Raw genomic sequence first — 72089 nt, forward strand, 5'->3', positions numbered from 1 at the left:
TATGTACGCGCCTATGTGCATATGCATGCCAATTGTATTGGAGCTGTCCACTTTCAACCTATTTAGTTTTCCACAGAGAAGGTAACAAAGGAAAGCACATTCAAAAAACAACCAATTGCTATATACCAAACCAATATCTTGCTAACAACGTGGCAAACATAATTCTTAATGAAATCATTAATCAAGAACAGGAAACATCACAAGAAATGTCTATTAACACTCATGAACATGCAAAAAAGTCAAGTCTTACTTACCCCCAACACTATGCTCTCCTCTACAACAACATGAAACCTCACATGCTCCTCTGACATTAGTTTTTATTTTGAAATTTTACTAATGAGGGAAGCAATGCTAAAAATTTCATACTAATTCACACAAAATACTTAGATTCATCAGTAAATTAGTTTCATCAAACTCATTATATTCGTTACATTTGAATCTAAAATAGTAGAAAATTAAAACCCTAGCTAGTTGTTGTATAATGCATTTCCTACCATGTTGTCAGCAGTTTGGGCAAAACTTATAAGCCTTGACCTTGCTATCTCCTTCTGTTTACCATGACTCACCTTGTTCGTATTACTTAATGTCTACGAACACAATCCTGCCAACAAAAGAAAACAAAAAAATTAGTTAAATAAACTGTACTCGGTAAATTCAAATACCCCATCATATGTATATTACCACTAAGAGATAATAGAGCAAGAAAATATCGATACCTGCGTTTTATCCAAAACCTAATAGTCAACTGGCATCTCGTACTGCTGCTTGTCAACCCAATCTGGTTTTTTTTTTTTAATGACATATTCTTTCGTCATTTTATCTTTGTAGCATTGCTTTTTCAACTTGCTCCTTCGGTTCCTCCTCAATTCCCCTAGTTGGTGCATTTCCCAGTTCATTTAATCAGTTGGTCAGATAATATCTGGGTCAATGATCCACCGTTTCTGAAGTGCAAAAATTGAGTTAGCATAGTGCAATAGTCCACCCTACTAAAATGTCATTTAGCACACATATGGTTGTACATAACAATTAAAAGTAACTTAATTTGATACTACCTCAATCTCTATCCAACAATCTACTTTGTGGTGAGATGGGACACTTGTCCAAGCAGCTAGCACAAGTGGGCACAAGTAACAATTGAGGCAAAAAGTGTCCAACCACCTTTTGAATGTTTTTCCGCTCTCCCCAATCGGTTGGCCACGTCCATTTAATCCACATTCAATTTTCATGTTCTCTGGAAGACTCCATATTCGCTGCATTAGCGATTTCCCACGCTTTTTACGCCCATTATTAGATACTGGGGTTTCTTGAACTAAATCATCTGCATATAGTAAACCACCATTAGAAATGAAATTTCAAAGTTCACAATTAGAGAAAAGTTATTGTATATAGCTCAAGTGCTCAACTAACATGAGTATGCTGTTGGTAAATGTGGACATTTTGATACTATATTATTACTTAATCTTTTTTTCCCTTTTGTTTTGTTAATTTACTTATTACTCAGTACAATAAGTGAATCAACTTGTTCATATTTTCATAAATTTAAAAGAAGCAATGGGCAACCAATTGTTGTTATCTCAAGAACATAATAAAAAGCATGTTTAGATCGATTTTAAAATCAGTCTAATAAGATAAAGGGAGAATAGTATCTCTTTTCTTTTTTTCTTTTTCTTTTTTTCTTTTTCTGAGAATGAGGGAGAATAGATTCTCTATAGTTAGTTAAGAAAAATATGAGAAATTACTCATATGAGTAATTTATAGATGCATCTATAAAATATTCAATTACGATAAAGTTTTTGACATAAACGAACAATGATAATAATTAATATTAATATTGAAGGAAATTTGTACACTAAAAATTCAAAATGTCCTTAGACACACATAATTTATTTTTATATTTATTTATTTTTCGCATTATTTCTAAATTAGCCAAACACTTCACACATAGACATCTTTTTGAGTTCTTCTATGGCTACAACAACTCAAAACAATGTTATAAAAAATGGTAAGACTTTGTTGTACTGTAGAAAATGCATTACATGCTATCCTTAGCCCAAATATGTTGATCATTTCCCACAAATGAAACTTTATTAAAGTTTCAAGTGGCTCACAAAAATCTAGGATTTAAAGCCTACTTTCATTACATACAATTGTTAGGTTAAATTACAAATTACATCATCTAACTTTGTCATAAATTCAATTTAGTCTTCTAACTTCTATGGTCTTTTGAAGTCAATATGATAACTTTGACTTTTATTCAATGTAATTCTTATGTTAAATTTGTCACAATCACATGGTATCATTAGGTGTCCTTAAAAAGACATTATTTTGAAAATGCAAAAATACCAAAATTTCATCATTTTGGGACACTTAACGGCTAATCCTGTAATGAGAAGTGGACAAAATGACCACACTTAAATCAAATGGAAGTTATAAGGCTGAAAATTGAAATAAACAAACTACCTGGGGGTTGTGTCTCATCATCATCGCTTGCATCCGCTCTTGCCTGCTTAGCCAGAAGGGCAGCCTCCAGCTCCTCCTACACGCTTTCTTGTGAACGTGATGATCCTTTGCCAACTTCAACAACCGTTAATTGACGATTCCTTCCCATTCTTGCGGCCAACAATAGGTAAATTATGCGTCTAGTAATAAATATCAAACGTTACATTTCAAGACATGTAAACTACATGGGGGTTGTGTCCCATCGTCAATTGCCTCCGCTCTTGCCTGCTCAGCAGTATGGGTGACCTCTAGCTCCTCCTTCCCCCTCTGTTGTGAACGTGACAATCCTTCACCAACTTGAACAAGTGGCAATCGACGTTTCCTTCCCATTCCTGCATCCAACAAATTTACAACACAAAGAAAATGTGTATTATAGATCATCAATCAATTGCATACAATGTAAGTGAAAAAGACAAAGTAAAATAACTCATTTTAATATCTAACAATATATACAAGCATATATCCAAGTTTAAGAGCTTCTCTTTGCCAAACACTACAACAATGCCGAAATGAAACCCTAACACCACACGAACATATATCCAAATTCATAGGAAATGAATTTCAAATCCAATAGTGAACAAGGGAAGGAATTGGATGCATAATAAGTAAAAATTAAAGGAATTAACAGCATTAAGAGGAATTAACAAATTCATCAAATACTACACAAAGGCATTCCAACAAATTCATGTTAATAATTGTAACATCCAAACACATAATACACCACTAAATTATTACACTACTCATCCTTGGTGTACTTATCCTCATTGGCATCTTCATTGTTGGACACATCGTTAATAAACTCACAATCATCTAAGTTGTCCATTTCATGAAGATCTCTTTCAGCAATGATAGAGGCATTAATTTTAATTTTAATTCCCTCTACATCATCCCGAGCCTAACCAAGGTTGTAACTCACAACCTCATTAGTACTTATATTTTATGGAACATTCTCAGAAGAACTACATGTGTCATCCTCGTTACGTTGGGGACCAATACCGGCATCAAATACATCCCTAGCTTTAGTTTTGACAGCAACATACTAATCCTTGTGCCTTTTATCTTATACATAAAAAACTTGTGTAGCTTGAGATGCAAAGTGATTAACAAAAACTGGGTTTAAAGTTACCTGTGGGGAGTGAGAGTGACAAATGTGCAATGTGGGATGGGTGAGGGCTTGAGATCAAAGAGATAGAAAGTGAGGGCTTAAGATCGAAGATGGAGGGTGAGGATTGACATCGGAGATGGAGGCTGACGGCTTGAGAGATGGAGGCTGATGATGTGCAATGGGAGAGGGTTGGAAATGTTTTACTATACTATTTATACAAAGCCTAAAGTCGCATTTTTAACCTGCAACTATAGGCAAAATTTGAAGCCGCGTTTAAGAAACACGGCCCCATCCCAAACTAAAGCCATGTTTTAAACACACATCTTCAGACTAAATTTAAAGCCACGTCTATAAAACACGGCTTTAGGCAAGCTAGAGCTGCATTTTATAAACGTGGCCATAGTTAAGATTTAAAAAAAAAATGAAATAGGAATGTCCTATAGCTGCGTTTTTTAAACGCGGCAATAGCTCCACCCCCAAAAATGCGGCTATAATTAATAAAAATGCAGCTATAGACATATTCTATAGCTGCATGTTTAAAACACAACTTCTTTTGCCTACTTTAAGCCGCGTCTTTAAAAAACACGGCTTTATCTTGTCTGTAGTCGTGTTTTTACAAACATAGCTTAAAAAAACGCGGCCTAAGACTCGTGTGTTTTGTAGTGACCCCAACCAGTTCTAGGATTGTAAATGAACCATGTTGTTTATAAATATCTCATACTTGACTCGATAAAAAGTTGTCCATGTGTGTTTGTTTATAAATGAGCTAGACATGAACCTTAATTTTAGGCTTGTTCAATGAACGTACAAAGCCTAAGCAAAAAAAAAAAATTGTTCATGAATGGGCTTGTGAATTATAGGGCTCAATAAAAAACAAGTTGAGTTTACACTAGTTTATTGGCTTGGCAATAAGATTGATGTGGGCTTGAAAAATAAACTAATACCTTATTAAGCTTTTAATTAATCGAGAGTTGGGACCTTATTTCTAAATCAAATGAGTTTGATAATATGTTTAATATGAGTTTGATAATGTATTTGTATTGTATCTCGAGCTCAAATGTTAAATATTAAACTTGAGTTTGAGTTTGCACTCTGTTTGTTTCAATGGAAAATATTGTATAAATATAGTTTTTTGTATTTTTCAGTGTTTGGTAGCATAAAAAAAATGAGTCAAATGAAAACTATATTTGATTAACTAAAAAAGTATGGCTTATTTTTAGAGATTGTTTTCTACTTTTTTTTTTTTAAAAAAAAACAACTCTATCTCATAGCAAACTAAATAAGAGAAGTTAGGAGATTGTTTTTTCAACTCATGTAAAGTTACTACAAAACATACGAAAATGAGATAGTTTTATAGAAAATACTTTTTGAAAAACGACTCATTTTGTAGAAAACATTATTGCCAAAACAAATAGAGCGTTGAGCTTGAGTTGACTAATGAAGTAAGCCAAGCCAAGCTGAGCTCAAGGTTTTAGACTATCTAACAAGCTCAAGCTAAAACATAGTTTGTAGTAGGGGTGTGCAAAGGTCAGGTTGGGAAGGTGAAGACCAATATTTTTAATTAACCCACTAATGCCAAAGGATAGTTGGAAAAATTCCCAATTTGTTGTCGACCCAACAATCTCTAGATTTGGTGTTCAATTGAAAATCTTAGTAGTTTCGACTCAATAGGTTGACCGAGTTAACAAATTCAATTGACTAAATGAAGTTATCTCAAATAAATTGAATAATTGTTTCCTCCCTCAAATAAAAAAAGTAAGAGAAAACAACAATATTTATATTTTAAACAAATTATATTATACTATATAATTTTTTATTAGAACGACTGAAAGTTTATCACATAGAAAAGGAAAAACATCTCAAAATTTGAAATTAGACATGTACATACAGTAAGAACAATAACAAAATTTTGAAGAGAGAGTGTGGTGGGAGATTATTAGGGAAGAGAAAGGTGATAATGAAAAAAAAAGGGGGGAAAGAAAAAGAGACGAGAAATAAAGTGGGTGGGTAAATGATAGAGTTTTACAACATGGCAAAATATATAAATATAATAGATATTTATTTTAGATATAATATAGGTGAGTGGGTCGGGTTATAAGGGATTAGAAATAACTCAACCCACTATTTAACTTGACCCGCTAATTTACCTGTCTAACCCGACCAACTTGACCCACATCACTTAATGGACCCACATGGGTTAGGTTGGGTCAGTGCAAGTCGGGCTAGTATTAAAATAGTTATAGAGGTGACATTTTTGGTTTGTTAAGGTGTAGTTGTTGTCCTACAAATATATATTTTGGGACGAATATGTAGAAGTGAATCATATGGTAGTCTGTAATTGCTTTGACAGATTTGTCTAGAGATGATTCATTTTTATTAAAGAAAAGAAATCTAATAAGAGTATACATAGTGTGCATTTAGCATCAACTTATTTAGTTTTTTACAAAAAAGTATGCTAAAATATACTTGTACTTTAAAAAGGTGAGAAAAAAAAAAGATTTTAAAAACTGTACAAAGAAGTTAAATGATGAACTAATATCAAATAAAGATAGTATCTTGCAATTTAAAATTTACTATTAGTTTTTATTTCACGAAATGATTTTCAAATTATGTGACATGATACATCCTCTTAGATTTCTAAATATTAAATCTTTACCATGAAATGGACATGATCAATTGAATAAGAAAGAATCCTACTACCTTCTGGTATTTCTTTTTCCATTTACCAAAGAGATTAATGAATGCTAATCTCTCTCTCTCTCTCTCTCTCTCTCTCTCTCTCTCTTTATATATATATATATATATATATATATATATATATAAACACCGATGCCTCTGAAACTCTCACAATTTTCCACGTCAGCACAATATTTAAATAAAATTATCATTTTATTTAAATAAAATTATTTTGTTTAGTTCAAACATAACCAAGAGTGAAACTCTATTTTTCTAATAAGTCCAACTTAAAGTCAAACTCATCATTATTATTATTTTTAAATAAAATTATTTTTGTTTAATCAAAACTTAACAAGAAATGAAATTTTATCTTTCTCTAACAAATCTAACTTAAACTCAAACGTTAATAATCTATATAAAAACAAAAATTATGATAGGACTCAAAAAATAAAGAGACTAACATTGGAAAAAAAAGACTCATGTTGATAATTGTGGGTTTCGTTTTTTGGGTTGAAATTTCTACTAATTATTTTTTTATATTGTACATGGCAGATAAAACATCTCTATTTTTTTGGAGAAAAATCAAAGATGCAACCTATGTCTTCCAGTCTAGGGAACGATAAATTTTTATTTAGTATGTTATATATAAAAATTTGTTGAATTTGGTTTGATTCTGAAGTAGAATTTAGGGATTCTATAAATTTTGAAGTTTTAAATTTTGAGGTTTTTGGTATTTACGTCTCAGTATGTTGATTTTAATTCTTCACCTTGAATGCCTTTTATTTAGGTTCATGTGATTTTTTGTTTTCTTATTAAAAGCAATGATTTTTGGTTGATTAATTATTTGTTTGGATTAATTTCAATTAATAATTTGTTTGGATTCAACATAAAAGATAATAAAATTAGGTATCATAATTTTGATATTGTTCCATGTTTTGAATTGTCTATGTTGTTATTACTACAAGAGAGTTATATTGCTATTCAAATTTGAAACTTGGTGTGTCTTCCTCATATCATGGTCTTTGTTTATATATTTGTAATTTATATTAGTTTAGTGTGTGTGTGTGTGTGTGTGTGTGTCTAACTATTGAGAGTTTTGTTTTATTAATTTAAGAATTGTAAATTATTTTGTAGGTTTCGGTAACTATGCATTTGCAACTCAATAATGTTCAATATTAGACAGCACTTCTAAACTATGAAAAAGTATAGAAGTTAAATATTTCTTCATTTTTTTCAAAAATACTAACTAGCAAAATGTCTATTTACTTATTGTTGGATTCTTTTTTTTTTAGAGTCAATAGTTTTTCCGTTCATTGCATGAGTTAGCAACTAGTCTATATATAATTAAAGCTAAAACTTAGAGAAAATTCAATTAAATTCCAAATTAGAATTCAATTAAGGGCTAACTTTTTTGTCATATGTCAACTTAAGTTTTTTTAATCTTTTTGCCGAGTTAATGAGTACAAAATACAAATGTGACATTTGGTACGGGGTAATGTTTTAGGATTCGCAATAATATTTAAAGATTCCCATGTTGGTTGCAAATCATACCAGAGAATCAGATGCCAAGGATATTTGGATTCCCCCCCAACTCCCTTTTTGTAAGAATGTAGATTCTCTTTAAAACATGTGAGTATCTAGATTCTCAAGCTTAAAGAAAATTATATTTTTTATAAATTAACAATTTTAACTCTTTTTCTTTATCATTTAAGTAATGGAGATAAAACATAAAACAAATCATTAATATCTTATAGACCTAAACGTAGTTCAGTTGTTTTGTTATGGATTAAACTCTTTTTAAAATTATGGTTAAGAATTAGTTTTTCTCCTTTTTATATCTCTTATTTGGGATTGGTTAGATGCTAAAGTAAAATAAATTATTTATTTTTATTAACAAGATTTTTCATAAAAATAAGAATTTAAATAGTTATTTTTGTATTGTACTTGTCATTTTGAAATATTAGACTATAGTTTTAATGTATTTGTCATAATTTATTGTTTTCCTTTTTTTGTCATTATTTATTTGGAGGAAGATTAAAAAAAAAAAAGATTGGATATTGGATTTACAAATCTAAGGATAGTATGCGAAAAATACATAATTTATTTAAATTTTTTTGAAATAAACCAAACATTATAATCTCATATTCTTGGGATGCTTACTAGATTCCCAATTAAACCAAACATAAGAATAGTTACATTTCTAGGCATCCAGATTGTAAGGAATCACATTTCCAGTAATCTAGATGCTAGAAGTAATGTGGATTCCTCCATACCAAACGCTATCTAAAAGTCTAATATTGATGAACTATAAAAATAAAAAAACAAAAAAAAAAACCAATCATATATTACCACACAACAAAGATCACTGCACGTTCTATCTTATTAAAAATTATAAGAAAAAAATTATCATAAGTAGTATTAAAGTTAAATAAGAATTTTACTAATTACGTTTACTTTTTTTTTAAATAGTTAATTTGACTAATAATTTATATTTTATGATAAAAAATGTGTTTAATTTAAAATGCATATATGTGTATACATGAGTTACATGCTAATAAATATTAGTTATAATGGCAACAAGAATTGGCTAAATAATTTTTAGGGGAAATTACCCTTTAATATCATCCTCTCTCCTAAATTTTCAATTTTCCCAATTAAAAGTAATTCGTGTGAAAGATTAGGAATGAAATTTTTTTCCTAATTTTAAAGACCACAACTATTTGTTTGATTGCATGTTTAAAATGATTTCTTTTAATTTTAAGATTTTATGCAATTCTAAAGTTACTTCTACAATAACTTGAAGTTTATTTATAAAAAAAATATTAAATTTAATATGATTTATCCAGTCTATGTATTAAAAAAATACAGTTATACCTTCAAATTGGCTCAAGAACTCATGGGACTAGAGCACTAGAGCTCACCAAACAATATTTATGTGTGTTTAGACATTTTTTTTAAAAAAAAAATTTATGGGATGTGTGTTTGGATTAGTTTGATGGTAAGTAAATTATTTGTTTCCCAAGCGCAAATACAGAAAGGTCCGACTAAAGTTTTTATTTTTAAATATAGTTCTTTTTTAAAAAATTCCCCATAAATTTCTGATAAATAAGATTAGGTTTCTTACCCTTTTTTTTTTTTTTTGGTAAGTTCGCTGTCCCACTTTATTAAATTGGAAATTTATCTATTTTTTACAATTTATTCCTTGGATTTGAGAAAAAAAATTACCAATTTTTAGTTGAGTAATGCTATCACCCGAAACTATTTTACAACATTTTTGTATATTATTAATATGATCAACTTTTCATTGGTTGTCATCTAAGCCCACTAATAACATTATTTTTTCATTTGCTAACAACTACTTACTACATCAATAATTTGTAAAATAATTTGTATTTCTAGGTTACCTTTAGTATCTAGCATCAACAATCAAAATATTATTTTCTTTATTTTATAAACGAGAGACATTTTCAGAATTGAAATTGATTAGGGAAAGAAAAGGATATATATCATGTGGCAATACAGACATTTCACACCGGAAATACTCTACTCTGTCACCCCCGTCCGGTAGTTGGATCTTGCAAAGGGTATCAACCATCAAATCCCACGTAAATTCACTGAAATATCAGGGGCAATTCAGACATTCAATACCTCTCATTCTTGACGTGGTGCACTTCGATTCGTTCAACATCTTCACCACTGCAAATACAACAATTTTCCGTCCGCACCCGATCGTAGCTCACACATTCTGAGCTCTAACTCCAAAAAAGCCCAATTTAACATTGCGTATTACACAAAACTCACACACACACACAGCATTGTTTACTTTCGAGCCCTCTTCAAAGCCTTCACACACCAGAGCTCTGAGACTCGCAGAGAGAGAGAGAGAGAGAGAAATGGCTCAGCCACTAGTGAAGAAAGACGATGATCGTGATGACGAAGGTATTTGATTTCTTCGCAATGCTTCAAAATCCCTTCTCTCTCTTTTTTCGCTTTCAGAAATGGTTTTCCCATTTTAGCCTATTGAATTGAATTCTCAATTTTCTATATAGCATCTGTTAGATCAGTGATTTAGGTTTCCAGATCCGTTTCTTCATTGCTATTTCAATTTCAAATCACGAATCAATTTTACGATATTCGAGATCAAAACTCGAAAAGGATTAGCTATTAATTGCGTAATTTAATGTTGATCTGGTTCAATCTTAGTTGATCTGATTAGTTTCGTTTTATATTTTTGCCGTGCTTTAAATCACAATGTTTATAGTGAAAATTTATCAAATCTGAGTATTTTCTCTTTGCTTAGTAATTTAGATCTTATAGCTTAACATTCTATTATGTGCGATTCAATCTCAACCGTTAAAATTGTTGTGAAAATTTACTAGCTCAAGTGAGAAAACTTTGGTGTTAATTGTGTGTTGTTATGTTAATTTACAGCGGAGTACTCTCCGTTTCTTGGGATCGAGAAGGGTGCTGTGTTACAAGAAGCTAGGGTTTTCAATGACCCTCAGCTAGATCCTAGGAGATGCTCTCAGGTTTTATTTTCGCTTCGCGTGGACTGAATTCTGTTGCTGCATTGCATTTTGTTTTTCGGGAAAACGGTCCTTATGTTTGTTGTGTTGCTTCATTTTCAGGTTATTACAAAGCTTTTGTACCTATTGAATCAGGGAGAGTCGTTCACAAAGGTAGTGTTTGTTTCCTTGGCATTTTATTTCCTTCAAAGATCAATGCTTCTTTAACTTGTTATTTGTGATTCATTCTATTTTTCTAATGAATGAATTATTTTTGGCGCGTGAATTTATATATTATTGATAATTACACACACACCAGATGGGTCTTGAACCTTTGAGCTAGATTGAACGGGCAGAATTATGTGATTTTATAGCTGATCCTTTCCTGATGACGTGTCTTTTTTTGGGTCAAAATTTATAGGTCGAAGCAACAGAAGTTTTCTTTGCTGTGACTAAACTTTTCCAGTCAAGAGATATAGGGTTAAGGAGAATGGTGTATTTGATGATAAAGGAGCTCTCTCCTTCTGCAGATGAGGTTACTTTCTCTTGAGATTTGTTTTATTTTGGTTTTTATGTATACCCTTTTTTTGTTTAAGGTGGTAACTGAATGGTTTATCTCTTATATTGTAAAAAGGTTATTATTGTGACAAGCTCCCTCATGAAGGACATGAATAGCAAGACTGACATGTACCGGGCAAATGCTATTCGTGTGCTTTGTCGGATAACGGATGGAACCCTTCTGACCCAGATTGAGCGTTACTTGAAACAAGCAATTGTTGACAAGAATCCAGTTGTTGCAAGTGCAGCCCTAGTTAGTGGTATTCATTTGCTCCAGGTATAATTTTTTTTTTAATAAGTAGTTATAATTGAATTGTTCTTAGTAGTCAGTTTCATATGTTTTTTCATCCTACATTGTCCTTTTTTTTTTAATTAACAAATTCCATTACTAATTAAAAAAAAAAATCAGTAATAAAGAAAATGTCGCACAATAAGGGATACAATTCTAGTACACAGGAAGAATTCAAGAGAAATTTGTTGTCTCATATTTCTTTTGGCCAGACAAACCCGGAGATTGTGAAGAGGTGGAGTAATGAGGTTCAGGAAGCTGTTCAATCAAGGGCAGCCCTTGTACAGTTTCATGCGCTGGCTTTGCTGCATCAGGTATGCTGAATTATTGCTTTGATTTATGTTCAGGGTTTTATTGAGATAGTAGAGTTTGTTGGTAGATTAAAACCTAATATCTAGTGATTTGATCACATGGTTATTAAAGTAATTACTTGCTTTATTAGTTAAACAGTTGGTTGTAAGAGACATCTATCTTATGGTGCCTATTTGTTTGTTCCTTTTTTTCCTTTAATTTTTTTATTTATTAAGGAAATAAAATAAGATAGATACTTATAAAAAAATAAAATAAGATTGATAAATGGTTGGGTGTTATAAATTATTTGTCTTTGCATGCCTAGATTAGATGTGTGCATGTGTAAAATGTAATTTCATGGTTGTTTGTGGGCTATATAACCCTGTGATTTTAAACTTGCAGATAAGGCAGAATGATCGACTGGCTGTAAGCAAGTTGGTTACCAGCTTGACAAGAGGAACTGTTCGCTCTCCTTTGGCCCAATGCCTCTTAATTCGTTATACTAGTCAGGTTTATATCTGCTCTCTAATGTTTTTCAATGTTTGGATTTCTTTTTTTTCCCCCCATCTTTATCAAATATTCTATGTGCAGGTTATCCGTGAGTCAGGCAGCACACAAACAGGGGACCGTCCTTTTTATGATTTTCTTGAGGGTTGCCTGCGCCACAAGGCTGAAATGGTGATTTTTGAGGCTGCCAGAGCAATCACAGAGCTCAATGGTGTCACAAGTAGAGAATTAACTCCAGCAATTACTGTTCTTCAACTCTTTTTAAGCTCTTCCAAGCCAGTGTTGAGATTTGCTGCTGTCCGCACTTTGAACAAGGTTTACTGTTTTTCTCTGCTCCTAAAAATTATTCATTGCACTTCTAAGTATTTTCCCTTTTTTCTAATGTCATTGTTGGTCACATGAATACCCAAAAAAAGGGGAAAAAAGTTGCTGCATTGGGAGGGATGTTGTTTTCTTGTGTAATTTTGTGGTAGATTAAGTAAAATTTATAAATAAATAAAAAGACATGAAGTTCTACTGGTAATGATCAACTTGAAGAGATAAGCAATCACCTTTTTTTTATTTTTTTATTTGGTAAGTAACACATGCACGTAGTGTGTCCTAAAACCAAAATGTCATCCTTCACCCAATCTTGTGGGAGGAGGAAGTGTATTTTGAGCCAGAGATATTTAATCACGTTATTTTAAAATCTCAACTCTATTGCTTATCTTATCATGATTATTCCATTTATGTCGATTTTAACTTGATGTATCCTTTTCCAAAGACAGTAATATAATTTTGAAATTATTGTAGGTGGCAATGACACATCCAATGGCTGTCACCAACTGCAACATTGATATGGAGAGTTTGATTTCTGATCAGAACAGAAGCATTGCCACTCTTGCCATCACCACACTTTTGAAGACAGGAAATGAATCAAGTGTGGACCGCCTCATGAAGCAAATAACAAATTTTATGTCAGATATTGCCGATGAGTTCAAAATTGTTGTAGTTGAAGCCATAAGATCGTTGTGTTTGAAGTTTCCATTGAAGTACAGATCTCTGTGAGTGATAGGATGTATGCTTTATGTTACTTTTTGGAAATTTAGGTTTTATTTGATGCACCTGTTATTTGGACATATTGTTGAGTACTTTTTCTTCAGTAATCTAGACTCATGTTGTCTGATCTCTCTCTCTCTCTCTCTCTCTCTCTAAGGATGAACTTCCTAAGCAATATCCTCAGAGAGGAAGGAGGATTTGAGTACAAAAAGGCAATCGTAGATTCAATTGTGATCCTCATAAGAGATATTCCTGATGCAAAAGAGAGTGGGTTGCTTCATCTCTGCGAGTTCATTGAAGATTGTGAATTTACCTATCTTTCCACACAGGTGGCATTGTACTTCATTATCATTTGCTACACAATGAGCCCTTGACTATTCTTCTTTCATCTAACCTCAAATAAATTTCATTTGATCTGAATGTTATTAGATTCTCCATTTTCTGGGGATTGAAGGGCCAAAAACTTCAGATCCCAGCAAATATATACGGTACATTTACAATCGAGTACATCTTGAAAATGCAACAGTTCGGGCCAGTGCTGTGAGCACATTGGCAAAGTTTGGTGCTCTAGTTGATTCATTGAAGGTATTATTTACCTGACTTTTGCTCATAAATGACTTGTATTGGTTGGACTGTTAGTGATGTATGTTTGACATATTCCTTTTCAGCCCCGCATATTTGTTCTGTTGAGACGATGCCTATTTGACAGTGATGACGAGGTGAGTTTATAATAGCTCAATTTCTTAGGTTTTTCTATGTTTTTTTTTTTCTCTCCAGCATGTGGCATACTTTGTTCCTTTGTATTTTTAATTTGTAAAATTTTTGTATTGTTTTTGCATCTTCATGTCCTTTTTTAACTTATCAAATAAGATTTTCTGTTATTTTTGTTCTTGTTTTGTATAGTATTGAACCTATCAGAACTTGTGCCCTTTAGATTATATCAAGTGGCTATATATGCTGACATTTCCACAGGTTCGTGATAGAGCAACACTTTATATAAATACCCTTGGAGGTGATGGTTCAGTTGTTGAAACTGACAAAGATGTTAAGGACTTCCTCTTTGGGTCACTGGATCTCCCACTGGTCAATTTGGAGACAAGTTTGAAAACTTATGTATGTGTTCTCCAGTTTCTTTTTACTTATGTGCTGATAAGATCATTATCTAATGTGTTTAAAATGGATACAGGAGCCTTCAGAAGAACCTTTTGACATTAACTCTGTACCTAAGGAGATCAAGTCTCAACCACTAGCAGAGAAGAAAGCTCCAGGTAAAAAGCCTACTGGATTGGGTGCTCCACCAGCTGCACCTTTATCCACTGTGGATGCTTATGAAAAGCTGCTCTCCTCTATTCCTGAGTTTGCAAACTTTGGGAAGCTTTTTAAGGTACTATGACCAGGTTTTCTTTTTATCAGTTCTTTACTACTTATGTTTCAGAGTTTCTGATTTGGGATTATTTGTGTTTCTTGTTTGTACCAGTCTTCTGCACCCGTTGAGCTGACTGAAGCAGAAACGGAATACTCTGTGAATGCCGTGAAGCATATCTTTGATAGCAATGTGGTGTTCCAATACAACTGCACAAATACTATTCCTGATCAACTATTAGAAAATGTATGACTGTTTTATTGAAAGCAGAACATAATGTTATCAATTCTATATGGGAAAAGTCCATCTTATCTGGTATTCATCTTCCTGTCAGGTGACTGTCATCGTGGATTCTTCGGAAGCAGAGGAATTTGCTGAAGTTTTATCCAAGGCTATTAGATCTCTTCCATATGATACACCTGGACAGACCTTCGTGGCATTTGAGAAGCCAGAGGGAGTCCCAGCCGTGGGCAAATTTTCAAATATGTTAAAATTCATTGGTAAAGAGGTACAAGTATTCCCATTACTCATGAAGATGCTTGGCATCTCTCTCCCTTTCTTGTTGCTTTAAAAAATATTATTGCTGCCTCTACAATTAAGTCTGATATTTATTATCTAGTAACATCATATTGGTTTTATTTTCTTTCCTTGTATAATTTATGGGCTTTATGTGCTAATTTCATTTAGGCAAAAACATAGAAAACAATCTCATAAATTTTGCTTTATGAAGACTCAAGAAGCTTATTTTCTAGTGGTTGTTGATAGCTGTAGATCTTTAGTCTCAGTATCCTACTTTGTTTGGTTAAATCAACAACTTGTGCAGTATCTGAGGTTGTTTCCATCCATAGATTCTTTAAGTTATCATGATCAAAATGAGAGCAGAAAGTTTATAGCGTGTTTGAAGGATGGGATATGGAAAATTTATGTCAATCATGAACATATCATAGTTGACTTATTAACTTATGCATTTGGCGATACTATTAGGTTGATCCAACCACTGGTGAGACAGAGGATGATGGTGTTGAAGATGAATACCAGCTAGAGGACCTGGAGGTTGTAGCAGCTGATTACATGTTGAAAGTTGGGGTCTCCAATTTCAGAAATGCATGGGAAAGCATGGGTGATGACTTTGAGCGGGTAGATGAATATGGCCTTGGCCCAAGGGAGAGCTTGGCTGAAGCTGTAAATGCTGTGATCAACCTTCTTGGCATGCAGCCCTGTGAGGTATGTAAATAGTTGGGATTTTATACTTTGCATTATCATTTACTCATAATGGAACATGTCAGAGTTATAACAATCCCATAGTCATTGTTATGGACTTAGCTGATGATATGAGCTATTCTATGGTGGCACAAAAAATAGGAGATAATAATTAACACCATGTTTGGGAGTTCATAAACAAAAGAAATGAAAGATTGTAGGAAGTTTATAAATAAAGAATGGAAAGGAAAGAACTATAAAATTTTACAATTTTTATTTCTGGTTTAATTGAAATAGGGGACAAAAATTGGAACTTCTGATCAATTAATGAGGGAAACATGGGTAGAAAACCGTAGAATGCATATAGTGAAATGGAATGGAACAGGGGAACAGCAGGGTCTTCCATTCCCATCCCATCCTTTCCTCTCCACATAGTGCTCCCAAAATTGCATCTGGTTTGTTAAAGAACATCTACCAGATATGTTGGCCATGACATGTTTAGAATTTGGATATGTTTTAATGGCCATCCAGTGCCAAGTGGTCTCTTAAGTTTTCTGAGTAGTACTTTATATTATGGCAATGCTTAACTTCACCACCATGGCTGGCTACATCATGACAAGCTGAGGCTTTAGTTTCATATCTCCCCTTTATTTCCTCTGCAGTCCGTTGGGGTGTAAGTCAGTTCCTTAAGAAAGAAAATTGTGTACTCAAGCTTGTCATTATAATCATCAAATTTGTTTAACTGCAATTTTTTCCCGAAGAAGTTGATGTAATTAATCTTCCATTTATTTATTTATTGATTGTGTTGTTCAGGGCACAGAGGCAGTCCCAAACAATTCGAGATCACACACTTGCCTATTATCTGGTGTTTATATAGGCAATGTGAGGGTGCTTGCGCGAATCTCCTTTGGGGTTGATGGTCCAAAGGATGTGGCAATGAAATTGGCAGTCAGATCTGAGGATGAAGGTGTCAGTGATGCCATTCACGAGATTGTGGCTAGCGGCTAGAATATTTTACAAATTTTGTTTATATTCAAATAACTTGCCCTTTTTCTTTTTCTTTTTGTTTACTGAAAATTCAAATTATTTTGCCTGCAGCTAGAGCGGCTTGTTGTAACAACATACTTCTGAAGTGCAAAGTTTTCCGTAAATTTTTGCAGAATAATCTTAGATCTTTAAACCCTTTATATTATTGGTGCTATTTCCATAAGCGTATTAGCTATAATCATAGCCGTACTAATTAAATTTAACAGTTGTCAATCACCTATTGGATATCAAATACCAAATAAGGTGCTGAAGAGAGAGGTCAGGTTAAGGTATGAGAAATAAATCTAAAAAGATAGGGGTAAAATAGGGAACAAAGAAATCCCAACTAGCCGTTATTTTTGAATGATACAAATACAAAATCGATCCCTCTGTTTTGGTCTCTCCGAATCAGAGTTGGAGACGGGGAGGAGTGACCGACTCTGCTTTCCTTCTCCCACTCAGAGAAGGATATATTACAATGTTTCTAATTAATATAAATACAGATACACATATTTCCATACCCAACAACAAACCCTCTCTCTCTCTCTCTCTCTAGTTTTATCTCTGAGACTAGAGCACCAGACTGCCAGCATGGGTCAGCGGATAGGAGTCACTGGTCACCAGACCACTGACACTGGTGTGGAGTCTCTGGCCACCAAACTGCCAGCACCTATTGCCAAAGCAATGTCTCCAGCCATCGAACTGGTGACTTGGCGACCAAATGGAAGAGAGGAAGCCATGGTGTGTTTTTGAAAAATATTTTACCAAATTTTCAAAGGTAAAATATTTTACAACTTTTTATAAAAGATTTTACTCTCAATTGAAAATATTTAATAAGTTTGATTATATTTTATTTGCAAACAAACACTTGAAAATAAGAAAAAAAATTTCTAAAAATATTATTTCAAAACAAACAAAGCATTAATGTTAGTTTCTTCATTCATGAGTTTACCATCTTCATGTGGTTTTCCAATGCATTCCACTAGTTATCAATAGTAACAAATGTTGATGTGAATAGTGGGCTTAGTTCTCCATCCTATACCCCCAGTCACGAGGTTCATTCACACATGAAACATGGCAAGACAACGAAAACAACCCCAACATCACTAGCATTGGGGGTTGTAAAAACCCTCAATTGCTATTTTACAACCCAAAAGTATAAAAAAACCCACTACATCCGGGTGGGCGTACTCAAATTTTTTTGCAACCTTTCTACGGTGGGTTCTAATAAATAAAAACCCACTGTAGCAAGTTGTAAAGAATTCGTTAATATAAAAAAAAATTAAAAAAAAAATCTCTTCCCTAATATTTGAGTTATATTCTATATTATATTAGATAAAGTAAGTTTTTAGATGGTAAAATACTAATTTTTATACTGTCCCCAATGCTAGTGCTTAAATATTCCCACTAATAACCCCACAAATACAAGCACATTATAAAAAGTTATTTACTCGAAATAAGAGATTAAATAAAAGAGGAAAAAAAATCCAATTGAAAAATCATATCCTATAAAATTAGTATTCATATTTTGTATTTTTCCTTAAAAAGGTCATGTTTGTATTTAAATTATAAATACTTTTGGTTAGAACTTAAAAATTTTATATCTTTTATTAAAAAAAATTGAACATCTACATGCGAAGAGGTTAGTACTTAGTAGTATATGCAATGGAAAAGCCAAAAAAATTTGTTCAAGATGTCACAATATTAACCTCAATCGTATAGATATGTAACATTCTATTAAGTATATCTAATTACTCTATGCTATTTTAAAAAAAAAAGATATATACAATAGGATTTGAAACTAATGCTGTCATTATAATTTATTTGTCGAATAATTTGAAAAATTCTTTTTATATTTTATGCTTATATTTTTTCTTTTTTAAATTATTAAAAAATATTATATAATTTCAAGTCACATGTTATTCCGTCTATCACTATAATTTATAAGCCATATGAATATTATATAAAACATTTTTTTCCCCTAAAATTTGTTGACAGTATATTAGATAAATAATGTCATTAACTCAATTATGCAAAAAGAAAAATTTAAGATAAAACTATTTTTGTAAAGATACAAATAGAATAATTTAAATAATTCTTTTATATTTATGTTTCTATTATGATTTTTTTTTAATAAATTATAAAGAATATGCAGGCATAGATCCCATTGGCATGCTCCAAATACCTGCATATGAGGTTGTCAAATGATTTGTGTTGGTGAAGTGAATTGCGTGGCTTTTTTTTAACAGTTGTCAATCACCTGTTGGATATCAAATACCACATAAGCTGCTGACGAGAGAGGTCAGGTTAAGGTATGAGAAATAAATCTAAAAAGATAGTGGTAAAATAGGGAACAAAGAAATCCCAACTAGCCGTTATTTTTGAATGATACAAATACAAAATCCATCCCTCTGTTTTGGCCTCTCCGAATCAGAGTCGGAGACGGTGAGGAGTGACCGACTCTGCTTTCATTCTCCCACTCAGAGAAGGATATATTACAATGTTTTTAATTAATATAAATACATACACTCATATTTCCATACCCAACAACAAACCCTCTCTCTCTCTCTCTGTTTCTAGTTTTTTCTCTGAAACTCACAGAGAAAACCCACTCTGTACCCCACAATTACTTTCCTTTCCTGAGTGTAGAAGCAGAAATTAAGATTCTTGGAGGCCAATTCAACTTAAGAATTGAATTTGGAGTCTCTTTCTTGTCTCTGTTTTTTGCTTGTTGCTTTATCTCTCTGTAACCCACAGAGAATTCATCATCAAAACCATGGTGACCCCCGGTTCACTTTGTGAGTGTGATTCATTCAATGAACTCAAAAGGGAGTGCACCAGAGATGAACAATTAGACTTGGACTTGTTCACTCTTAGGGTTTTGAAGGACTTCATTCTATTCCTCTCTAAAAAACCCTCTCTGCCTCTGCCACTGACTTCAGAAGAGAAGCAAATTCAATATTGTTTCAAACCCACCTGGGGCTCCTTCCAAAGAAAAAGATCGAACCTTGCTTCTTCCAAGCCTCGATCCCATTACCAATTGCCAAATTTGAACGTCAAAAGGAGGAGGTTTTCTCAACCCACTGGCATTGCAGATCCGGAATGGAAAGCCACCAAAGAAGACCCAATTGAAGAAAAGCCACCAAAGAAGCCCAAATTGAACCCAACCCTTTCACTCTCAAACCCATCACCAAAACTGCCTCAAAATTTCCAGAAAATCATCAACACAATGGGTGGAACCCAACTGGTTTTGGTCATACAGAAAAGTCTCACTAAGACTGACCTAAACCGACATAACGCTAGGTTGTCCATGCCTTTAAGCCAAATCAATGGCAGTTTCTTGAGGGAGGCAGAAAGAGAATATCTGGATCAACAGCAAGCAATGGAAGTCCCATTCATGGAGCCCTCCGGAAAGGTAAATCAAATTGTTTTGAGGCAATGGGACATGCCCAAGGAGTCAGGGAAGAAAAGCTCATGCTATGTGCTGATAAAATCTTGGAATGAGGTGGTGGAAAAGAATGATCTTGGCAGAAAGCTTAACCAAGTGATCCAAATTTGGTCTTTTAGAGTTGCTAATGAAATTGAAGATCAACTCTGCCTGGCTTTTGTTGTGGTCAACACAGGGGGAGAACAATGAAGGAGCAAGTAGCAGCAGCAGGCAAGGAAGAGATATGGATTGACACTAATTTTGGCCTTTTCAATTGACCAATTTTCTTGTAATTAGATATTTTGTTTAGAGTTTGTTAAAGAGAATGTCAATATGTTATGACTCATGACATATTGTTTATTAGTATTTTTTAAATTTTTAATTTTTAGATAGGGATCTATTGTCAATTAATGTAAAGAGTCTGTTCATTGAAATTTTGATTAATGAGACTGAGCCACATTTTGATTTTGATACACAATGTATATGCGTAAGTGGGTTTTTGATTGATTTGGAATGCTAAAAGGAAGGAAATTTCAACAAATTGAATTGGGGTTTCGTTGTAAATTTTATTAGACAAATTTTATAGGCCCAGACGAGACTTGATAAATTAAATGGTATGGATTCCGGTAAAAAATTCGAGCAGAGCAGATTATAAACTTTTAAAAAAGTGAAATGCCAAATATACCCTCTTATCTGATTTCAAACCCTCAAAAACAACTTCCATTTCTCGTGGAATCGAGGGACGAGTTGATGGCGGACGGGTCGGGCTCAGCAGAGCCAAGTTCCGGAGCCCCGAGATTGTTCACAAAGAGATGGTGGTGATGCGAAACTTTGTATTCGGGAAGCGAGCTAAGTAGGTAAGATAGGTGTTTTTTTTTTGGTTAGCGAAGATTAGTAAATTTTTTGGGTCCAAAGAAAAGAGTGTGTAGTTGAGAGCTAATAAAGTTCATGAGTTTTTGATGCTTTTGTTAATGATAATTATTATGTAACATTTTGGCAATAAATTGTGACCTGGATAGGATACTTGTATAGCTATGATAGGCACTGCATTGGGTTTATTTGTTTTGTGTTTAGGGGGTTTCTGTTGTCATGGTTTAAATGCGCAGAGTTGAGTAAACCTGCTTTTGTTAATGAAAATTATGTAAGATTTTGGCTTTTAGTTGTGACATGGTTACCTATAGAGCTATGGTCAATACTGTATTGGGTTTATTTGTTTTGTGTTTTGGGGTTTTTGTTGTTGTGGTTTTAATGTGCAAATGTGAGTAAATAAAGTTCCTGCATTTTTTCTGCTTTTGTTAATGAAAACTATGTAACATGTTGGCTCTAAATTGTGACATGGATAGTTATAGAACTATGATTAATGCTGGATTAGGTTTATTTGTTTTTTGTTTGGTGGTTCATGTTTGTGCCTAATTTTTTCTTGGTTTAAATGTGCAGATGTGACTTAATTGTTCGTGTGTTTTTCTGCTTTTGTTAATGAAGATTATGTAATGTTTTGGCTATATATTGACATGGATACTTATAGAGATATTAAAGACACTACATTGGGTTGATTTGTTTTGTGTTTGGGGGATCATGCTTTGTGCCTGATTTGTCTTCACTTAAATGTACAGATGCGGCTTAATAAAGTTTCCGAACTCATCCACAATTCCACTAATTTCCAAAATTTGGATAGTGCAGGTGTCTCTGTACACTTCCAAGAGATTGTTGACTTGGTAGGTAAAAATGTTTATCTTTATTACCTGGGTCATGTTGCTAATAAGTAGTTTTCTTTATCTTTTGGTTGCTTGTCTGAAAAAAAGCTGATAAGATGAAAGGATACTAATATTAACAAACCCAATTGGAATTCTTTGTTTTAAAGGTGATATTTGTTTTGTGTGGTTAATAGAAAAGTATTTAAATTTGTTTATTCTATCTATATGGTAGTCAAATGGAAAACTTCTAGTTATTTTTTCATCATTCTCATGCTATTGTTAATGATTATAGAATGATGGAACATATGAAGTTCCAGGGAGTGACTTTGTTATTACCCAAGTTGCTTTTCGGGATAACTCCTATAAATATTATATAAATGACCGTCCAAGTAATATTACTGAAGTTACCCAGAAATTGAAAGGGAAAGGAGTTAACCTGGACAACAACTGTTTTCTGATTCTTCAGGTTGGATACTTATTAAGTAGTGGTTGTAGTTTGAATAAGAAGTTTATTTCCATTTGTTGTAAACTTTGCTTCTTGGGTGTTGCCAGGGTGAAGTTGAGCAAATTTCACTTATGAAGCCAAAAACTAAAGGACCCCATGATGAAGGTTTTCTTGAATATCTTGAGGACATAATTGGTACCAACAAATATGTCAAAAAAATTGAGGAAGCGTATAAGCAATGAGTACAATCTGCATGTTAACTTAGTTGAAAATTTACCCTCTTATTCCTGCTTGCTAGGTCAATTTCCTATTTTTAATGATGCACTGTGTCTATTACTTGTGTTAGTTAGTGCTAATGCTAATTGGAGGCATAATTCTTGTTAGTTAGCTAAAAAGTTGAAACTTGAGGATGGAAGGTATAACTTGCAAATGGGCTGCTCATGGGAGCCATATTATGTGATAGCCTGATACACAGTGTTCTTCATTAAGATGAGAGCATGCATCCTTCTAGATGATGCTGTCATTATCAATTTGGGGTTTTTATTTTTATTTATATTATCTGAATTTACTTTCCTGTTACATGCCAAAAAACTTGCTTTCCTATTGCTACATCTTTGAAGCTTTTTGCAACTATCAAATATGTTGTCACTTTGTGCTCCACTTTATTGAAATAAATATTTTTTGTTCATTACTCAAAATATAATTTTGTCAATTTTCTGACTCTTGTTAGTGTTCTTTTCCTTGTATCTCAGGTTAGAATCTCTTAATGAGAGCAGGTCTGGAGTGGTGCAAATGGTTAAGTTAGCAGAGAAAGAGAGAGATAGCTTGGAGGTATGTAAATGTTATTGCACTTTGCTATATCATCCTACGTTTGATTATGCTGTTCGTATATTTTGTTGCAACAGGATGTGAAGAATGAAGCTGAAGCATACATGCTGAAAGAATTACCTTTCTTGAAATGGCAAGAGAAAGCCACAAAATTGGCTCATGAAGATACTGATACAAAACTCGTTGAACTACGAGCAAACGTCGTCAGTTTAGAAGAAAACCTGAAGACTGAAAGGTATATGTTATGGAATCTTTTGCAATATGTATGTTCAGTTGAAATATATATATGATGAAGAGTTTGACATCTCGTACCAGGGAGAACATACGAAAAAGTCATAAAACGCTGTAGGAGCTTGAAACTACGCATAACAAGTACCTGAAGAGACGAGAGGTTTGCTGAAAATGGATCTTATATTGTCATAAACAAATGCATACAAGAACCTATTAATATTGTTGGCATGGTATATGATTGTGTCATTGCGAGAACCCTTATTATATCGATTTTCAAACCATGCGCTAGCCACTATTTGAAATGACATGTTTGCATTGAATGTTTACTGAATTCACTTTGATCTTATTTAAGTTTTTTCTTTTTTTTTGTAAAGTAACACACACATACAAAAAATTCTAAACCTTGATGTAAAGTATATACAAGGCACAGGTAAAAAGAAGGCAAAGTGGTGAATGTGCTAAGTCCCCGCACTTCTGATATCCCAAAACTAAACATTTCATTCTTTTCTTTGTAGTTGAATAGCAAATTTATAATTTCACTCACCTCAGAGTTTCTCTTATATATTTTGCCTATTAGCTTGAGCTAACATTGTTTCTGTTATATTACTATATTAGTTGGTGTCTACGGCTGATGATAATCATACAAAGGAAGAGTTCAACAAAGTTGAATGGTCTGTTGACCACATGCCTCGTGTAAGTTGCTTCTCTTTTTCCTTAATTGAGAAAGCCTTTTGTGTACATATGTGCAGCTTGGTTAATGAATATATTTTTTATTTACGGATCCACTATTTACCTTTTCTTTTGAATAATTAGGAACTTGATAATCAACTTAGAAACTGTAAGGAAGATTTTAAGAATTTTGAAAGGCAAATATCGGGAAGATTTGAAGCACATGAAGCAAAAGATCAAGAAACTTGAGAATAAACTGAAAAAGGTATGGGAAAGATATTGTTCACTTGAACTGAACACGGTTATCATTAACTTTTTGGCTTCCCATTTCAAGATTCAGCAAAGATTAATAACTTAGAAAATGAGTGTGAAGACTCAAAAAATCTGATTCCGGAACTTGAGGAAAATATTTCAAAACTGCTAAAACTGTTGCTGGACGAGGAGAAAGTCTTAAGAGGAAATTAAAGAGAATTCTAAAGGTGATTTAATTTATTTTTTTAATTTTATTATTATCATTTTTTATCTTTTTGGTTATGAACAATAGGAATATGTTAGTCGTCGTGTTGCAAATCACACTTCAAAGAATTATGTGCAGCAGTATTAAGTTTTTAATTTATAGCTGTTTGTGTATGTTTCACACCATTGTAAAATATTATTGTTCATTTTCTGTCTTATCTTCTAAAAAATTATAGGGTTTTGTCATAAGCTATGCCTTCAATTAAAATTTTGGATTCTCATTACATTGCTTTGTGTTTCATTAGGTCTATATACTAAGTATTCTCTAGTTGGATTTTTATTTTTATAAATATGATGCCATCCCCCATGGTAGATGTAATAACAGTGTAAAGGATGCCCAAATAACATATCTTGGAGTTCTGATATTCAGAGTTTGTTCCATGATATACATGATTTATATGGCTCTAAAATGTATGGTATGACTTAGTATTTTTCTGCAACTGTTTTTGGAAAATTCTTAATTTATTTTCTAATTGAATTTGGACGTTTGATTTGGTCAATTTTAAAGAAATCCTCAATATCATTTTCAGATGGGATTAAGAACTTTACTAATAAAGGATTTTGAAATTAACTTTGCTCGTGCCTGAACATGTGAAAAGGTTCTGCCCTTAACATTTTCAACACATTTCAAGCTGTGTTATTTTGTATGCCTCCCCCCCCCCCCCCCCCCGCCTAAAATCAATGTATTATCTATATTGAATTATTCTTGGCTGTAAACATATATATTAAACCTTTAATTTCTTTTTCCCTTTGTTCATTGTTAAGTTACGCATGCACCTAGTGGTCTTGGACCTTCGTCCTCACCTTCCATCCTATTATTATGGAAAAAGGAAGTGCTAGTTGAGCTATACGCCTTAGACACCTTTGATTTTTTTTTTTTTTATAATGCATAAATCGCTCCTTGTTCAAAAAAAAAAAAAACTGTAGAGGAAAATCACACAATTCCATGGGGAGAACCAATGAGAAACCAAGAAGTTTCTTTTGTGACATTAGTGTGGATGCATGCTTATGTTTATTTTTGTTATTCTTGGTATTGTATGTAATCTTTTTGTTGGTTGGGAAATTGATACCATTTTGTTGAAGAGGTAATCCCCCTTGAAATAATTAGTGTAATACTGTTTCACTTTTAGCAGACATGGGCATGCGTAGCTAATTATTGGAAATGTTACTTACCCCTGATTGGTCAATAAGCAGTTGAAACTAAGATATCGTGCTGAGCTTGCAAAAGTTCGTGCTGAACTAGAACCTTGGGAAAAGCAACTGATTGAACATAAGGGAAAACTTGAAGTTACATGCACCGAAGGCAAGCTTTTGAGTGAAAAAGGTGAGTTTTGGTACTTTGATAGTATCTTTTTAATTAATTCTAAGAGGTGAGAGCATTCGCTACTTGTTAGTGTCCCCTTATTTTTCTTTCTCACGTATAAATGGAAAATTTTGTATTAAGCACTTCATTATTTGTCAAGCAATTCATTTCTTGTGTTGATTGACATTGTGAGAAGTAAAAGGTCCTGTAAGATGAATTGTGTAGCAGAGATTAAAATATAGTTGGTAGCAGAGATTAAAATATAGTTGGCTGAAAGTGATGGTTGTTGTTTCACAATCCTTTCGTTTACGGGTTTGGAATCAAATGTGAGATTTGACAATGCAGTTTCTGTGGCTTTAAGTTTGGAATTGAATTGATTAGGTTCAAAGTTTTCTACACAAGATACCAGCTTTTTAGAATCCTCAGTACCCTCTTGGCATACAAATTCCACAAAATAAAACTCTGAACCCTAGACTTGAATTCACGGGTTGAAAACTCAATCCCCAAATTGCAACAACAACAACAACAACAAAAACCTTATTTTGATTCAAACCTAGATATCTTTTTTTGACCCAAAATTCTTAACCTAATAACAAAAATGAAGGACAACCCAATTGATAAAACTAGCTGCATTACACAAAAATGACAAGAACAATCTGAGATAGTCAACAGAAAATAAATTGAGAATTAGTATGATCAAACTAAGACCCAGAAAATTTTGATTAGAGCTGAAAAGTAAACTACAAAAATGAAATTGAAATATAGGTGAGAAAGATCTGAGTCTGCAAAGATACCTCAGAGATTATTACACTAGCCTTGGAATTTGGAAGGTACAGAAAGAGAGAGAGTTCGTTATACTTTGCGTTAGGGATTTTTTGTTTGTACAATTTTGTGAGAGAAAATTGGTTGGGGAGGAAAAATAGTCTTTGGGTCCAAGAGGTGATTTTTAAATGTTTCTATCACCGTTAAAGGCTAATGAATCAACGGTGGAGATAAGGACTAAGAATCAACGTCATAGATTGGTTGGACTAAAATAAAATAATATATTTTCTATAATAAAAAATATATTTACCCACAAAAGATAATAACAATTAAAAAAATAAAAATAAAGTTAGCTGTACTTGGTTGGATATTGGGCCTTGAACAATACTGGCACATTTGGGCCGGTTCGATAAGAAGCAAGATGTGTATCCACAGCCTGTGGCTTATAAAAATGAGTAACCCTCCCATCAAAAAAAAAAAAAAAAAAAAGTGTAACCCTTTTTTATGGTGGAAATTTTCCCCTTTTTTCGTAATTTTTTTAAAAAAAATAAGGAGCTTATAAGATTTCTGTAAAATTATGTAGAATTTTCTAGGAATATATGTATCATAATTAGGGACGTAGCTACCTTTGGACTAGGGGCAATGGCTCCCCAATTTTTTTTAAAATATATTATTATATGTGTATAAATGTTGGCAATTTTGTTATATAAAATTACATTTTTTCCTTAAAACAATAGCATTGATTCTTTTAAGAGTAATGTTATACTCACAAACTTTTTTACAATATTTTTACAAACTGTTTTGGTAACAAATTCTTATTGGTTCGCACATGGGTCCATCACTCACATCATTTTTTTACCTACTAGTAACTACTTATCACATCAATAATTTATAAAGACAGTTTGCAGTGCTAGTATTTTCCTCATTTTAGTGACGATAAAAAAAATTATAGATCTAAAATCTAAAACAAAACATACAAGCCAAAAAAAAAAGCTCAACAACAAAAATTACAAATAATAAAACTAAAAATATAAAAAAATTAAGTTCAATTAACCAATTTTATTTAAAATAAACAACCCTACCCTTTAAAAAATTCTAAAAAAATATAATTTCATTCTTACCAAAAAAAAAAAAAAAAAAAAAAAAACCTCAGCAGCTAAGTAGTAGCAGAGTCAAAGGTTGAAATCGCTGCACACAACTAATAGTAAAACCGCCCCCCTTAACTCAAAGTTCTGGCGCCGTCCCTGATCATAATTCATACACATGTACATTTCACAAGCGAAGTGCATTGCTATACGTGTACAAGATGTTTTTATGATATACTTGTGCATTGCTATTTATGTTATTAATTCTGATTTGCTGTGTATCTGAAATTATCATGTTAACTAAATTTACCCAGAACTTATATATGTTTGTTTTTCTTAACTGGGTATCTCTTTGGAGCTGAAAATTTTGTAAAAGGAAGAACTGGGCTATTAGCTTTAAAGTTTAAACTACTTTTGTGACGTACCCAGAGAGATATTCTCTATTTCAGTATTTTGGGTTCTGGGGTTGCTTTTTTGGGATTGAGAAAGGTTAATTAGAAAGAAATAAACCATTTATTACTGAGCTGCACCTTATGGAGAAACAAAATTGTATTATTTTTTTCCCCTCTTTTTACCTCTTTAGAATTAATTGGAAAATGTCTCTTTGAATCAGAGAGAGAATTAATCAAAGAGCAAGAACAATAACATTTTATTCTCTTGTTTTTATTTTTTGCTGACTGCATATAGAATTTAGTGCTCAATGACGTGTTTCTCTCTCTCTCTCTCTCTCTCTCTCTCTCTCTCTCTCTCTCTCTCTCTATTGTAGTGTTTTTTTATTATAAAATTTTGGTTCTACACTAAATGCTCATGGATGGCTTATACTCTTAATGTTCATTGATGGTTTATACTCATATTTGATGTAGAACTCACTCAGTCAACAATATTGTTCATACTCGCTATTCTTAGCCGTTTTTGCCATTTACTTGACAGTGATATAATTGGAGCCTGGAAAGTTTACATATTGAAGAGCTTTTGCCATTTACTTGACAATAATACACTAGAAGCTTGGAAAGTTTACATATTGAAGAGGCGGTAAAAAAATTCTGTCAAATGGAGACCTTTTGTGCAAGAAATTTTAATTTCAACTCTGAAGTGGTATCTTTCAGCCAAATTGTTGTGGTTGTTGCTGTTATTGCTAGGATTCTCTAAAAATATTGAAGTGCTGTTCCAACTGATTCTCTAAAAATACTGAACTGCTGTTCCAACTCACTATAATGAATATGCATAACACATTCTAATTTTTAATTTTATGGCTTTATTATTATTATTATTTTTTGGATAAATATGGTTTTGTTATGTTAGAGAAGATGGTTATTTTTGTTAAGTTAAGGTTTTTCACGTAACATTTATGTTGGCTTATTCTATGACAAAAAATGTTGTAATTTTATTAATTTATTTCCTTGTATTTTGTGATATTTAATTGTAATGAGTTTGTACTAAGTTGGTGAAGATTGCTCAAGACAGTTGATCTCACAACTAACTCGCGATTACAGCATTCGCGAAAGGCCATGTGAGGAGCACATGAGGAAGTTCAACAGTCAGTGTATTTCGCGAGTAACTTGCGACTTGGCCAACCTGCGAGATGACCCACGAGATACACTAATTAGCTAGATTTTAAGCGTGACCTTTTCTCTTTTTTTCCCTACTATATATACTCTCATTACCTACAAAATTGTAAGAAAACTATTTATTAGAAAAAAAAAAAAAAAAAACTTAGAAAGGTTTCTACAACACACTCATCTCATTAAAGAGAGCTATTCATTCTCCCATTGTTATACCTTGAGAGGAGATTTGTACTCAAACACAACTCACACTTATTTAGAATATAGAGAGAGTGATTTGGAGCTCGGGAAACATTAGGGATTTGCCAAAATAAGCCGATGAGGCTTGGCAGATGCAATTGGGCAATATTGTAGGATCTGGGAAGGTAGTAAAGACAAGACTCCAAGAAGTCCGTTGGTAGCTAAAGTTTAGAGGACTTAAATACTTTGGGTAGATTAGGCTTTTTGGTATCCTTGTACTCTAACTTATCTACTAGTGGATCATTTCAACTTGGAGAGTCGCGGAGAAGTTTTTTGCCGAGTTCTCTGATTTCCTCTTCGATAACACGTCTTGGTATTATTTTGTGTTTGTATCTCTTTCCCTTACTCTTTAAGTTTTATATTTATTGTTGCTTGCTTGTGGTAGGCCCTAGAGAGTTGTCTCGGTTATTATGTATCATTTACTCTTTTTCTACCTTTAGATAAATTAAAGTAAAAGTAGTTAAGCCTTTAAAATTGGATGTCTAACTACATTATTTGAGCTTTTACTTTAAAAATGTATTTGAAATTTTGAATTATGGTTCTTTTAATATGGATTTGACACGCTGTTCATTGTCATTCCATATTAATACATATTTTATTCTCTCTGCATTGTGTCCTGTCTCTCTATCTTTCTCTAGGTTGTACCACCACCATTAATAACAACCAAGTGACCAACCAAAGACCCAGCTGCCACCACCACACGCAGCCACCAACAGTCAAACCAAATCAGCCAAGACACCACCAAATCAGCCACCACCAAAAAAAAAAAAAAGTATCCAGAACCACCACCACCACACCACCAAAGACAACAAAACCCAAACAACTCCTATGATATAATTATATATGTGGATTTAGGTTCATACTTGATATACCTTTTGTTTAGAATTGTACCACTAACCTTTTGCAAATGATTTATAACGCACCCAATAACTGAAACAACTCCTATGCATGGTAAATGGTTGTATTGGGAATTCAATTCTGATTGTATTGTACTCACACTGGTGGGTACGGTGTATGAACCTGCACTCTTCCCATCGGTGGGTAGGATTCGGTTTAGTTCCTACGTTAAACTAAGCTTAGAGAGCTAGACATTCCTACCGAATTCTCTTTTGGGTACAGCCCAGTCCAGTTCATGACGCTGGTTTACATGAGGGGACTAAATCAGTATGCTGAGGATTGTCAATCATTATAATACTCAGAGAAAGGAATGTTTCATGCTCAGACGTGCAATTCCTGCTTTTGGAAACGAAAAATGGTTCTTCACCATTTTGGGAATTGCCCATGAAACGTACATACGCATGAAAGGGTTTTCACTTTTCAAAATGCCACAATTGGAGCCAAGAGTTCATACTTTGTTGCATAGAACCCAAAGAGAGAAAAAAAATTTTAAGATTGAATATATATATATATATATATATATAGGGTGCCGCATTGATCAGTGAAAAGGAGGGCAAACAACAATCAGAGACATACGCAGCATGCGGATAAAAAATATTGGTCCCTCCAGCTCAAGTTCTCAACTGAACAATTTTTCTTTCTCCACAGATTGTTTTTTCTAAATTACAACAAACATTACAGGATTATGGTTTCTCAAACCCTAGTAAAATAGTAGACTCAAACATTTTACCAGGACCAGGATACAATGGTATGAGAAGAAAATGAGAAACGTGGACCCGGGAAAGAGAAACTCAGGAATTAGATTTTTCTCCTTCAACACATCAGATTACCTTCCTATGCCCTCCAAAAGCCCATATCTGGCATAAAGAAAGAAAACGAAGATCAGAAAGACTAAAAGACAGATGAGTATAAGTAATTAAAACAATGCCCATTACGCTAACTGAAATGCACGTATTCCCTGTTAAAAGAAAGAAAAACACGAAAATGACCTCCTAAAAGAGAAAACTATATTACATAGTAATAGTAAAAGAATATGAGACAATTACCTGTGAAGTGCTACAAAATGACTAGTAATAACAAATTTTAGCTGACATACACACAGAACACTTGGATCAATCAATCCTCGAAACAAATTGTTTCTCTAATATTCAATATAATAATTCAGTGTTAATTCCAGATGTGACAACATTATAGCATACTTATGAAATCTGACAATAATTTGACAAAGTGCCACCACAAAACTAGGTACTGTAATAAGATTCAGTCACTTCCTCCTAAGAGACAAAAAAAAAGTTCAGATAACCAGGCTCAGGAGTTTATGCTGCTACATATTATAAATTAGTAATAATATTTAAATAAAATAAAATAAAAAATCATTTGTGGAAGTTACTAATAGACTTAATTTCATGAGTAACCATGCATAGATTTTTCTTTGCTTGTCCAGGCTCTCTCCAAGTTGCCATATAAAATTTTTATTCTTTACATTTTTCTTTCAAATGTTTTTATGGGTTCACAATTTAGATACAGAAACTGAAAAAAGAAGTATTGAACCATCTATTGAAATTGAAAACGGAAGTATTTGTAAAACTTTAGCAGGTAAGAAAACTTATTTAGTTTAGCACATGAACTACATCCAGGAAATCTATAGCCAGTGATAATCTGTCTCATGCATCAAGGAGCCGAAGTGAAGTAACTTTTTCCAAGTCTAAACACAGACTAACCTTTAGGTTTGTATCCCAACTTCCTGTACATAAGGCACTACCATCAGCTGACAAACCCAAACAGCTAATCCGGCCCTCATGTGAATTTTGGAGAGTTCCCAAGTTCAAGACGACCTGCCACAAAGCAAGTGAGTAGTTAGAGCAATTCAATTATTAACAAGCCGGGCAAATGGTCCACTTGATTTCACATTCTCATAACCACTTGAAAATTAGATGCTTCATTCTTAGAAGTTCTTAATTATCAAACTAGCCCACGGTGGAAATTTAAGCAAATTCTAATTGACAATGAGCTACAGAAGTACCCTTTTTTTTATAAGTAATAAATTTTATTGATAAAATAGGCTACTTCATGCTCACAGTGATAAGCACTCTGTAGACCTAAAAGAATTACAAAAAGTATGCACAAAATACCTGTGCCAATAACGTGTCCCACACATAGCAATCGCCATTTGAGTATCCAGCAAAGAGAAGTCTGCCTGATATAGAGAATGCAATGGAGGTCACATGTGGGCCGTCATTATCACCATGCGGCTGATAGTATACTTGGAGTTGGTGCCCAGTTCTGGTATCAAATAACCTGCAAGTTCCATCATCTGAACCAGTTCCAAATCTATTTCCATCTGGAAAGAACCTCACAGTATTAACATCTCCCTCGTGTCCATGAAACGTCTTCACTGCTCGACTTGCAACACGAGTGTCCCACAAACGAGCAGTCCCATCACACGAACCAGAGACGAACAATCTTGAATTTGTTCCATTAATTGAAACACTGAAAGAATGCAAAACAATAACAAAGTTGAATAAAGCCTAGAACGTTAACATTTTTCAGGTAGGCACATACAATGATACAACTCAGTATTCACACACTCTTTTCTTCTCTCTCTTTTTTAGCTAGGTAGCACACACACTCATAATGGATCTAACCCCCTCTCCACCACTTTTTCATGCGGGACAAGTTCCATTTGGTCTAAAGACCACTTGCAAGTTTTGAATAATAACATATGTAAGTTCACTAACCTTAACATCACTTAAACAAAACATAAAAATACGGATGCAATATTGTCATTCTATGAGCAAAAGATAAGGGGAAGAATCTCGAGTGCAATTAGGAAATCTAGAGGACATATGGACTATCAATTAATTAGCTACACAGGTATTCACTAATAGATATAAAAATAATAATAAAATAAAACTCCAGGTAAAAAATTACAGAGTAAATGACCCTAGCCTCCCATTAAGATTGTGAAAGTTCTGGTTGCCTATCTTCACAAGCACTAAATGGGCGCATACACAATTGGGGAGGGGGGATTCGAACCAGGTTGTCTCCATGGGGCAGAATGGGGCAATTGAGTAATGTTATTGAGCCACGAGCCTCTTGGCAAAGAATACACATAGTCAAGCAAGTTCCTTTATTAGAAACAAATTCTTCTTGAGTCCAATTTACAGAGCAATTATGATAATATTTATTTGCTACTTTTGCAGATGCTTCAAGTTTCAAAGCTTCAAAAAAAAAAAAAAAGGAGGGGGGGAAGGGGCATTAAAAAAGACCTCCTCTAAAATTATGAGAATAAAATTTAGGATAGCAGTTTCAAAATCTCCTATACCTTAGTACATCTGCAGTGTGACCAGACTGAAATTCACCTCCAAAAACAGAAGTTCTGAGGCCTGTAGAAATATCCCACAAAACACATGTTTGATCACCAGAACTGGTGATCAGGTGAGTGTCATTATCCGGAACATATTGACAGGAGGAAACGTAGCCCTTATGCCCACTAAGCATTCTTGAAATTGGTAAATTCCCATCCTTGTCAGTGGGGGAATTCAGGTTGAAGATGGAGCATACACTATCAAGACCACCACAGGCAACAGACTGGCCTGTTGGTGAAAAGGCACAAGTCATGACCCATGCACAAGGAAGCTTTATGGCATGAGTCTTCTGGCTTGTTAAAGCATTCCACACTATCAATCGGCCATCTTGAGATGCACTAACAAGTCGATTCCTTTCAGGAGTCCAATCCAATGAATACACCTGCAAATTTTTTATGAATAATTATAAATCCCGCTTATCCCCCTCTTTATGAAGTGGCATCACTGTGATAGTAATCAAATACGTTTTCAAACACGTGGTTCTCAGCTGAAAATAGGCACCGGTTATTAAACATTGTTAGCGGTAATTAGAAACTAGAGAAACAGTCATAAACTACAAGCCAATTGCAGAAATGTTTGACTAATCATAAAAGAAAAACAAATTTTCCAATCATAGAGTTGGTTAAAAATGTGTGCACTACTATGTCATATCTTCCATGTAAAAATATTAAAAGCTGGGTTGCCAAGAAACCAAAGTTGAGCCTAGCCTTTTTTTTTATTATAAATATTTAGATATATATAATGGGGGGAGGGGAGATTTGGACCTGGATGTCTTCATGGGAAACACTAGGATATGCCAGTTGAGCTACGGGGCTCCTGGGGCCTATGGGGCTTTCCTTATTGCCAATAAGCTCTCGCGCGCGCACACACACGAAAACAAAACAAATTTCCTTTTTGAACAATAAAAGAAAGAAACACCCACTTCCCATATATATTCAATTTCAATAACATTCACTCGCTACATCCTCAACTTCCTACAAAATCCCCTAATTTGAAAATCCCAAACTAATCCTAGTAATTTAATTACCATTTCCAGCAATACAATTATACAACTAATACAACCTAACCCAAAACAATCAAACACAAAGATCAAATGTATATGTCTATGTATACCTTGCCTGTATGACCCTGAAGTGTTCTACAGCAAACCAGATCCGTTGGTCCGAAACTGACCGGAGTTCGATTCTGCAACCTAGCGTACCCGGCAACTGTACAAATAACACACAAAAACCAACCAGATCTAAGAAACACAACAAAACAAAACAAACAAAAAAACATTGCAAAGATTATTAAAAAAAAAAAAAAAGGAGCACAGAAATTTGGGCACACCGTCCGTGTCGAGCAGCGAACGGCGTCTCTGTTTAAGCCGCTCTCTGAGAGTGTTCACAGTCTCCGTGGCCGCCACGTGGCGCTCTTTGAGCTCCGCAACCGACATTCTTCTCCCACCACCACCACCACCCACAATTAACTAACTTCTTAACTAACTAAAAACGACCATTTTTGTTTGAATGTTTAGGAATGGGTTTTAGGGTTTCGATTTGGGTATGAGAGTAGAACTGCGTGTAAGAGATTAGTAAAGAGAGAGAGAGAGAGAATATCCACACACAAAAAAAAAAAACAAAATTTTGGGGCATTCGTTTGTGAAAGGTGAAGAGAGCTGTGGCCTGTGGGGGCTCTCCTGCTTTGAGAGAGAGAGAGAGAGAGAGTCTGATCAAAATTCTCTGGGTGAGAGAGAGAGAGGAGATGGTGAGGTGATGAGTAATGTGTAGGACTGAATTGACTGACGCCGCCGGGTCCACAGCCTTCCACGTGTCGCACAGCCTAGATGAGTTGGGTGCTTGACACCGTGTCAACTGGGTCCCACTTTGGTATATCACATTTGACGATTGGAATTTAATTTAGATTTTATATAGCATCCCAGACTCTCTGTATTACTCGGATTTTGACCACCACTTTTCTCCTGTCGCAATTATTGTGTCACCTTTTTATTTTTAATAATTTTGAAACGGTCAATTATGAATAACTAAATAATTACTACTTTTTACATTCTCATTTTCCACTTTTTATTTATCAAATGTAGACTTATACTGTCGTCCATAAAACAAGCCGAACTCTTCCTCAAACAAAATTTTATATTCAAGTTTGGCTTTTTTTCTTATTGAGTAATTACTTGATTAACTTTTTTTTTTTATATATTGTAAAATTATGACTAAAAATGTTTTACATTTTTCACAATTTTATGAATTTTTACTTAAAAAAATATTTTTTTCATGAATAATATAATAATAATAATTTAATTTCATATGAACTTATTGGCAAACTTATACAATTTAATTTTAAGTTTATATAAATATTTTTAAGACGAGTATACTATAAAATATTACATATAGTTTAATCAAGTCCACATGTTTATAAGTTTGTTCATGAATACATTATTATGTTTGAGCTTGGCTCATTTAATAATCGAGCTTAAACTTAATGCTTAAATTTGGCTTGTTTTTAAACAAACAAATATAAACAAACTTTTTTTCGATCCAAACTTGAACTGTTCATAAATGGTTTGATTCATTTACAACCCTACTTATTTATTTATTTATTTTGAAATACAACCCTACTTAAAATTGATTAGAATTGTAGTACAAAATTTGTGTAGAATTATGTTCTTTTTTAATAATTGATCATGCAAAACGTTTCTGTATACTTATTAACTACCTTGCTTTTCCAATTCAAACAAACCCAAAAATGTTCACATTTGATACATGTTGCCGTTGTGGTTATGGTTGAAGAAGTCAGACTCTGTTAGTTGTTTGGAATAAATTAGTACTAACATAGTAATATAGTAATACATAGTAGTAGTTTACATTTATGAAATCTGAGTCCAAAATTAATATTTTCACGGGGAACTGTTGTAACCTCCTTTTTTTTTTTTTTTTTGCCTGTACTAAAAAGACTCAACTTCGTAAGACATCATGTGAAATGGCCAATTTCACACTACTCTTTGGAAATTTTTTTTTTGTGTGCATAAAACGGGAGATTTATTACATAAATAGATGTCTTACAAACATAAATATTACAACAAAACTACAGAGTAACAAAACACAACAAAAACAGACTGAAGCAAACTAAACACCATCTGACCCAACCAAACCAAGAGAGAAATAGTTGAATGTAAACAAAACATTACTAGACCCTTATTATCCGCAATGACCCCGGGATGAAACAAAACCCATGGAGTCCCAATATAAACACTGCCACAAAAACGTGGGGCAAGTATCATACAACAATTCCTTTTCCATTTGGAAAGCACCCCGCTTTGCCAGTACGTCTGCACAACTATTTGCCTTTCTCCATATACACTCAACGCGCACCTCCCAATCCCTGCGGAGGAGCCACCTACAATCCAAAACCAAGTTAGAGAATTCCATAGGATAATCAGCATTAGTATTCAACCAATTGTACGCAAAAAGAGAACCAATTTGTAGACAAACTCAATGATGGCCCATAGCCCAAGCACGAGCCAATGCTTCTCTAATATCTCAAAGTTCAGCCATAGTATTGTTGGTGACTCCCAGATGCAATGAGAAGCCCCACAACCAATCTCCAGTGGCTGAGCGTGCCATGCCCCCCGCCCTAGAATTGCCAGGGTTACCAAGTGAGCTATCATATGTATTAGTAGTGACGTAAGGGGACGGTGCTGGACGCCACCTGATATATTTAATGGACAATGCAGCTGAATGTCCTACATGGACATTGCTAAGAAAGAAGAATTTTGTGGCATGCAAAATTGCGTTGTGTTTTAAAGTATGATATGGAATGAATGTACCTAAAAAAATTAAGGAATTTCTACCCAACAAAATTGCCCATAGGGTAAAAGCAAATATAATGTTCCATGGGACATATCCTAAAGGGGAATATAGTCCAGAATTATTTTTGCACCAAGCATATAATTCAAGTTGGAAAAATTATGAGGTAATCAATTGTCCTAGGAAGGAAGACCAAATAGCTCGTGCATAATGGCAATCGCGTAGAGCGTGAACAGGTGTTTCAAGCTCATTACAACGGGGACACACTTGGTCACTCAAGTCAGTGTAAGGGATAATGATCAATTTGGTGGGAGTACGATGATGCGCACATTTCCACAAAAACATTTGAATTTTAGATGGTATTTTAGCGTCCAAATCCAAGACCATGCTCTCAGTGTCTGCCCTGTAGCCTCGCTGGGTGTGGATAAAAGATGATGATAAGTGGACCGGACAGAGCAAACACTCGCATGATGATCCCAAACATGGTCATCCGTCAGTGAATTAGGAGAACCATGAATGGGCAATGGCTGAGCATAGATAAATTGGGTTATTGTTGATGACAACATCATATTAAGAGGTGTAAGGTCCCATTGGAGCGCAACAGTAATCAAACTAGCTACCTTAATATCATACTCATGTGGAAGTAGGGGGCCGTGAATAAGACCACAAATCGGTCTCGGCAGTAGCCAATGGTCTGTCCAAAAATTTATTTTATTGTCATTACAAATAATCCATTGTAGGCCACCCTGCAAGAGTGTTCTACCCCGCAATAAAGCCTTCCACGAGTGAGACCTAGTCTTAGAAGTAGTCTGTAAGAAATCAGTTATTCGACAACGCTTTTAGGATAGGAATTTGGCTAATAAGGAATGTGGGTTTCTCCATATGTAAAAATTTTTCTTTTACATATGGTTTGGGGTGGATGTAATCTCTTGTGGCATCAGCAAAATAATTCATAATAAGTCAAGCAAGAGGAATTGTCAACAAAAAAAAAAAGATTTAAAAAAAATCAAGGAAGAAGATATACACAAGTTACCCTCTATTAAAATAATCCCACAAAGAAAATAAGTAACAATAAGTTTATCCACAACATTTTTATTTATTTATATAATTTGATACGTAGAGGAAGGGAGTTGGAATCTTGAATGTCTTCATTAAAAACATCAAGAATTGACAATTAGTTGAACAACAAGACTTTTGGCTTTCTTCACACTTTTTAAAATAACATTAGGAATGATAAGTTTTAATATATATATATATATATATATATATAATAGGTAAAGATGAGAGAAAATCCAATTAGTTTTCAAATTAGAATTCAATTAAAGTCTAATTTTGTACCACGTGTCCCATCTAATTTAAGTTTTTAAATTTTTGTGTCAATAGAGTTAATTCAATGTAAAAATTGGATTTCCATTAGAGTTTAATTTTGCGACATGTGTCCCATCTAATCTTTTTTTTTTTTTCAATTTTTGTACCAAATGAGTTAATTTAGTGCAAAAAATGAGGAATCCAAAATAAGTAAACCGTAAAAAAAAAACATAATTTTGAATGATGTTATATTTATGAGTCTTTTTTTCTTGTAGAATTAAAAACAATTCAAGTTTATAAGTCATCTCTCTCTCTCTCTCTCTCTCTCTCTCTCTCTCTCTCTCTCTATATATATATATATATATATATATATATATAAGTAAAGCTGAGAGAAAATACAATTAAAGTTTAAATTGGAATTTAATTAAAGTCTAATTTTGTGCCACGTGTCCCATCTAATAAAAAAAAATTTTTTGAACCAAATTAGTTAGTTCAATGTTAAAATTTGATTTCAATTAGAGTTTAATTTTACAGCACATGTTCCATCTAATCAAGATTTTAAAATTTTTTGTACCAAATGAGTTAATTTAGAGTAGAAAACAATGAGTCCAATATAAATAAAATCATATGTCTAACACTATATATAAAATTAGAGGAAGAGAGAGTTTCAATAATTTTATATTTATGAGCCTTTTTTCTTATAACTACAAACAATTCATTTGGCACAAAAATTATATAAATATATATATATATATATATATATATATATATAAATAGGTAAAGTTTAGAGAAAATCCAATTAGATTCTACAATTGAAGTCCAAATTTATGCCATGTGTCCTAAATTATTTATTTTTAGAGAGTTTTATTTCTTAATTTTAGAATTAAATGTGGAACCATATCATAAATATTCATTCAAGTGAGTTGTTGTATACAAAAACCAAAGAGTCTAGAATCAATGAACATAAAAATATTTAAAAAATGGACAATTTACATTTTCTACCTACTAACATTTTTACAAGACTTTTTAAAGAGTTAAAAAAATACATAAAAATGATTATTTATAATATTCAAATTATATATGTAAGATTATTATACTATGCATCTTAATGTGTATTTTTTAAGTATATCTATGCATATGCATGGAGATACAAACTAGTTGGTGACTAATATCAATACTCAATAGTGGTCTTATGCAAAAGCGATTACCTACCAATTTATCATTTTCAACTTTCTTTTACCTACATTTCACACACGCCTAATAACATTCAAGGTGTTAGCTAGGAAATTTCAACTACCCACTTCATAGATCACATGATGCTTGGAAATCATTATTCCAATCCCTTAGTATTTATAGCAACCATTTAATATATGATTGTTTTACCTAAAATGAAATGAATATAGATAAAAGATCTGTTAATCATCTTTTCCATGCATTGCGCACAAAAATTGAATGTAAGTAATTTATAACGCATTGTTGATCAAAGGTTATCGTTATTATCTTTATAAATATCAAGAAATTATTTAGGTATTTTACGAATATGGTAATATAGTATTTCCTTCTCACATTAATAATAGATTTCACTAATTAAAAATTCATCGTATTGTATATCATGAATGTATAATTAAAAAAAGAAAAAGAAAAAAAGCATCAAGTCACAACACTCTAAAAATACCTAATAAATTTCCTAAAATATCACCCTCTCCAAAGTGAGAGTCCAATGCATGTTCCACTTTAAAAGCTTAACTGGTAAAGTTTCTGATGGTTGAATAAAAAATTTGGAATTTAACGCCGTCTACACTAAAAACTTATTAGTGTACTAATTTAATTATAAAGAGTCATTATCGGAAGCAGACGTCATAAGTTAAAACTCTCTTAAAAAAAATAAAGAGTTATTATCAGAAGTAGACACCATAAGTTAAAACTCTTTAAAAAAAAAAAAGAAAAAAGTCTACTATGGAAGAATTGAAGTGCAGAGTATATTTGATATTAAACCAAATGGTGTTGGCCAAGTCGCGGCAACTAGGAGAGCAGGTCAGATTTTGCTAGGTTCGACACGCTTATTGCATGGCTATGCTGGCTTTTGGACCCTTACATTACGCTTAAAACTTCAGAGATATAATGTCAACCAGAAGGTCCAGAACCGGTCACTACGTTATAAGAAGGTCCAGAACCTGTCAAAGATTCGAAGTCAACCTTTTGTAGCATCTTGGCAGACGGGTATACCCATTCAACTAGCTGGGCTTAATCGACCAACCCATGACATAATAAAATTGACTAAAATGCTTCTTCTTCTTCTTTTTTTTTTTTTTTTAATCTTTGGTAATCATAGCGTTGATAATGAGTTAATCCTTAAGAACAATATTTGATTTGTGTAACCCATTGCACATATAAGGAATAAAAATATGCTTTTGCAACATGTTCATCAAAACCTATATGCCTAGCTAGCACTACTCTAATTATTTTATTTATCAGGAAGACACTAAGAGGCCTAATGTCTCACAATGCTATGTAATGCTAAATAGTGTTCTTAAAGTCCTAGACATTGGGTGTAAAAAAAAAAATGTCTTACCATTGAAGTCACTAAGAGAGGGTTTGGATACACGTCTGCGTCTGCGTCTAAACCTTTCCGCGTTTTTTTTTTTTTTTTTTAAAGACCAGCGCTTAGTGCAGTGTTCATGTGACATGAACAGTGCATTAAGGCATATGAACAGTAAAAAAAAGAGTAAATATTAATTTTTTACACATTTAAAAATTATTTTGCTACAGTGTTTTCAGTTTTTAGTAATAAATTCTATCCAAACAGACCCTAATAATATTTAAAATGATTTATAATTACAACGCATGAAGAAAAGAAACAGTAAAACATAATAGTTAAAGATGTCAGTTGTTGGGAATCGAACTTGGGTAGCCTGGTTAGAAGACTGCTATATTAACCGCTGGACTTATAGCGGTAATGGAGCAGAAGTTTCGGGGAATTAAGTAATAATAGTTTGAAATGAAGATCAAATAATGAAAAAGTAAAAACTTCCATTGCCGGGAATCGAACCCGGGTCGCCTGGGTGAAAGCCAGGTATCCTAACCGCTGGACGACAATGGAATTTTTGTTTGAATGTACCCCCCAAAAGAATATATAGTTGTTATACTAATGCATTGACATATCTTAAATTTCTGAATTTATTCTCAGACCACTAAGAGCCATTTGATACATGTATTTAAATGTATATTTTTAGTTTTTAAATAACATTCCATGCATTTTCACTCACATGTAATTCCAAAAAATACAAACAACGTTATTAGAACAATATTACTAAACGGCCCCTAAAAGTCCTTGGAAAATGAAACAAATCTTTTTGTGGATTAATTCCCCTTGAATTCATTCAACTCGGTTCCCAAATAGCCAAAGTGAATAGGAAGTGATCAAATTAAAGCCAAATCCTCCACAGAAACCCAAAGGAAAGGAGTGAGTTTGTGTATCTACTGTCAAGGAAATGCTTCCTTTTCTAATATTAAACCTTTTTTTTTCATCTAGAAAAAAAAAAAACATGATGCCATTTAAGTAAGTAGATTGATTTTGTTTTATCCTATTGGACCATAAACAATATCACCATACATTTTAAAAAAGCCAATATCACCTAAGAATATGATACAATATACTTTATTTATTAAAAAAATTATACAATATTTTTAATGTACAATAATAGTATATCTCTCACTTAAATAATGTGTTCTATCACGAATTGAATTTTATGTGAGAGGAATATCATTATTGTAGCCATGGAGAACTGTTTAACTATTTGTATTATCTATAGCCCTTCATTGAATTTAAATGGAAAATGATAAAATAAAATAAGCATATGTTGTTTATACACACACACACACATATATATATATATATATATATATATATGTAATTGTGGTTATTTTTAAATGTGCTCGTGCATATGCACGGGATTACATACTACTATTTTATAATTTATAAAGAACAATCACAATAAAACACATGAATATGTAATTAAGTTAGTCCAATGAGATAGTTAATAAATTTATGAATGGACTTCAATAATCAAGTGGATTGTGTTTCTTTCTCAAAAATAAAAAAAGCGAATTGTGTTTGACCTAATAATTTGATAGCATGAACGATTTAATGAAAATGAAAACTATGCAATACCACGTGTCCATGGAGTTGGCACAACCCATGGTTAAAAATGATATATACTTGATAAAATTATTAGATATTACCATAGTACAGCAATGTGCTACTACTTACTCCTCAATCCAAACCAATAAATATATATCTTGCATCAAGTGACTTATATTTTATTAGCATGGAGTATCGTGTCAACTATATTTCAAGAATATTTAATAATTACTTAGTCAACTTAAAAGACTACTTTTTGTTAAGTATGTAAGAGAATTAAACTAAAATTTTGCTAACCAAAAATAAAAAATAAAAAAGACGACATGCATCAGGCTAGTTAGTAGTTAGTACAAAGTTGGTCAAAAACACCTATTTTTAACTTCTTTAATTCTTTCTCTTCCATTGTTAGTTTCTTTCTCTCATACTCAACCTAATAAATATAGATTCGACTGATTTTTGGTCCATCATGGCCACTATCTTTGACGAATTTGGCAATGGTAGAAGTGGATTAGGATCCGATGCAATGCCTAGTGCAATTCACCCCTTCTACTGTCACAAAAATATCTTAATATTTCACTTTTTATCTTTTTTTAATACTTTTTATTTAATGGTTGAGATTGAAATTTGCTAATTTTAACTCTCAATTTCAGCCATTGAAAGCAATTGTATTTACGTGCAATAAGTGAAAAAGAAATAGTATTTTAATAGAATGGATAAAAATAAACAAATAGTTAGATGCGAGGTGTATTTAAGGAGTCTTTTGGCTGAATATTGCAAAAAGAGTGAGTTTTTTTTGTGATATGGAAACTATTAGAAGTTATTTGAAAAAATGAGGAAAGAAGCAAATTTCGGCAACGATGTTGCCGAAGTTCTAACAAAAAAGGAAAAGAGAGGAGAGAGAAATGATGTGATGGCTGGAGTGAGAAAAATTTGAAACCAAATTGCCGAAAATGGGAGAGAAAAAAAAATTATGGTAACCAAGTTTCCGAAATTGTAAGGTAGGAGAGAGAAATATTTAATAGGAATTTTGGTATGCCAAAAAAACAAATTGTGGCACCAAAAATTGGAGGAGTCAATCACCTCTTCTTTCTAATTCTTATTATCCAAAATACTTAAAATATATTCTTTATTCATTCCCAATAAAACCTAACCTATTGATATCACACATAGAATCTATGTCATTGATTCTTTTTTTTTCTTCTCCTCGCTATAAAAGGTAGCATGCACCATCACTTTTTGCATTGCATCTCCTCACAAAAGTTACATTTTTCATATTGTTTCACTTACCTTCGATTGTTCATTGCTTTATTACTCTTCTCCTTTACTCCAGTGTGCACAACTAAAGATTGTAAGTTTTGGGTTAATGTGAGTTTTTTTGCTTTGCTTTATTAACTTACAATTCTAGAAATTAACAGATTTATTATTATTGTATAAATATATGCTTTGTAAATATGAGAAGTTAATACATTGTAAAATATATGTATTGTTGTTGTTGTTATTTAAGTTTTAGATTAATTAATTTTTTATGGTTAGGACTACAAGCATTTTTAGTTATATTTGAAATTTACCATAATAAATTGTAATAGTCACCATATATGAATTTGATTATTTTGTAGTTGATAACATATAATCAGCCTATGACTTAGGTGCTTCTCAAAAAAAAAAAAAAAAATTGTGCTTTTAGGCTAGGAATACTATATTTTCACTTATTGCAGAATATTGCATTGTATAGCAAATCTCAAGTATCTTGTTGATATCATTATAAATACTATATCTTGAACTCTTTTAAGGGTCAAACTGATTCACATAAACTTTTCAGTATTGTTGTTATTTTGTATTTATTTATTATTATAAACCTGCCATTTTTGACAACTACAAGTTCTCTGCCTCATATTTACCTCATGACGATGATTAGCCTTATATGTAGAGTTAGGGTTTATTGGTGTTCTGACTTTAAACAGAACATCTTCATGATTGAACACAATAACTGAATGCTTTGGTGCCTTTTTTCCCATTTATTGAATTTATTTTTTGCATAGGCTGTAATGAGTTCACCGGTTGTAACCTCTACGCGTGCCTTAGTATACCGATTAGCAAAGTAGGCAATACAATGGTAGTATGTAAGTTCAACTAACGCAATTATGGGCAGATTTCTAGCACTCTTTAGAATACCGTTGAAGCTTTCAGACAAGTTTGTGATCATTGCCCCATAACGATGTCCACCATCGTGTGCTAATGTCCACTTCTGCACTGGTATGTACCTTAAATACTTATCACCATCTGCATTTAATTGAGTAATTCTATCCTTGGTTATTTGATACTTTTGTAGCTAATTCTCCATGCTTGCCCACATTATCATAGACTTCAAGTTTTTATTCTTGATTTGTTGATTGAAATTGCTAGCCACATGGCGAAGGCAAAAATGATGATACCAAAGTGTCGATTGACATATAGTCCATATCGTTGAAATTATACCAAGGTGACGATCATATACGACACATAACTCATCCCGATTAGTGACATTATTCTTAATACAACGCAAAAACCAACTCCAACTGTCATTAGTTTCCTCCTCCACAATGGCAAAGACAAGTGGAAAAAGTCTATTGTCACCATCCCATGTTGATGCAATCAGTAACTTACAATATCGCACAAAAGCCCAGAACACTCTGTCAAATATCGTACAGCTTGGCACAATAGCGGGTAATGTTCTCCAAATAACCTTGTTGCCCAAGTCTGAATCAGTCAAAGTTTTCAACTATTTTGGCAATAATTGGTAAGATTTGTCCCAATCACCAAACACTCTACCAATTGCCTTTTATTTCACCTCCCACACCTTCAAATAAGAAGGCCGATATTGGTACTTATTGTAAAGAGTCTGTTGAAGTGAAGAAATTTTAATGGTTGGATCATTTTTGACAATATCCCTCAACTCTTTCTCAATAATATGAATGTCTAATTGCTCGTGATCTTGTGTGAGCATGGACTCTGTACATGTGTGTGGACCATTGTATTTCCTAACCTCAAAGAACCCATGTGTATCCCTGAAGCATGCTCAAAGACGCCAAGAACAATGTTTGCAACAAACAGACCAACATGCTGGATCTGACTCTTTTACACTAAATGTTTGGTTCTTTTGAAGTGATCTTGTTTAACAATAGCTTGTAGTTCATCCTTATCAGCAAAAAGCAAGCCCATATAAAACTCTTGGGTAGGGTCCCAAGTACTTTGAATGAGCTTTTCAAATGGTAGGGTTGGATCAATTATATTACCCCACGTGAAAAGCTTAGTGATGAAGGTTGATGGAATGCCATTGTTGGACTGCTTTCATGATTAGGTTCATTGGGAAGCTCCTGTTCATCTCCAACATCATCAAGGACCTCGTCATTATCAATTTGGTCATCATTATCCATGGCCCGCATCTTATCTGATAATATATGGACCGCATTTTGAGTAGTAGTAGCTATGTGGTGCGTATCATTGGGATCATTAGCAGCTCTCTAAGTTGCAGTTTGGTCATACTGAGATTCAAACTCAAAACAAGTAGCTTTTGGTGTGACATGCTTAGTTGGGTTATCATAATTAACATTACTGGTGTTCATTGGCCGATAAGAAATATGTTGTTCCTTAGTTGCAACATGGATATATAGAACATGATAGTCAGCACCACCAATGTTGATTAGGGAATGAGCCGCATCTTCAAAATAATGACTAGTATAAGTGGCATATGGATCATGAAAGTGTCCGCCATGTGAATAACTAAATGATGCACTTAATCCTTCGTTGGCATATCGAATGGGAAAAACATCTCGATGGCTTCTTATGGGCTCTACATTCACATACAACTTTGCACCTACAAATCCATATTGATAGCCTAACATATCGAATATTGCATTGACAATATCATTTTTTACCACAACTTGCTGGTAAGTCACAGGATGTGGATGACATTAAAAAGAAATCTATACCAAATAGTAAGTTTTGAATATTTTCTATTTACATGAAGCGTGGATGCTACCCCATCACATAGATCTTCAAATGTAACACCCTAGCTTAATGGAAGCATAGAAGGAGGTGACTCTTCATAATAAACCCCATTTTCGCTATGTTTAATTATTCAACCGGAATGAATGAGAAAAATGAACAACATTTCTGCCATTTACACTAAAACATAACGATAGTATTAATATATTAACACTACACAACTATTAAAATGCAATACTAGAAGGTAATCCATTAAAAATATTCAATGTTTAAATAGCTAGAGTTAAGAGAATTTTATTAAAGATAATTGGTTCACTGATAATTTATTATTGTCCATTATAGTAGTTAAAATTATTTTTTATTTCCCTTTTCTTAAGTAACTTAGCATAACATTAACATTTAGAAGGATCTGTTATGGTTAAGTTAATTATTTTATGTAGCTCTTCATTTTGTTTTTTCTAAAACAAGACAGATTATATAATGTTCTCATGCATCCATACGATAATAGATAAATATTTCTAATATCGTACAATTTTCGTTATTATTGTTATACTTAAAACTTAGATTTTTGATTTATGAGCGTATACTAACCTTTTTTTTGGGGGGGGGGGGGAGTTTCTTATAGCATACATGTTTATTATAGGCTAACAAAGTAAGTATCTCTTTAAAGAAAATTTATGTCAATTTTGAAATATATTTTTGCTATATGAAATTTTAGGCAAGAATTCATGGACAAATAATTTAAAACATATCATACGAATCAGTTCATATTGCAAAACACATAATACAAAAACAAGATTTTCATGAACAAATAATTTAATAAAAACAAGATTTTCATGCTTAGCTATGCCCCTAAAATATATCAACATGAATATTGTAAACTGAAAAGTAACTACTTAAGAGATGTAACTCACCTTGTAAGAGATAAAGAATGGATAAATATTTGCAAGTGTTGTTCCTTATAGTTGTTTGTAGAATGTATGGCACGCATGAATTAAAAATGGTTGATAAAATTATGAGGGGAACAAGAGTGGAGAAGAAGGTTGATAGAATTTTTAGGGGGGAAAAAAGTAGAAAATAAGAACCGTGGAAACTTCAGTAACATTAGTGCTGTTTAAATAGGATGCAAGTTTCATATAAGTGAAATCCTTTGATTTTAAACTGTATAACTAGATACGCCAGTTGATCAAATACAACACAACATAGACCAAGATGAGACACTCTGATACAAAAAAATTACTTAGCTATAAACATATATTCACTGCAAAAATCTCTGTTTTTTTATTTTTATTTTTATTTTATACAGTGTGCACATCAATCGTCTTTTTCTTCCATAATTTTCTCTCCGTGGAGCATGCATGGATAGGAATCTAGCACAAAATAAGAATCTATGTATTTTTTTTTTGTTGAGAATAAGAATCAATGTACTTGAATCTATTATTATTTGTTTCATAGGGAAAATCGTTCAAATAATACTTTTACAATACAAAATGAAAGAACATGACATACACACAAACCAAACTACTTCGGTAAAAAAAAACCACTGACATACGGAAAGAATAAGAATATGTGTACTTTTTAGAATAAGAATCCAAAATATTTTTTTTTTATCCAGACAATTCTCTATCTTTCTCTCTCTCTCTCCTCCAATTTTTAGTATCTCCATTGCCATAATTCTGGTTTTTTTTTTTTTACTTCCATTTCGGCAATCCCATTGCCACAAATCAATTGTTCTCCTTTTTATGGGCTGCCACAATTCTTTTTTTTTTTCCCTCCAATTTTTGGCCTAAATATTCTTTTCTCCAATTTTAGAACTTGGTTGCCACAATTTTTCTCCCCCTCATTTTTGGCAACTTCATTGCCAAAATTACTATTAAATTCCTCCCCACAAGTTCGGCAACTTGGTTGCCACAATTTTTTTTTTTTTTCCTCCCATTTTCAGTAACTTAGTTGCCACAATTCCTATTTTCTCTCTCCTCACTCCCCTACAATTTCGGCAACTTGGTTGCCACAATTGGTTTTTTCCCTTTTGAGCACTCTTCCTTCGGGCACTTGACCTGGGCAGGAATTTTGGTAACCTCATTACCAAAATTCAAATTTTTTCTCACTTAACCCCTCACATCAATTATCTCTCATCTCTCATACTTTTTGTTAGAATTTTGGCAACGGTGTTGCCAAAATTTGCTCTCTTTCTTCATTTTCCCAAATAACTTCCAACAATACCCATATCACAAATAAACTCAATTTTTTGCAATATTCAACCAAAAGACTTGTACAGTGAGGAGCTAAAATAGAAAAGATAATTGCTCAAGTAAAGATTTGCTATTTGCCTAAAACTTTGTCTAGGCCAAAGTGGATGATGCTTTGAGAAAGCAAAAGATGAACATGAGGATAAGCTCGACTAATAGCTCCATAAAATATGAGAAGTCTAACGTGACACCGATGAAGCCACCACCTGACTTGAGACACTTGCTTTGGGTAACTTGTAATTAGGGGTGTCCACGGGTCGGTCCGGGTCGGGTTTGTGCCCAACCCGAGACCGACCCGATAGAATCGGGTTGAAGAAATACTGACCCGCCGCCGACCGGCGAGGGAGTCGGATCGGTGCGGTCGGTTTTGCACCGGAAGCACGGTCGGTTCGGTCGGCGGCGTCCATGGTGAAAAATCCTGCCATAATTGTTGATTTCCGGCGAAAAAACGTCAAATCCGGCGGAGACTCACCGGATCTGGTGAGATCTCGCTAGAGCCAGTGAGATCTCACTAGATTTGGACAAAATATCACTCGATCTACTTGATAAGTCACCGAAATATGAAAATCTGGTGCCAAAATCTGAAAATTTGAAGTCGGGATTTGGAAATTTGAGGCCGGAATCTGGAAAATACCACCGGATTCTGGAGAAAGTCACCGGAATCTGGAAATAATCGCCGGAATCTAGAATTTTTTTCTAGAAATACCTAGTACATCGGTCGGATCGGGTTTTTTCGGGTTCTGGAGAGGAAAACCGAGACCGATCCGCCGCCGTCGGTTTTTGGAACAACAGACCCGCCGCCGACCGGTGACTTGATCGGGTCGGACGGTTTTCGGGTCAGATCCGGTCGGATTCTTCGGGTGGGTCGGATCTCCGGATTGGATGGACAGCCCTACTTGTAATAACCATGGGAGTTAAAAGTATCACATAAAAGGGAACACTAAAAATGGGAAAGAGAAATTTTATTAGCGATTATAGTGTATCTTTCGGTAAATGCCAGTTGCTCAATAATTTAATTGCATTCTTTATAATTTATATAGGCACTTTTCCTTTTCCATCAATCTCGAATCAATCCTTGGTTTAAAGTCCTCTTAACACCAAATCCATCTGATTGTATTCTTGATCTCGAGAAAAATTCTTGACATACGGAATTTGTGTTTGTTTTCTTTTGAGTTTCTGTTCTTGTTAGTGTTTGTGTTGCTAGTTCGTCTTTTTCTATAGCATAAACGAGCGAAAAAAGGAGAATGGTACAGAAGCCATCAATAATGTTGTTCTTTATAGGAACCACTATGGCAGATCGATTACTACGTTCTGTCAGATCAGAAGCTATGATAACACTTCAGACCAAAACAATTACTCTCTAGGAATGGTTTTATTATCATGTAAAGAAACAAAAGTCACAACATCAAACACGTGGTATGTTCACATATGAGTTTACTGGATATATTTGTTAGTTATTGACATGGTGGGGGCTGCAGGAATAATTGAAGTTATGTTATTTTCCTTTTTTACATTCTAAATTGTTGAAACTGTATGAACTTTTAAGCACCCCAAAACAATTTCAAGTGCAAGTTAAGTCTCTAAACTCTTACTAGGTAGAGAAATATTGTTGAAGGGATCATGAAAGTGTAGTCAAGATACTTGGAAATGAATCAAACTTAAAATGACGAAAAATGGAAAAAGAACTCATTTTTTAAACATTTTTGCAGTCTATAAAAAATGTGTATTAACATAGTGAGCTGGAGGTGGTATCTTATGTAACGAATATATGCAAAATCACTAATGCATAGATGCATATTGGGAAGAGTTTTGCATACATCTGTTGTATATGATATTTTCTGATGAGCAAGAAAAATTCTCTCTTTCATATGAGGATCATCTTGATGGACCATGTGGCTTAGCCGCCAAGTCAAAAAGAAAATGTTCGTTGCATATTGCCATTTCTCTCGAATATGGACAGGTAAAATTATTGATGGCTTGAAACATAGTGCACAAACTTATAATAAGACTCATTTTAGCCGCTAAAGTTCCTCATGACATAATTGCACTTTTATCTCACACTCATCTTTAAGCTAACATTACTTTATCAGAACAAGATTTAAAAGTATGACTGAGAGCTACACTAATATACAACCAAATTAAAGTAGGAAACCGAAATTAAAGTAGTAATCCTTTACAATTAAAGGTAGAATTAAAAGGCACACCCTCAAATTTTATTAATTTATTTATATATTAGCTGATAGATACCTGCAAAAACAAAATCTTCTTCTTTTTTTTTTTCTTTTTTTTTTTTAATATCTAATGAGACTGTGCTGCCTTTCAGGTACTCCCGCCAGGATAAATGCAAGGATTGTGACCTTCAAACAGAGAGAGAAGAAATAAATAAATATAAAGAAAATACAACTTAGAGGACTAGCAAATGACAAAAGGAACTAGAAAGGAATGTTTTAGGGAAAACTCAAATTACAAAAACAGTCTCTACAAAAGAAGCTGGTTTTCAAGTATATAGGGCAGGAATAAAGCACAAAAATTGAAAGCCCTTGGCCCCATGCTCTAGCATCCAGTCCTATTCCATTAAACTCATGAAGAAAAGGGTCATCAGATATCAAAAGTTGTTCTCTTTTATAATTCTAATAATGTAATCGCAGCCATAGGCACACTGAACCCACAAAAAGAACCACACCTTTGTCTTAAAGTCCATCACTATAATAGAAAATTGACTATATTCCCAGAATTATTCTTCTACGTTCACCTTAAGAGTTAAGTCACATGACACAAACCCAACAATGACACAAGATGCATGCAAATGGATCATGATATAATTTTCAATATTTTAGCATTGCTTTAGTTATTTATTTATTTATAGGTTACCATTGATTTTATGTTTCAAAAAATTGAAGGATATAGATGGCAATAAAGAACACTTACTAGGATTTGTGGATGTAAGGACTGCCGTTTGTGAGAAATCACAGTTCCATGGATTCTTTCCCATGGTTTGGTAATAGAGATTCATGGCATAGGAAGCATGTGATGATACAGTGTTAGGGTCAAAGCAGGCGCCCCCTGGTTGGATGGGACCGCAATCAATGCCGTGGCTACAGGCATAGTCAAGATTTGCCTGCAATTGAGCATCAGAAACGCCATTCTTAGGAACACACCAGCCACTTGCTGTTGGTTTAGGTAATGGAGTTGATGGATTAGTGGATGGTGTTGTTGATGGAGTGGATGGAGTCTGAGGGCACACAAAAATAAAAGCAATGTTAGGACACATTATATTGATTAGAAATGCATAATGCAATGTCTGTTTTCTTCTACATCCCATACACACAGACAAATTACAGAGGAAATTAAACAGAATTCCTTCACATCGGTAAATATGCCAAACCATAAAGATTGAGATGATTCATGTTAAAACAAGTAAGAGGTAAGAGATATGTGAATGTGACTGCAACTTTAGAGACACTGTAATAAGATCCCCCAACTTTTTCAGAAGTGGCACTAATGTCAATAATTTTTTTCTTATTCAGAAAATTTGCTCACTTTCTCACAAACCCCAACAGTCTTGAGTAATGATTAAACCAGTACATGCACAATCCACGACTATGCAAAATATTCTTAAGCATTTCCATTTGTGCATCATATGTTAAAAATGGAACCATTTCCAGATCAGAAAGTCATGCTTTAGGTCGCTACCTCTACTTTTTTACACCAATACTCTTTAATAAGGATGAAATCTTTGCTTTCTAAAAGCTTACAACTAGCTACCATGTGCAACTTATCTACAACTTAGACATATTGCTAGCCCTTAAGAAAACACATTGATGACCAAAACTAGGATCATAAAAAAGTTTCCGAAACTTGGGTCATGCTTTGAAGGCTATTTTAAAAAAGCAATCTCTTTATGATTTTAGTGGAAGTTGTTTCCACAACATATGTGATTCGTACACGCCTAAAGAGAAACATATTTATTCCTTTAGCTACATGTCACTTCAATATGAAGCAACTCCCGCATTTTTTTGTTGGTTTTTTCTACCTTTGGTTGTTAGTCCACTTCATAAGCTAAATTTATATTTTAGATTCATCAAGTGTTTGATTGTTCGTGCCCACATATCAAAACTCCTAGTATTCCTCAGGCACTCCACTAAGTTACAAATTGCAAATTTACTTCTTCACATAAAAGTTTGCTTCTCACCTGGCTAGTCTTTGAAAGACCAACATCATATGTCATGGTCAGATCAGGCTTGAAAAGACCAAATGCTCGTTCGGAAGCTGGTCCAGGCTTCAAATCCTCATCATACAGTGCAAAGATATATGTATCCACCGATTTTCCAGGCATTAGAGGGGTCCCAACCAATGATCTAAGGTGAGCAATCAAATTCCCATTGTAGGCCCTTGCATTCTCCACACTGGGTCCTACTTCATTGCTGTCCCCTCTGTATGGCCAACCGGTCTCAGCAACCATAATCACAACATCCTTAAATCCCATTGAATTCAAAGCAGAACGTACGGCATCTACCTGCACATTGCCAAATGATAATCAATCAATCAGCTTTCAAGCACTGATTAAAGTAGTTAAAACTCAATTAGCTCGCAACTGATATGCAATGCACCAATAATTAGACTATGAAAGCAAAAGGGCACCAAGTTTAGCACATAATTAACAATATAGCCTTATAATCCTAGCTGTTCTTCTAAGCTCACTACCTCCTGAATGTGAGATACAGTTTACATTTTACAAGTGAGCTTAAGGGCCCACAATATATGTTAAAATCACAGTGACACGTCCACCATAGAAATTAGACATTTGGTGGTCCCTATAGTGGGAGTCTTTGAAACCATCAAGATAGGTGACTGACTGACTGTTCCGCATTTAGTCCATTCTTCAACAACCAATAATAATTGAGATATTGGAAGGACTTATCTTCCATTATTGCAACTTTGAAACGGGCAGCCTATTACTATTACCTAGCTCAATATGTCGCATCAATTGCACCCCAATGCTCACATGTTTCATGAAAAAAAACAAAGGATTACCATGGATACCAGGAGAAACAATTTTGCAAGAAAAGCTAACAAAAATCTAACTGAGGTAGCAAATTAGGAGTACTAGAATCTAAACTAATTTTGATGGATACAAATCCTCTCTATTTCAAGTAAAATGGAAAAAAGTCATTCCACTATTTACGATTTCATTTTTTTAATTATTAGTAGCATTTAAAATTTTAAATGAGAGTAATTATTCAGTATTTCCTCACATTTCATAGATATAGTATATCACACTAATTAAATTTATTGCAGAATTCACTATTTATGTGAGAAGACATAACATGGTCCCAAAAATTGTATAATTTTCTATTTAAGAGAATTTGATCTCAATTTTTTAATACACCTAGCTTCCTCAACTACCTGGCATGACTATATAATCTTTACTAATTGCCGCAAAAAAAGAAAGAAAGAAAAAAAAAGACATTCATTTATTATACCATTAAAATCTACCAACTCTATTTATTGTCACGTTCAAAAATTAAGGTCCTGTTTGGTATAAGAGTTTAACAATATATTTCTAATTTTTAAACAATATAATATGCATTTTTATACATTTTTTCATTCGCATATATTTCAAAAAAATATAAACAATATAATATGCGTTTTTATACACTCTTTCATTCGCATATATTTCAAAAAAATACAAATAACGATTAACGTTACCAAACTACCAAGTTTCTAAAAGTTGTAATTGATATCTAGTAAAATTTATGGTATTTTTTTAAAGGTTTTTTTTTAAAATTATAGGAAAAGCAAAATCTCGTTAAAGTCCACGTCAGTGACAGTGTAGCAGTGAACTCGTCGGCAAGCAATGGATAAAAAATCATAAAGTAAAACAAAACATTTACGTAGGTTGTGCAATGCAAAGGTTGTCTTGTAGTAATCTTTTCTTGTTGACTTACACGTCAACCCTTTAAAAATAAAAAATAAAAAGAAAATATATTGGGCCGTAAGCCCAACTCAAATAAAAACTCACCTGAGCATCGAACATGTTCAGGTATTTGATTCCATTCCCCGAGTCGACTCGTCCCGCGTTAGGCTGGAAAAGGCAAAACGCTAGCGTTTCAGGCCTGGAATCGCTCTGATACGCAAAGAAAGGATAGGGATTGATCGCAAATGGAGACCCATTGTCCTTTTGGAACTGCAACAAGCCCTTCAACGCGTCCTGGAAAACCGGGTTGAACAACCCGGACGAGGGCGGATCGGACTGAGTCAACACGGCCATGGAATGAACCGTCGAGACCTTCACTTTCCCACCGAGTGAGACCGAGTTGAGGGCATTCTGGACATTTCGCATCGCCGGAAGTAGCTGCGAGATCAAGCCTTGGTCCATCGAGGTCAAGACCTCGTTCCCGACGGTGATGAGCGTGATGTTACTGGCCGGGTAGTAAGGCAACACGTTCGAGTTCACCCACTGAGTCGCCGCGTTCGGATCGGAAGCCAGAGACGGAATGTCGCCGTTGGCGGCTCCGATGACGATTCCAATTCCGGTGTTCGCGAGTGCCTTGATGATCGCACCATCGGCGCCGTAGAGTCGAACCTTTCCGATCGCAGTCGATCTGAGGAGACTCGCGGTTGCCGCCGGCGGTGGAAGATTGTCGGCGATTTGGCCGTAATTCACTCCGATGAATGACTGAGACTCTGTTACAGTGAAAACACAGAGTTACAAGTTATAACGCAAATTCAACTCGAACGAGTCAACTCGGGCGAGTGAGGAGAAAATAAAAAACTGAGAGTAACGGACGGCCAAAGCGACGTCGTATAATGACGCGGTGGTGTTCGTGCCGTCACGTGTTGGAAACACTAAAAAAAAATCGTTTTCAGGTTTCAGTTACAACTTCCAAGTTGTTGTTCCTATCTAATAAATATATTAGTAGAAAAATAATAGCTTAAGTTTCACTTCACTGAAATTCAAAAATATTCTCGAAATCAACAAAGTAACGGAATAATAGAGAATTTTGGAGATAACGATTAACGAACCTGCGAAGTTAAAAGCGGTGGTGAAGAAGAATGAGAGAAAGAGAAGCAGTGAGAGCTGTGACTGTGAAAGCGTTGCCATTATTACTATTTGTGAAGCAAAGCAAATGTGTGAAACCGAAAGAGATGTGAATGCTTTGCAAGAAAACGATAGGAGAGAGAGGTATATATATAACGGTTGGATCAGGGGGTGGGTCTGTGTGTGTGTGTGTGTGTGTGTGAGAGTGAAAAATTTTCCACAACCTTAGCTGGAAGGGACTTTGTGTGTGTGAGCAATTTGGTATCCACTTTCCACTTTGCAATTTGCTGTAAGAAAGGAAGGGGCAAAGTTGGAATAGAAGAACTGTGTACTGTGTGCTGTGGAGACTGGTATGTTGGGATTGGTGTGCACGTTTGAAATGCTTTTGAGTTTTGAGTTTTGTTTGTGTGGTATGGTAACATGTGAGGGTTAAAAAGTTTTTTCACTGAGCTTGGGTTTGAGTTTCAGAGTTGAGGCAGTTTCCTACCCAAATTTAATCACATATTTTTAGTTTTAAATATTTTTAATTTTTAAACAATATTATACGTATTTTTACCTACTTTTTTACGTATATTTATTTTCAAAAAAATTATAAACTGTTATTTAAACACAAATACCAAACGGACTCTAAGAGTTTGAAACTGAGAAGCTTGGAGGGGAGGCTATTAGTGTTACTTATCCAATCACTGGTGGCTCCACATTGAGTTCACACGATCAGGAAAAAATAATAATTATTAAAAAATTTATAATTTTTTTTATCTTTAAAAGAATTTGTGACAATTCTAAATTTTTTTAAGTCTAATATAATTAAAGTTTGGACAAAATTTGGTAACAAATTTGGTTGTAGGTTAAAACTACAAGTTTACAACTCCATTCAATATTTTTTTTATTAGATGTGAATTTTAATAAATTCACATTTTAATTACATTTTCTTCTTATATTCTCTATATTTGCAAAATTTTAAGAAGATCAAAGATTAATAGTTATGTCATCAATCATATGTTTAAATCTTGAGTTTTGTAGTTAAAAATTATACATAAAAAAATAAGTTTATGGATATAATAGTAAATAACATTTGATTGACATGTATTTTAAGAACATTGAAAACATACAATTTGACAGTTAAATTTTTAAAATATATAGCAATGTTAATTTGTTTCGTGAGGTTATAGCCTTGTGCTACAACTCAGTTTATAGTCAAACTTTGCCCTTAAACTTTAGTCAACTTAACAATATATTAGATCCTTATAAAAAAAAAGTCTAGGAAAAATTTTGTTTAACTAAAATTTTGAAAGAGGTGTAATTTGCAACATTTATAATGAGACTATTATGTAACGATTTTAAAATAAGAAAATTCGTTTAAGGAAATTCTAAGACTTTATGTGTTTGCATGTATGTGTATGTATTTTTTTTTTTTTTTATCATCAAATATATGAAGTTATCTTTTTATTAGATTTTTTATAATTTAAATTTCTCAATCACAGCTCTCAAAAAAATTTCTAGAACCACCACTAGACTCAATTACCCAATTATTGAATAAATTTATGGATACAGCTAAGATTTACAATATGCAAAAATGGTTGACTCATGATTGTGAGTAGTGAGCACTTCTAGTTTCAATCTACCACCTATTGCATGAGACTTGTCATTTCTTTTTCACATTTTTACCTCTTACAATCTACCACTTTAATTAGTAATAATTTATGTTCTAGAAATTCACTTACACAACGGGAAAAGGATCCCTTTAGTAGATAAAAAGTAAAAAGCCCAATTCAATGTATCAATTGCACAAGGTTATTATTATTATTATTATAGGGGATTTGAATCTTAGTTCTAGATGAAACAATACTATTAAACTACAAAGTTCAAATCAATTGCACAAGTTGATTGGCTGTAAAATGCTACAAAAAGTTTTATATTAGGAACGGTCTTTTTCAACTTTAATTATAGTAGTACTCTATTTTTTTTTTTTTTTTGGTTGTTCGTGTTGAGTGGGAGGAGGCGGTATATCCTGCACCCGGCATATATGTCGGGTGTCTCACACAGGGGCGGGCCCCACACACTGTGGGGCCCGCCCCTGTGTCTCACACCCGGCATATATGCCGGGTACAAGATATAAAAATTGGAGTGGGAGAGGGAACAATGACTCAAAAGAGAGAGTAATCCTGTGGTTGTGTTTGTGACTATAGTTAGGGGTTATGCGTACAAAGAGGAGAGGAGGCCACATTCATCACTTTTACATTTTCCTTCTTTGCTGATAGAAACCAATCAGATTCAGATACCACATTACCAACTGGCAACTAGTACTAGTAAACTGACACATAAACATTCAATAATTTTTCATTTTCTTTGTAATGTCATATACCATCTTACCTGCAACAATTCCATTATTCCATGCATTGCTAAACCCAGCCAGACCTCTAATTTTTTAGACTTGACTGTGTGGGACTCTAAGATGGTCACTTGCTCCACCTGGCTGTGTTATATTGGGTTTGGAATGGCTAATAAAGACGAGTTCCTTTTTTATGGAGCTCAGCAACTCAACTACACATAGACATAGCCAGTGGCAATGGGAACAAAGACTTCCAAGTTCCAAGTCATGATGAAGTCACAACCATTTCTATATGTGCCAAAGCTTTCCACAAGAGAGAAGAAAAAAAATAATTGTTTAGAAAGACTGAAAGGAAAAAAGAGATAAGAATAAAGGTGTGGAAATGAAAAACTTTGTGGAGAGCTTTATGGGACCATATATGACAGGTTCGATTATGTAACCTACTATTCTAACCTCGAAGTAATATTCAAATATATAGTACTTTTCAAACGTTTTCACTTGTCAATATCTCATAATAATATAAAAAGGGGGTGGAAATTTTGCTTAATCATTAAGCGGCAAGGATTTAAGAGTATGGTTCTTGGTCATAGCTGGGTGTTACATAAAGAAATGATTCACGTTTTTAATAGGTACCACAAAGTTAACAAAAGTCCTATGCTTGGTATAGAAGTTTAAAAATGCAATGCATCAATTTGAGAGGTTAACAATGCGTGTGGGAACAAAGACTTTCAAAACCTTTGACGCTTTCCAAAAGAGAGTTCTAGACTGAAACAATTTTTTAAAAGGACTGTAAGTCTGTAAGGATAAAAGATAAGAATAAGACCTTTGAATTTTTGCAAGGAAAGTAGATGAGAATAAGGTCCTTCCAACAATCTTAAGAAGTTGATTTAGTAGTTTTTAAGGCCTCATGATATCCATGGGATATTGGGTTCGAAATATCTTGGGGTCATTCTCAAGAGATTCTTCCCCATAATTACCCAGTATATGTAAGATGGGATGACTACAAATGCCTAAAGGAATAGTCATATACGCAAAGAGATCTAAATATCCATACTTCATAGCATGTCTTGACTTTACTATAAAGAACATGTCTCCTTAAATGTGCCAAAGCATTTCAACATTAATTTGGAGGGCTTTACATGGTAACCCCAATGTTGTGTAAAACCCAAACCTCTAAGACATGAACATGATATACTAATAGAAATGAATTCAATTAATCAAATTTTAAAAATTATTAGTTACTATTTTTTTTTAAATAACAAAAAATTGGGTAGAGAGGGAGGCAACCTAAGTTAGTGTTTTCCACCTGGAGTAATTTTTAGGGCTCTTTCCACTGCGGGATTCAAACCTAAGTCCTCCACCTCCCAAACTCTTAAGAGTGAGCCCATAATCGCTAGATCAACCACCCCGTTGGTATTAGTCACTACAAGATTTATATATAAGTTGATTAAAATAATGCATCAATTACTCCAATATGTGTAGGATAGGAGACTATGCATGTCAAATGGAATAATCAAATACTCGAAGATGTCTTTGTTAATTACACATTGTTGGTGCAAACACAATGATAATGGAAATAACACAAAGAGAAACTGAATAATACTTCTGAATTTTTTATTAGTTTAAAGAAAGAGATTACACAACACTATTTGGACTGAGGCGCGGCACTCGCTCTCTTTAAGGAGATTCAAGCCCTTGGTTGGCTAAACTTTGTAACCGGTGCAGACCGTCTCTGACTTGTCTCCCCCAGGATACAACAGCCCAACAAGTGTCGTATGGCTAGAACAACCTCTGCACAAAGTGTTCAAGCTCAAAGCTCCACCAGAAAGAACATCCTTCCTTGCTAAGAATCTCTCTATTTTTTTTTTTTTTTTGTATGTTGCAGTTACTTGGATTGTGTCTGAATGAGTCTATTTATAGGCTCAATGGGCCTCACGAAATTACTACCCAAATTAATCTGATTAATTAGGTCCATTATTCTGATATAGTGGGTGTTACAAGATTAATTGCTGGATATTATTCTGATGGGCTGGAGTTACACAATTAATTGTGAGATAAGGAGTTTTCTGAATAATGAAAAGGCCCAAACGGATAGTCCAGTAAGTGGGTTAATGGCTCATTATTTTCCATAATAAAAATGGAATATAAATTCGGGCCATTTACTCACCAACGGATATAGTAATTACTCTGAATGGGCTGTCAAGTAGGAGGATCCAAGGTGCTGATTCATTTCCAAATTTGACACCTCCACCCTTCACCTCCCCCTTGCGCACGTATCTGGCCCAATATTTGAGACAATTCATGTTAGCCCATTAATCACCACAATTAAAAAGAACAAAATAGTCTCTCTCCTTTTCAATGTGGGATTAAACATTTTCACTAACTCCTCATTTTCCACATTCACTCCCACATCTTTACATTTATTTTATCACATTTATTCATTTTAATTATTTAATATTAAAATGCTCCAACAATCCCCCACTCATTTTAATATTAAATTTTTAGTTAAAGAGAGATTACCAGGCAAAGATGGGTCACTATGTATCATGAAGGTGTGCTCTGCATTGAACCTTCACTTAGTAAAACAGCGATCTCAACTCTAGAGTCGTAGTGGTCTCCGACTTGAACTAGGACTGCTTTTGGGAAATTAAGCGTCACTGCTTACACATAACAACCCAGGTGTTGACATGAGCTTTTATAGCTAGCACTTTACGGCCATGTGCTGATCCCGGTTTCATGAGTGTATTTGAGATTAAGTCCAAATCTCATAGGGAGCAGCCCCACCCCCACACTCACATAGGTGAAATTTTGTCAAGGGTGCTCCTGTAATTCTGACACCCCACTCATACGAGCTACAAATTTCATTAAGAGTTTTTTACTCAACCTCTCCACATTACAGGATAGACGCACTTACATCATAGGGATGAACAATTAAAAAATTATTTACAAAATAAATAATTAACAAAATAAGTTGTGCATTTCTTACGACCATCGTATGATTCATTTTTCCCATTGAACCTAATTCTCAAGATCTCTGGTCTTTGGGTTGGGTATCCTCATATATGGCTCATGATTCTATGGACTTTAGTCCCATCCCCCTCGATGTATTCCATACTCTATCTTTTGCCAAGGCCTTGGTAAATGGATCTGCAAGATTATCATTAGATTTAATATAATCCACAGTTATGATGCCACTACTCAAATAAGATCGCACGGTACTGTGCTTTCTTCTTATAGGTCTGGATTTAGCATTGTAATAACGGTTTTTAACTCTACCAATTGCAGCAGTGCTATCACAATGAATTAATATAGGTGGAATTGGCTTTTCCCAAAGTGGAATTTCATATAACAAATCTCTAAGCCAATTTGCCTCTTCACTAGCTGAAGCTAATACTATTAATTCAGCTTCTATTGTTGAATTAGCAATTATTGTTTGCTTTTTAGATTTCCAACAAATAGCACCACTACCTAAGGTAAAAATATAACCAGTGGTAGAGAGAGAATCATCTGACAAAGTATTCCAATCGGCATCACTAAAACCTTCAATCACAGCAGGGTATTTTTTATAAAACAAGCCATAATTTTTGGTACCAATTAAACATCTCATGACTCGCTCAATAGCTAGCCAATGATCTCTATTAGGCTTGCTAGTAAATCTGCTTAGTACTCCTACTGCATATGCAATGTCAGGTCTAGTACAATCAGTAGCATAACGCAAACTACCAATGATGCTAGCATAATCCTTTTGATTAAAAATCTCACCATCATTATTCACAGGAAATAAATGAACACTAGAATCAAAAGGAGTAGCTACACTTTTGTGATCATGAAAATTATATTTTCTCAATATTTTATCAACATAATGTGATTGATCAAGATATATTCCATCACATGTTTTTGTAATTTTCATGCCCAAAATAAAATTAGCCTCACCAAGATCTTTCATATCAAAATGACTTTTAAGCATATTTTTGTCTCATTTATAACATGCATATTTGAGCCAAAAATCAACATATCATCCACATAAAGGCTAATAATAACATGAAAATTATTCCATGATTTAGAATAAATACATTTATCACATTCATTTGATTTATAACCATTCTCAATCATGCAAGAATCAAACTTTTCATGCCACTGCTTAGGTGCTTGTTTTAAGCCATATAAGGATTTAGTTAGCTTACATACCTTGCTTTCTTGTCAGGCTCTACAAAGCCTTCGGGTTGATCCATATAAATTTCTTCCTCTAGGTCCCCATTTAGAAAAGCAGTTTTTACATCCATTTGATGAATTTTTAAATCAAAAATTGCAACAATAGCAATTAACAATCTAATAGATGTAATTCTTGTTACCGGAGAAAATGTATCAAAGAAATCAAGATCAGCTTTTTGTTTAAAGCCTTTTGCAACAAGTCTAGCTTTAAACTTATCTATTGATCCATCCGGTTTCAACTTTTTTCTAAGGACCCATTTACAACCTATGGTCTTACAACCCGGTGGAAGATCTACTAATTTCCATGTTTTATTAGAAATTAGAGATTCCATCTCATCATTTATAGCCTCTTTCCAAAATATAGTATTAGGTGATGTTAAAGCCTCTTTTAAATTTTGGAGATTTTCCTCAATGTTAAAAACATAATAATCAGGACCAAAATCCTTTTCAACTCTAGCTCTTTTACTCCTTCTAGGTTCCATTTCAAAATTTTCTTGATTTTGTAAATGTGAAGTAGAAGAACTAGGTTGTGACAAAATATTTTCTTCACCCCCACTATTTTTTCAATTTAAAAGGAAATTTTTCTTCATGAAAAATTGCATCACCGAATTTAAAAATTATTTTGTTTTCAAGATCAAAAAATCTATAGGCTGCACTATTAAATGCATAACCAAGAAAAGCACAGGTAGTAGCTCTTATACCTAATTTAGGTATTTTAGGGTCAATAAGCCTTACATAAGCAAGACAACCCCATACTCTCAAATATCCCAAATTTGGCTTATGTCCTTTCCACATCTCAAAAGGTGTGGTGTGTGACTTTTTATGTGGCACCCTATTTAAAACATGACATGCAGTTAAAATACCTTCACCCCAAAAATTTAAAGGTGTACCAGATTCAATTAACATGGCATTTGTTAACTCAATTAAAGTTCTATTTTTTCTTTCAGCCACACCATTAGAAGCAGGTGAATATGGTGCAGTAGTTTCATGGATAATTCCCAAAGACTGAACAAATGAGTTGAATGCACTTGATTCATACTCACGGCCTCTATCACTTCTTATTCTTTTTATTTTTCTACCAAATTGGTTTTCAACTTCTTTTAAAAAATCTTGAAATTTTTCAAAAGCATCACTTTTATTTTTCAACAAATAAATAGTTGTATATTTTGAGAAATCATCAATAAAAGTGATAATATATCTATTTCCTCCACGAGTTAAAATTCCCTCAAATTCACATAAATCGGAGTGAATTAACTCAAGCAATTCGGTATTTCTTATAACACTTTTATGAGGCCTTTTTGTAATCTTAGTTTGACTACAAGTTTCACATTTTTCAAAATCTTTTGACAGTCTTGGAATTAATCCTAAACTACTCATGATTCCTACATATCTACTATTTATATGACACAAATGAGCATGCCAAAAATTAACAGAAGAAAGCATATAAACTGAACTGGTAGATGCTTTATTATTCTCAACATTTAATTTAAACATTCCATCACAAGCATAACCCTTTCCCACAAATAATCCCTTTTTAGTGATTACATAATTATCAGATTCCATAGTTTGCTTGAAGCCAGCGTTGTTAAGCAAAAAACTTGACATCAAATTCTTCCTCATGGATGGAGTATAAAGTACATCTTTCAATGTTAGCACACGTCCAGAAGTGAATTTCAATTCAACCTCACCACTCCCAAGAGCCTTGGTTTTACTAGAGTCACCAAGCATAACAGTTTTTTCTTCTTCAAAAAGAGTGTACAATTTGAACCAATTTTTATCATAGCAGACGTGCCTATTAGCACTAGAATTTGCCCACCACCCTTCAACATATTGCACCATATTGATGTCTGTAATCATAGCCACTAAAGGCTCTTCGGTTATGTTAGCCTGCAGGACAGATTCACGTTTCCGAAATTTGCAAAATTGAGCAATATGCCCACTCTTGCCACAGACAAAACAGGATCTATTAAATTGATCTTGTGAAGGGGGTCCTTAGTTCTTATTGTAATTTTTATTCGGGTTTCCCCTTCACATTTCCGAAATTTGCAAAATCGAGCAATATGCCCACTCTTGCCACAGACAAAACAGGATCTATTAAATTGATCTTGTGAAGGGGGTCCTTGGTTCTTATTGTAATTTTTATTCGGGTCTCCCCTTCCTTGAGGTGATCTATTATTGTTTTTAAAGGCTTTCTTTTTTGGCTTCAATTGACCATTTCTATGAAAATTATTTTTGGGCATATTATTATTAGATGAAATAAGGTTTAACTTTGTGGTTGAATTACCAATTCTCTCTTGTGTCATGAGTGCATCTTGTCCTCTAGCCTCCTCCTCCACACGGATGCGGGTGATCAAAGTCTCCAAGGATGTCTCCTTTTGTTTGTGCCGCAACGTCTTTTGGAACTCCCTCCAAGATTGTGGTAGTTTGTCAATTATGCCAGCTACCACCAAATTGTCTCCGATCTTTATGCCTTTGGATCTCAACTCTGCTACAATCATTTGGAAGTCTTGTGCTTGATCCACCACCGATTTTCCATCCACCATTTGGTAACGGAAAAATCTACTAGCAGCATACTTCTTTGCACCTGCCTCCTCGGTATCATACTTGCTTTGTAAAGCTTTCCAAATTTTTTTAGCAGACTTGTAAGTAGTATCATAATAATCATAGAAATGATAGGCAAGACAATTCAATAGATAAGAGCAACAATTATATTCATCTTTTGTATACTTATCTATTTTTTCTTGATGAAGAATATATTCTTCGTCATTCATCTCATCGGTAGGAATCTTTGACGGATTCTTCTCAGTGAGGATGTAGGCAACTTTGAGAAGGCTCAAGTAGAAGAGAACATTTCCTTTCCACCTCTTGAAGTGGGCTCCCTTAAAGCGAAAGGGCTTGTTGAGATCTCCAACAGGCTCATTTGGTTTCTCTTGTGTAGACTCCATGTGTTGAATCTCCTTAAAATTGTTGGTGCAAACAGAATGATAATGGAAATAACACAAAGAGAAACTGAATAATACTTCTGAATTTTTTATTAGTTTAAAGAAAGAGATTACACAACACTATTTGGACTGAGGCGCGGCACTCGCTCTCTTTAAGGAGATTCAAGCCCTTGGTTGGCTAAACTTTGTAACCGGTGCAGACCGTCTCTGACTTGTCTCCCCCAGGATACAACAGCCCAACAAGTGTCGTATGGCTAGAACAACCTCTGCACAAAGTGTTCAAGCTCAAAGCTCCACCAGAAAGAACACCCTTCCTTGCCAAGAATTTCTCTATTTTATTTTATTTTTTTGTATGTTGCAGTTACTTGGATTGTGTCTGAATGGGTCTATTTATAGGCTCAATGGGCCTCACGAAATTACCACCCAAATTAATCTGATTAATTAGGTCCATTATTCTGATATAGTGAGTGTTACAAGATTAATTGCTGGATATTATTCTGATGGGCTGGAGTTACACAATTAATGGTGAGATAAGGAGTTTTCTGAATAATGAAAAGGCCCAAACGGATAGTCCATTAAGTGGGTTAATGGCTCATTATTTTCCATAATAAAAATGGAATATAAATTCGGGCCATTTACTCACCAACGGATATAGTAATTACTCTGAATGGGCTGTCAAGTAGGAAGATCCAAGGTGCTGATTCATTTCCAAATTTGACACCTCCACCCTTCACCTCCCCCTTGTGCACGTATCTGGCCCAATATTTGAGACAATTCATGTTAGCCCATTAATCACCACAATTAAAAAGAACAAAATAGTCTCTCTCCTTTTTAATGTGGGATTAAACATTTTCACTAACTCCTCATCTTCACTTCCAAGACATGAACATGATATACTAAATTACTAATAGAAATGAATTCAATTAATCAAATTTTCAAAATTATTAATTACTATGAGATTTATATATAAGTTGGTTAAATAATAATGCATCAATTACCTAGTGTGTGTAGAATGGGGGACTGCTCATGCCTAATGGAATAGTCAGATACTCAAAGATGCTCTTGTTAAGCACACATTTTTAGCACTTGCAGGGTAAAAGTCCAATCCATACTTCAAGGAAGCATGTCTTGACTTTTTTTTTTTTTTTTTTGAGGAACCAGTAAAAAACCATGTCTTGACCTTACTATAAAGAACATGTCTCTTTAAATGTGCCAGAGCATTTCGATATCAATTTGGAGAGCCTAACATGGTAGCCCCCCAATGCTACTGGTGTAAAACTCAAACTTCCAAGACATGAACATGATACTAATAGAAATGAATTCAATTAATCGAATTTTCAAAATTATTAGTTACCATGACATTTATATATAAGTTGATTAAATAATAACACATCAAATTGAATAAGCACATAACTACTATTAGTCTATTATCATGATATACTAAAAAAGTGCATCAAGAATTATTACTACTTACCTTTGATCATTTTCTAATATTATTCTTATTGCCTTACCCGCAGGGAGATCATGAATTTCATTCATATATATATATATATATATATATTTCCACCACATGAAGACACTAGTGCAAGAGGTAATCCAAGATACTTTTGGTGCAAGCACTTGTACAAACCCTTTCCAAAGCATGTTAAACAATTAAAGCATCATGTTTTGCATGTTTTATTTTACGTATACGTTCTCTTTGATTCTATAAAGGAAAATATATATATATATATATATAAAAGTAAAACTTAGAGAAAATCTAATTAAATTTTACAATTGAAGTACAATTTTGCACTATGTGTCCTAAATTATTTATTTTTAGAGAGAGTTATATTAATCATAAATATCCATCTAGGTAAGTTATTGCGTAACCAAATAGTCTAATTTTTTTTAAAAAAAAATGAACAATTTACATTTTCTACATAATAATATTTTTACAAATTAAATATCCATCCAGGTGAGTTATTGCGTACAAAAATCAAATAGTCTAGATTTAAGGAACACAAAAAAAAAATTAAATGAACAATTTATATTTTTTACCAAATAATATTCTTACAAATATCTATCTAGGTAAGTTATTGCATACAAAAACCAAATAGTCTAGAATTAATGAACAAAAAAAAATTTACATTTTCTACATAATAATATTCTTACAAAACTTTTTAAAAAATATTAAAAAATATAAGAATGGCTATCAATAATATATAAATTATATATGTAAGAATTATACCATGCATCTTATTGTATATATTTTAAGTATATCCATGTATATACATGGGGTTACAAGCTAGTATTAATAATGAAAGCTGAGACATAGCATTTTCATAAATTTAAAACTAAAAATATTAATAATATATATATATTCATCTCACATAAACGTGGTGTAGGGATAAAAGGCCCGAAGTGCATTTTTGGGCCATGGGCTTTGTTCGAGATTGTTTACTTGTCCGAGAACGAATTGATAGCGATAAAGATGTCAGACCTAGAGATTCACGGGCAAATTGTGATAGAAGAAACTAAGAGAAGTAATCCGAGGAGGGGTATCTTCTCGGTTAAGCGAAGTAAAGATAAGATGGTACGTCATGTTGTCCAGAATAATCTTCTAGGAGGCCTTGTGGATGAAGATATGTTTCACGGGGGCACAGAGAGCAGGAACAGTTGTGAAATATCTAAAAGAAAGCTGCTACCACCGTATTGAATGTTCTGTATCTAAATCTCTGGCCGCATTAATGAGGAAGTGATATCTGAACAGTGATTTTCAGCCTTACAAATATTACCTAAAAACTTCCGAAAGGTACTAATGGGACAAGTATCAACATTAACAGTATAGACCTACACATGGAGAGCAGAAATGAGATGAAGAAGGAAGTATAGGAAGCAACTCAACTACACATAGACATAGCCAGTGGCAATGGGAACAAAGACTTCCAAGTTCCAAGTCATGATGAAGTGAAGTCACAACCATTTCTACATGTGCCAAAGCTTTTCACGAGAGAAGAAAAGAAATAATTGTTTAGAAAGACTGTGAAAGGAAAAAAGAGATAAGAATAAAGGTGTGGAAATGAAAAACTTTGTGGAGAGCTTTATGGGACCATGTATGACAGGTTCTATTATGTAACCTACTATTCTAACCTCCAAGTAATAATCAAATATATAGTACTTAACGTTTTCATTGGTCATTATCTCATAATAATTTAAAAAGAGGGTGGAAATTTTGCTTAATCATTAAGCGACAAGGATTTAAGACTATGGTTCTTGGTCATAGCTGGGTGTTAAATAAAGAAATGATTCAAGTTTTTAAAAATGCAATGCATCAATTTGAGAGGTTAAAAATGCGTATGGGAACAAAGACTTTCAAAACCTTTGACTGAAACAATTTTTTAAAAAGACTGTAAGTCTGTAAGGATAAAAGATAGTAAGACCTTTGAATTTTCGCAAGGAAAATAGTTAAGAATAAGGTCCCTCCAACAACTCCACAAGGTTAACTTAATGGTTTCAATGAGATCTTGGGTTCGAAATCTTTTGCCAATATCTTGGAGCCACCCCCAAAGAATTTCTTCCTATAATTACCCAATCCCAGTGTGTATAAAATGGGAGGACTACACATGCCTAATAGAATAGTTAGATACTCGAAGATGCCCCTGTTAAGTACAATTTTTAGCACTTGCAGAGTAGAAGTCCAATCCATACTTCAAGGAAGCATGTCTTGACTCTTTTTTTTTTTTTTTTTGAGGAAAGCATGCCTTAACTTTACTATAAAGAACATGTCTCCTTAAATGTGCCAAAGTATTTCGACATCAATTTGGAGCGCTTAAATGGTAACCCCCAATGCTACTTGTGTAAAACCCAAACTTTCAAGATATGAACATGATATACTAATGGAAATGAATTCAATTAATCAAATTTTCAAAATTATTAGTTACTATGAGATCTATATATATAAGTTGGTTAAATAATAATGCATCAATTATCCTGTATGTGTAGGATGGAGAATTACACATACCTAAGGGAATAGTCAGATACTCAAAGATGCTTATGTTAAGTACACATTTTTAACACTAGGCAAGGTAGAAGTCCAATCCATACTCCAAGGAAGCATGTCTTGACTTTTCTTTTCTTTTTTTTCTGATGAGGAACCAGTAAGAAAGCATGTCTTATTTTTTTTTTTTCTCTGTTGAGGAACCAGTAAGAAAGCATGTCTTGATTGCACTATAAAGAACATGTCTCCTTAAATGTGCCAAAGAATTTCAATATCAATTTGGAGAGCTTTACATGGTAACCCCCAATGTTACTTGTGTAAAACTCAAACTTCCAAGACATGAACATGATACTAATAGAAATGAATCCAGTTAATCAAATTTTCAAAATTATTAGTTACTTTGAGATTTATATACAAGTTGATTAAATAATAATACATCAAATTGAATAAGCACATAACTACTATTTGTCTATTATCATGATATACTAAAAAAGTGCATCAAGAATTATTACTTCTTACTCCTGAACATTTTCTAATATTATTCTTATTGGCTTACCTGCAGGGAGATCGTGAATTTCATATATATATATATCTATATATATATATATATATATATATATATATATATATATATATATATATTTATTTTTTTTTTTTTTTTTTTTTTCCCCCCACATGAAGACACTAGTCCAAGAGGAAATCCAAGATAATAATATATATATATATATATATATATATATATATATATATATATATATATATATATATATATATATATATATATAATTTTCTCTCACTGTGCTAAAAATGGTTTGGAATTTAATGACGAAAGAGAGAGAAAATATATTCTTAATTAGACAAGCTGACGTGGACAATAGTATTTGTTTTAGCCATTAGATCTAATTGAAATCAATGGTTATAAAAAATGTGTAACTCTTTTAAAGTTACACCAGGTGTAACTCTCTCTCTCTCTCTCTCTCTCTCTCTCTCTCTCTCTCTCTATATATATATATATATATATATATATATATATATATATATATATATATATTAATGGGTAAAATTTAAAGAAAACTCAATTAGATTCTACAATTGAAGTCCAATTTTGTGTCATGTGTCCTAAATTATTTATTTTTAGAGAGAGTTTTATTTCTTAATTTTAGAGTCAAATATGGGACCGCATCATAAATATCCATCCAAGTGGGTTATTGGGTACAAAAACCAAAGAATCTAAAATTAATGAACATAAAAAAAATGTACAATTTACATTTTCTACTTAATAATATTCTTACAAGACTTTTTAAAGTGTTAAAAAAAATATAAGAATGATTATAAATAATATTTAAATTATATAAGTAGGAATTATACTATGCATAATAATGGGGTACAAATTTCAATATCGTTCATGGAAGTTGTCCAGGACAAGACAAGGAAAGCAAAGGTTGTAAGAACCTCGTCTATAAAAAGCTCATCCACGCAGGAAGGTGCTTGGACGAGGCTTTGCATGGTCAAGTTTTACACCACACCGTGTCGTCCAAGGGAACCACCAACCTCATCCATGAGAAGGTCGTCCATAAAGGAACGACCTCCCTTAAAGCGAGATACGCTTGACTAGAGGACCTCCGGACAAGGACCCTCGGACGAACCCGTGACACTTGGGAAAATTCTTGGGTATATACAGCAACTCCGTATCACACGCATAACTTCCAGTAACCGTTATGTGAGAATAATGTAACTCCTAAGCAGTTGTAGAAGTTGTCCCTGAACCCTTACACCTCCTCAAATCCAAGGGAGGTTACAAGTCTAATAACTGCTCTTAGGACACTATATAAACGCTCATTTAAACCAGACTAAGGTACACTTTACATTTCCTAAAAAGTTGGAACTCCAAAATTATAGAGAGAAAACTAACTTTGCCATTTGAGGGTTCTTGGCCGGCAACCTCGGTCACCTTTGATCGCTTTTATTTCTTTTTCAGGCCATCAAGACAGCAAGTAGGCCTTTCAAGTCCGA

The 72089-nt window shown here is 33.5% G+C and overlaps 3 protein-coding genes, 1 long non-coding RNA gene and 1 other non-coding gene across 5 annotated transcripts; 2 read left to right on the forward strand and 3 right to left on the reverse strand.

Moving 5' to 3' along the window:
- Positions 1-10061: 10061 nt before the first annotated feature.
- Positions 10062-17196, forward strand: LOC142642968 (coatomer subunit gamma). Its single transcript, XM_075817441.1, has 18 exons — positions 10062-10219; positions 10712-10809; positions 10909-10959; positions 11207-11320; positions 11420-11620; positions 11845-11946; positions 12326-12433; positions 12515-12745; positions 13223-13473; positions 13626-13797; positions 13898-14053; positions 14137-14187; positions 14441-14581; positions 14655-14852; positions 14946-15077; positions 15166-15339; positions 15816-16055; positions 16845-17196. Exons 1-18 carry the CDS (start codon positions 10174-10176, stop codon positions 17037-17039), a joined length of 2661 nt encoding a protein of 886 aa, XP_075673556.1. The 5' UTR covers positions 10062-10173; the 3' UTR covers positions 17040-17196.
- Positions 17197-21215: 4019 nt separating this feature from the next.
- On the forward strand, positions 21216-26379 carry LOC142642118 (uncharacterized). Its single transcript, XR_012845589.1, has 7 exons — positions 21216-21341; positions 22098-22199; positions 23376-23454; positions 23529-23842; positions 24298-24375; positions 24496-24830; positions 26062-26379. It is a non-coding gene; the product is annotated as an uncharacterized LOC142642118 (long non-coding RNA).
- Positions 26380-31298: 4919 nt separating this feature from the next.
- On the reverse strand, positions 31299-35822 carry LOC142643344 (guanine nucleotide-binding protein subunit beta-2). Its single transcript, XM_075817911.1, has 6 exons — positions 35414-35822; positions 35198-35292; positions 34042-34466; positions 32849-33206; positions 32438-32551; positions 31299-31573 (listed from the first exon to the last, which is right to left on the reverse strand). Exons 1-6 carry the CDS (start codon positions 35517-35519, stop codon positions 31538-31540), a joined length of 1134 nt encoding a protein of 377 aa, XP_075674026.1. The 5' UTR covers positions 35520-35822; the 3' UTR covers positions 31299-31537.
- A 6401-nt stretch (positions 35823-42223) lies between these two features.
- Positions 42224-42295, reverse strand: TRNAE-UUC (transfer RNA glutamic acid (anticodon UUC)). Its single transcript has one exon. It is a non-coding gene; the product is annotated as a tRNA-Glu (tRNA).
- Positions 42296-51617: 9322 nt separating this feature from the next.
- On the reverse strand, positions 51618-56860 carry LOC142643283 (glucan endo-1,3-beta-glucosidase 7). Its single transcript, XM_075817832.1, has 5 exons — positions 56596-56860; positions 55592-56256; positions 53762-54085; positions 52498-52801; positions 51618-51926 (listed from the first exon to the last, which is right to left on the reverse strand). The coding sequence occupies exons 1-5, from the start codon at positions 56672-56674 to the stop codon at positions 51889-51891; spliced, it is 1410 nt and encodes a 469-aa protein (XP_075673947.1). The 5' UTR covers positions 56675-56860; the 3' UTR covers positions 51618-51888.
- Between the last annotated feature and the right edge of the window lie 15229 nt (positions 56861-72089).

This window comes from Castanea sativa, chromosome 7 (genome assembly GCF_040712315.1).
Source record: "Castanea sativa cultivar Marrone di Chiusa Pesio chromosome 7, ASM4071231v1".
In the NCBI taxonomy this organism is placed as follows: domain Eukaryota; kingdom Viridiplantae; phylum Streptophyta; class Magnoliopsida; order Fagales; family Fagaceae; genus Castanea; species Castanea sativa.

Coding starts and splice junctions, on each gene's coding strand:
- LOC142643283 (XM_075817832.1), bottom strand. CDS start 56,674: ATGGCAACGCTTTCACAGTCACAGCTCTCACTGCTTCTCTTTCTCTCA. Junction 56,257..56,595: donor CACCGCTTTTAACTTCGCAG/GTTCGTTAATCG, acceptor TCACTGTAACAG/AGTCTCAGTCATTCATCGGA. Junction 52,802..53,761: donor GTCTTTCAAAGACTAGCCAG/GTGAGAAGCAAA, acceptor GTGTGCCCTCAG/ACTCCATCCACTCCATCAAC.
- LOC142643344 (XM_075817911.1), bottom strand. CDS start 35,519: ATGTCGGTTGCGGAGCTCAAAGAGCGCCACGTGGCGGCCACGGAGACT. Junction 35,293..35,413: donor TTCGCTGCTCGACACGGACG/GTGTGCCCAAAT, acceptor TTATTTGTACAG/TTGCCGGGTACGCTAGGTTG. Junction 33,207..34,041: donor CACACTGCAGATGTACTAAG/GTATAGGAGATT, acceptor GCATTCTTTCAG/TGTTTCAATTAATGGAACAA.
- LOC142642968 (XM_075817441.1), top strand. CDS start 10,174: ATGGCTCAGCCACTAGTGAAGAAAGACGATGATCGTGATGACGAAG. Junction 10,810..10,908: donor ATCCTAGGAGATGCTCTCAG/GTTTTATTTTCG, acceptor CTTCATTTTCAG/GTTATTACAAAGCTTTTGTA. Junction 12,434..12,514: donor TAATTCGTTATACTAGTCAG/GTTTATATCTGC, acceptor TTCTATGTGCAG/GTTATCCGTGAGTCAGGCAG.